A 72,089-nucleotide genomic window follows, 5' to 3' on the forward strand; every position below is an offset into this window, starting at 1 on the left:
ACAAGGTTTGATGTCTTCCTCTTTACCAAGTCCTACTGGAGAATACAATCAGCCTCTCCACAAAACTTGTCAGCAGAAGGAAGCATGGCATGCTCTAAAATTTTCTGATAAACAACAGCCTTTACGCAGGACATCAAGCAGCTTGAATTCTGAGCCTCTCCACTCTTTCTCCAGACTCTGGGTCCTTGAGTCCCAAATTAATGAAAAATGACTTTCAGCTGAAAATGAAACAGTGGACCACTGAGCAATAGTCCAATCATTTTTTCTCCTTAGCCCAGGTAAGAGGCTTTGTTCCGTCTGAGCGTGGTGGCTGTTGATGCACCTATTCCACCATGAGTCCACTCCTTGTGAAGTTCCCTCAAATTCTTGAATGGGTTTTTACTGACACTCCTCTCCAGGCTGCAGTTATCCCAGTTGCTTGTTCATCTTTTTTCAACCACACTTTTCATTTTCCTTCCACTCAACTCTAAAGTAATCTGCTTGGATACATCACTCTGTGAACAGCCGGCTTCCTTAGCAATAAACTTGAGTCTTACTCTTGTTGTGGAGTATGTCAGTGTCAGTCAGCTGTCCTCTCCATGATTGTGTTGTGGACTGAGCCAGAATAACCTTGTAAAAAAACAAATACCCCCACCTCCAATTCACTTTTAAAAATACTTTCATCCACATGCAGTGGGCAAAGCCTCCAATAAGTGCAGCTCGAAGCATGCCAAACCCATATTTGACATATGTTTCATGCCAGCCAATCAGAATGAACCCTTGTTATTTAGCTGTGATGTGAACCAAAAACTCAGTTTCCTGGTGTTTTACATGAAACTATGAAACCAGAGTTTTCCAAAATCTTTACTTTTGCTGGAGTTTTCAGAAAACATTGTTTTCACTGACGTAAAACTGCTGTTTTGTGTGGTGACAGGCCCCGATGTATAAAATATATGCTGTTTTGCAGATACCCAACTACGTGTGGACATGGCCAAAGAGACCATTTAACTCTTGTATTATGTTGAAAATAGAATTTACATTGAAAATGTCGTGGATCATTTTGACCCGCACTGTATATATCCACTTGAAAGAGTCAAAAAACAGAAAAAAACAATAACTATTTTGTTTGATATAATATAATCATTCAGAAAAGAGACATAAAAAACATTTAAACCCTGAAACTATATTTAACAACTGTTTAGTTAAGGTTTTCCCCTCTTCACAAACACATTGCTTTTTTGTTGTTTTTAACTTGCCCCATTTCCTCAGATTCTAAATGTTGATATTTTCAATGTTTTCCACATGATAGATCGACATTGTGTGCTTTCTGCGGATGAAATACTTTCATTGGGAGCCCAAACACACTATAGTGCACTCTTGGCTGGCTAAAATAATAAACTGCCCTCTTAGTTGGAAAAGAAGTACTCATCTTTTTTTTTGTTTTGGCCCCTTCCCTTCAAAAAGTCAGTGCACACCACTGCTGATGTTGACCATTTTATATTTTCTGGACCATCACAAACACTGTCCTCAGTCTCTGAGGAGATGACATGAGACCACTGAGAAGGACAAGGGAAAGTTCTTCCTCTACACACACCTGGGTCTGAACTGCTATTCAGAGGATATCAAAATATAAACAACTGGGAAATCAAAATAAAAGTACATCAAAGAAACATCTTTGTTTTACATCGCTACTTACACATATTCAAGTGTCCAGGTCAAACTGACCTGCAAGATCGTCTTTGTGTACAAACTCTGGAAAGACAGTTCATTATACACCAATGTGTCCAGATTTTACACCCAAGTTCATGACCCGGAATGAGGAAAAGTCACAAGATTGACCTTTAAATATTAAGAGGGTTAAATACTGAGGAACCCTTTATGGGTGTTTCTAATTGATTAGCTGATAAGAGTGTGACACCGTTTGTTTACTGTACTGAGCTTTTTCCATAATATTCTAATTTTTTCAAGATATTTAATTTGGGGTTAAATGTTTGAAATATTTCACTCCATGTGATTTTTATCTAGGAGTTTCACATTTGAGCTTTTCCAGTGTTTTTATTTATAGACCTACATCATGATCGTAAAAGTACCAAAGGAGGGAACAGCGTCTCATTCTCCTGTAGAGTCTGATACAGTCCATTCCTGTACACAAAGATAATCTGGAATGTGATTGTGGCTTAATAATACAACATAATTCTTTCACCCAAGCACAGCGTTTGTGTCATAAGTGAACAAAAGAGGGGTGAGATACAGGATAGAGAGCACTGGAAAACACAAAGCACCCCCCTTGACACACACACACACACACACACACACACACACACACACACACACACACACACACACACACACACACACACACACACACAAATACACACACCAAGCTTTTCATTGTGTCTTTAGCATTAGACATTTCCAGTTGGACATTTGTTAATGGGTTATTGAATATCTGTGAGGGTGTATTGTAAGTCTTGTGAGCTTTATGGTTGTTTATACACAGTTCCTCATAACCTAGTTTCTAGTTACTATGGTAACCACTTGCTCAGCTAATGGATGGCTACTTAGGAAAGAGCGAGACATATAAAAGGTACATTTACTGATGGAAGCGCAAATGAAACTGGTCATTTCACTCAAACATAAAATGCCTGTGATTTCCTCATTGAATATAATACTAGTCATGAAATGTGTCTGAATAAATCTTCTGGAAACTTTTTATGTAGCTAAGTACAGTGGGTGACAAGGACACATCATTTCCAAAACACTGCGCATTCTAAAGCAAATGCAAACATCCAAAGCAAATGCAAAAGCTGAAACACGCTGCAAGAAGAAGAAACGACTGCATTTAATGTGCAGCAAGTACCATAACAAAACTTAAAGCAAAAGCACACACAACCAGAAAACACTCTGCAAACATAGAAATGCTGCAAGTTCAGCCTTAAATGGAAGTGCTCCAGGCCTGTGAGACAGAATGGAAAGAGAAGAGGTGTCAACTTAGCAACTTTGTTGCTATATTCAGTGACAATTTTCAAACCCCTCAAGTGACTTTTTAAAAAAAGTGACTATTGACAAATCTAGCAGGTTTTCTGGAGTTGGGAGAGTGATGTGAAAGTATGTATCAATCTCCAACCACTGCTTCTCTTCCTCTTGGTGCTGCTGTGGGGCCCTTCCCTATGTAAAACACTCACAAACGGACAAGTCCTCCTTGCTCGCACCTGTAGCCAGAGCAGGTGACTGCATGCAACTGAATAGCGCATATTCTGGTCTCTTTATGGTCACCTTTTAATACCTGCATAAAGAGGGAGGGTTGGTATTGTGACACAAAAACAACAACCATCTGCAGAAGAAACTTCTTTTATATTTGAAAACATATACACCTTGTTTTTTTCCAACACATTTTCATTCTCTGGAATGTCAGTTTTATTGTAATTACTGATCAAACACAAAGATTTACCCTTGCTTATTCCAATCATATTCATCTGGGAAAAAAAAGATGTTTTTGTGATTTTCTTGCAACGAATGTTTTTTTTTTACCATTGTTTATTTGACGTAAAACCAATGTCATGATACAGACTTTAAAAAGTAGAAATACTGACCACACCATGCTGTTCTTGGAAGGAGAGGATAAGACTTTTACTCTGCTTGTTCGTTAATCAATTCTGAAACACGACTGTGTATCACTCAAGTAAAACCTATTTCATCAAGAGGTGAATGTTACACTGTTACACTTGTATGCTAAGATATATTCATGGAGTCACTGAATTTGTTATCAGATTACTACCAAAGAGATTTAGGATGTTGTTCTAGTCCAGGAGTCCGTGACAACATGAACACACTAACTATCCCATCAACCACCTGTGGCATTACGTTTCTATGTGGGAGAGACCCGAGAGCCGTGCACCATACTTGGGATGTTAGCACTAGCATAGACAGTATATGGAGTGGACAGCGTGGCTCCTCCATTTGCCATTGTACAGTTTTGAAGCCAAAATTCCCCCGTCACCGCTTGACTCTACCTCCCGACATATTTTACAGTCCCCCCCAAAAATATACAAGAACGGCAGCTGTCAATCATCGTTAAACGTGATGTAAAGCCTTGCTTTTAACCTTGTATAACCAATGAAAACTTAACTCGTCAGAAAAAAGAGGACTTGAATTCAAGGCAGCCAAATGATATCTTCAAATCACTACAACAATCGGACGTGAGAAACATTTCTACGAGGTGTATTGATTTTTTAAATTTTGACCACAGCCCATCTGGAATGACTGGAGAGACAGATTTTTTTGACCTATACTGCAGCCAGTCACCAGGGGGAGCAGTATTTGTGGTGACCTCATTTCGAGCTGAAGAGATGACGTCCATTTTTTTTTTTTCAGTCTTTGGGGCACAAACTGATCACTGGTTTATTTGACACTTACCTGCTCAGTAGGAAGCCAACTCGCATCACTCTTCATCCCGTGCTGCTCTCCAAGTGCCCAAAAGTGAGATAAAATCAAGCCAAGCTTCACCCACATTTAGTAAAAAACGTTGTGTTTAGCGTTTTGTTTCACTTTGGTTGTGTTTTTCTTGCTGTGTCCACTACCGTAGCTTCTCTGAATGGCCTCTACCATTTGATATCATCACCAAGCAAAGTCACTTCCACAGTGGGTGCTCTGTGATTGGCTGATGTAACCAAGCCTGCTCTTTGCCCAGAAATGTCCCAATACAACCAAAACATCAACATACAGGCAGAGGAAGGGGTCAAGGTAAATACAGACACTGACACACATGTACAGAGGCCCGTATGAGACAATTGAGCAGGATTGTTCCTGTAAAAGTTGGCATTCTATATTTTAGGAAAATCCTGCAAACTCTACCTTTAGAGCTGCAAATTAGCTTGCTTAGTTATACTTACATTACAAAGATAAAAACAGAACATACTTATTTAGGGATCCAGAGTGTTGCCATCCCTTTTCATCTTATGATGAAATGATTAAAGTGAAAGTGGAGAAACTGGACTCCATGGCACAAGAATTTAATCGTGAACCCTTAAAAGTTTTGATCTCGCCAGCCGAACAGTCGGGGATCATCAAAGTGTACCATAAGGGGAAGATGGATACACCAAATGAGAAAATCAGTCATGTCATGATGACATAAGAGGTTTGAAATGTTAAAGGGATCAACAAAAAGTTCCTAAGCTGGGGCGGTATGACCTACATTCTTATTGCATCTATCCAGTATTTGTTATGGCAGAGGAGCAGGAGCAAACCATCATGACAGACATTTCTATGAAGCCACACAGTTAAGATGGCTCAAACTGTCCATGTTCCCATACGGACAAAAGTACCTTTATTGTCTTACAGCACATGTCAGAATATGTGATAATATCGGTAAAACAGAGGAATAATTAAATGAGTTTGTTAAAGTGATAATGACAACAGCCAGCAGTGACTGCAGGAGGATGATAAAGTGGATAAGGATAGAGAAAAGGAAGGGAGCACAAATCAGTGTGAACTAAACCCTGTGTCATTGAGTGACAGTAATTGTCTGTTTGCTTGAATACACTGCACCTAAGCCTTGAAATGACACCAATCTACAAGCTTATGTGACATTTCCATTCACGGATATGCCATCCCCCACAGATTTCATTCCAGTGTGTGGCAGGTTAGACCAACCACAGCAACATTCTTTATAAGAGAGAGGCTTGATGGCCTCATTGACAGAGAAGTGACAATGAGGCATTTTGTAAACAACCGAGATGGCAGATGCTAATGCGTATCATTGTGCTGTATCCAGTGGCATTTGGATCGGAGGTTGGAAGTAGCTACTTTGCAACTTTATACCAAACAACCTCCAGCTACATTTTGCAGTCTGATCAGATTATTTGGGGAAACCTCTCAGTCCATTATGACTGCCTCTTTCTGGATCAGTTCAAAGATGCAGAATCATCTATATTGGGGCAGGCATGAAAGTAGTTTTAAATTGTTGCACAGTACAGCTACAGCAGTCTTCATGGCTACTTTCCCTTCTTCATGAACCCTTAGAAATAAACATTACCCTCTTTTGATTCAGCACAGAAAATTATAAACATATTTACAGTTGGAAAAATACTCCTCTGCTCTCCTCTTTCTCACAGCAGCAAGGATCAAAATACAGACTGGAGGGCTCAGACAACTTGAAAGCAGTCATCAAAGAGGCAAAGTGCTCTTCAAGGTGGCATGAGGTTCAAGTTGGAGATGCTGTTATAGTTTCCTCAAAACAGGTGCTGTAATTAATTACTATTTCAGATGTTACGACATGGTTGTAGCCACACAAGAGAACCAGATGCAACAATTTTAAATCTGGAGCAGTCTGTGGAGATAAACCTGGAATTTTCAGGATGGAAATACAGGCGCTAGATCTGAAACTGCCCCAGCTGGTCACCACTGGGGAGTTTAAATCTATTTTAAAGGATCATGAAACAAACAGCGTTGGTCGTGGTAATTTTTTAGTAGCCCCTGCATTTTTTTTTCTTGTTTATAAGAATTGTATTGATTGTCCGGCTGAATGTTTATCCATAGACTGTATCAGTGGCGGCTGCTGGTCAGTCAAGGAGGGGAAGCTCATTTTTTTCCAGCCTACATCATAAATTTGTTTATTTATTTAAACGTAAATTCTGCCCTCTGTGCCAGCTTGCTAGCAGCTGGAGCTGCTATGTGAGACTAAGACAGGCTGTAAGTGTGAGTGACGGGGGAGAAGCTTCGCAGCTGTAGCTGCAGCTGCTTATTGGTGAAAAGAGAGAGAATCTTTAAACACAACGCTCGTCGTTTTTAAGAAAAGTAACCTCGCTGGGGATCGATAAAGCCTCCGGGTCAGTCCAGAACAAGTAAATGTAGAACTCAGAAGACGCTCCAGTGGAGGGTTATACTTCAAGATCGCTGACTGGCTCATTTCACTGTCAATCAAAAAGGGATTCGGCCTCAGACAGATCATCCAATCATCATGCAGAAGCCCAGCGTCCAGGCCAGCCCACTGCCTCATAGACCCCCAGAGACGCTGAGCGTCCGTTGGGCGGGACAAAGCCCAGTGTTTATCCAATGACCGTCCAGTTTCCACAGTGGAACAACCCACTCTACACTACCCCACTGAAGTCAGAAGACGCTCAGCATTCGACTGTGTTAAAGCGCTGAGACGCTGTGGGGATGAATGAGAAGGAGGTGGAGCCAGTTACCTGTGACAGGTAGCTGATTCTGAACAAAAGATGAAGGAATTCTATATTTTGTCAATGAAATGTACACACAGCAGAACATATCACCACTTTTTTGGGGGACATTTTAGGGGAAGCTGAGCTTCCCTTGCAGTCTTAGAGCAATCGCCACTGGACTGTATAAAACGCTGACGTAGTCTCCGCGACTTCACCTGTCTGTTCCTGATAGCATGAATTGAAGCCAATCCACAGACGCAACCACATTGGTTTTGACGTGAGCTTTGAGCATCCTTTCTAACAGCTACAGGGCATCCATCAGTCATGTAAGCTGAGCGGTGTCTGATTGGACAATCAGACGATCCTAGCACTTTCTGAACCACAGAGTTAAAAAAAAAAAAACACCCACCATACAGTGTGTGCCGACAGTGAAATCAGCATTTAAGGCTTCATTTTTCAAACCGGATGTTGACCCTTGAATTTATCACATCTTGTTTGATTTGGCAAATGCAAATTGAGTGTGTGCAAATATAATGTCTGTAACTCACTGTTTGTTGCCATCTGACCCTAGTCATTCTTGCAAAAGAGATTTTAATCTTAATGAGGCTTTTTGCCTGGTTAAATAATGGATTATATGTAGGTACTACTTCAACGTCACTGATGTAGTGAAGTGAACATTGTGTCCCAGAGAAAAGTGTTTGTTGTGAGAAACTCCAATTTCATTAAACATCTCTCAACAACACATGCCATAATAAAGCAAGGGGCCAAACACTCAGATAACTCTGATGACAGTGCAAGCACTTGAAAAACTGATGCAATAATTATATTTGCTAATTACAATTATGAAAGCCTTATTCTGTTGCTAATTTAATTACATTTTTGCGAGGTAACAAGTAACTATAACTAATTACTTTTTAAAATATTTTACCCAACACTGCACAACATTAGCAGATGTGGTTCCTTGATGAAGTTGCAGCTACGGCTGCTTTTGAATGTGGGTTTTGTCAGGCAGAAGCGCTCCCTTTTTTTCAGTTCTGCATACCACCTGATGATACTGACCCACTTCCACCCCTTCATTTGAGACTACTTTATAATCCATAATACAAGCCACACCAGTTTATAAGACACAGCCGGTTTTTGGAGCTTGCTCAGAGGAGAAGGGGTTTCTAAATTGTTAATTATAATAACAAAAAACATGTGCACTTCATTTTAATACTTATTGTGTGACGGTTACCCCTGCGTTCAGCAATATCCACAATGTGCAGTTTTTATGCTGCTGTGTAGCTCTTTCCACTATTTGTTTTTTGGCATAATGATCAACTCTGTACAGGGCTAGCTAGGCACAGTAGTGTTATAGTTTTAGGATGTATATTATAATTTTTGTGCACTATATGTTTTCATGTAATGTCACTGAGCTCACACAGTTTGTTTCACAAGTATAAATGTACATGTTTCCACTGCGCCACGGCAAGGTCAGTCTTTTGATAAAGAAAAAAACAGCCTGGTTCATCCTCGTCTTCCTCTTGTCACGCCTCCTTCTTCACTCTTCTTTTAGATACACGTCTGAGAAAATCCCACACATACACACACATAATGTAACACATTTTCTGAAGAGACGTGTCTGTCTGTTGGCCCGCACATGTTTACATTTTTGGGTTATAGCAGATGGTTGCATAGAAGACCAGCTTTATGTCTGGGGCGTCGTGTTTTTCAGCCCAGAAAATAAGTGTGAAATATATCTATATGTGTGTGTGCTCTGTCTGCCAGAGGTCGAGGGAGGTGAGCTTCTGTCGGAGAAAGACATTTTGCATGTGACAAAAACAGTTAAACTGAGACCAGCATATTCCCCAGTCTTCATACAGGGGTTTAAGAATAGAATAGAATAGAATAGAATAGAATAGAATAGAATAGAATAGAATAGAACTTTATTGTCATTGTAACAAGTACAACGAAATTGAAGTCACAGCAGAAATCAAGAAAACAAAAGTAAGAAAGTGTATAAAACGTGCAAAAAGGTCAGTAAGAAAATAGATGATGACAGCTTGTCCATCATTCTCCAGTTCAGCCAGCCTCCACCTCCACAGGGTCCAGGACTGAGCTTCTTCAGCAGTCTGTTCAGTCTCTGTCTCCTGGATCCTGTCTGCTCACAGCAGGTGAAGCTCTTCAAATGTGGGGTTGGTGTCTGATGTTAGCTCCGTTAGCCATGTCTGTGAATAGCATGATGCCACTCTGCCCCCTGGTATTCCCTCTGTTGCTGGGTTAGCACAGCTAGCTCGTCCATCTTATTGGAGATCGATCTTGCGTTCCCAACAACGATGAATGGAAGGACAGGTCCATGTCTTCACTTCTTAGCTCACACCTGAGAACCAGCACGTCGTCCTCACCTCCTTCTCCTCACTTTGTGGGAAGACATCAGGCCTTGCACCAGTTAGCATTGGCATGCTACAGGCTGCTAACAGCTGAGTTCACATGTAAACAATGCAGCCATGGTTACATGTAAGACCTCCAGTTAAACACAGGAACAAAAATGGCAAAAAATATCACTAAAGACACAAAAAGTTTGGTGTCCATGACCAACAAATGAGCCATATAAAGTAATAGTTAAGTAATGATGATAAACTTGGGGTTAAAAGTAGTGTAACCGTGAGGGTAGCGGCAACACTGTAACAAAGCGTCAGCTAGATTAGAAAGCCATTTTCTGCATAAAATACTTCATCACAACTCAATACCTCACTCAGCTATTGAATACTGGTATAAACGTCATACTGGTTTTCAAAACATATTACACTCTTTAGATGGAAAAATAGGTCTTAAAGGTGGGACTTGTACACCAAATTTTACGAGGGGCTCAGCATTGCTGGTCAAAGTGAAACCCGTAATGGAGATCACTATGGATCAACACGGTCCCTCTATGCACTCTCCTGCCATAATGTGACGAAACAGGAATACAATGATACAAAGTTCACAATATAAGATTGCACCCCTTACATTGAGGGACTATGTTATCTTATGATGGACACATGAGCCCATCTGCCGGGAATTTGTTATGCTTGTTAACTGTTGTAAAAAGACAGCTGCCCTGACTCAAAAAAGCATTTCTCCTTTATTTGGAACCCTACAGAGGAAGGTTAAAGGTCAGAGTCAGCTGCAGAGCAACCACCTCGGAGCTGCAGGAGAGAAGAGACCAACCAAGCAGTGTGGAAACTTGCATTTCCCAAGAGCTTTAATTAGGATCCTGCTTTAGAAATCAGGTATATGCCTGCGTGCATGTCTGCATCTGTTTGTGAGCAATTCATTAGAGCCCTGGCCTAATGATGCTGCTTCTGGACCAAGTCAAAATGAAGTCAAGTGCCCACTTAGAGATTTGGAGGCTGCTGACAAATGGCTTTGACCTTGGCGGATAACACGGTAATGGCAGAGTGAGGGGCACTTGTATCACAACCGCATTACATGGACTTTGAGAAAAATCCTGGAAGACAGGTATTATGAATAAATAGAAAAAGAAATATTCTAATGAGGTTACAGCGTGGTGTTTACAGTATTTCTCAAGACGTGGCTCATGAATAAACCTTATTTGAATATTTCCATGGAAACAGATCTCATGCCTGCCATAACAGTAAGTGATTACATGCTCCAGCCTCTTTCACAAATGAATACATCTAAAAGTGTACTTCTTATAATTTTAATTCTGGTTTATTTCAACACATTAATCCATGTGCAAGTAGCATGACTAGTATTAGACCCATATAGAGCATGTATGTTTTCTGAACACCAGGCTACCTTGTGTAAATATAGTCCTTCTGTGTGTTGCATGTTCTGACAGGATACAACTGAAACTAGAACAAGGACGAGGTTGTGTCTTTTCCTTGGCTGCGTTAAGAACAAAGTAATGATTACATTTCCAGAAACTTAGCAAAGTGATGCAAACAAAAGTGAGTTTCTGCCCATCTTTTTTTGTTATTTTCATTTCAGAGTGAAGTGCCAGTTAAGGTTTGATATTTTTCTCTGCTGCATTTTTTTTCTTCAGCTAGATATTCAGAGTGAATATAAAATGTCGAAGACAGGTTTTGATTTTTATGAAGGAGGGCAGTATGAGTTAGTACAAGGGTCATAAAAAGGAAAAAAATATCCACATGTAACATAAAAGCAGTGAGTTTTCAGCTACAAAGATTTCTAGCTTATAACAACTCTGCACACATTTTTACATGAGTGATTTTCATTTTTAAATCATAATGTGAGTGTAGCACTTTAATGGAAAAGATTGGTAACATGAGTGAACTGAAAGATTACTAATGAGAGGAGACCATGAATAGCTTTCAAAGAAAAGAGGGTCACAGAGGGCGATTGCATTAAAGGAACATATAGAGACAGGAAATATCTATAGCTGTGTCTCTGAGTGTGCAGATGACATGTTCACACCCACACACATGGCCGTGAACGTCCAGACTCAGTCACAACCAATGAACTGTAACAGACACCAATGCAGCAGCATTAGTGGACTCCATACGTGTTCTCATAATTGCTTAGTAATTACAGTGTTAGCATTTATGCAGCTTTTTTTAGCTGGAGAGGTGGGAGTAAAGAGTAATTTGGTCTCTCGCAGTCTGTCAGCGTATTTGAATGAAGACGAAGTCATGGACTTAAAATGAAACATTTAACGCTGAAAATGAACTGACACAAATCAGATTGGGTGCTTTAAAATCCTAATAGTCGTCCATAATTTAAATTAAAACATCACAGGCCAATAATCTCAACCAAAGTCCGAACATAATGCTAATTTAATGTAACATTTGTATGCTGCACAGCTGACTATTAGCTATACTCTGGAACAAAGTCTGGTTCAGGGCAGTCAAACCAAAATCAGTAGATGCATTATCAAAGAAAAATATTGAACTTGATTACATTAGCTTGATAGAATGGCAACATGAGAGAACAACATATTACTGATATAACGTAAATCCCACAAGATACCCTAAACTATGAAATCAAGAACCCTCTTTAAAGTCCCTAAATATATTTTTTATATTTTTAGTCCAGAGGAAAATGAAACTGTGCCCATCTCCATCTTTATTTTGTTACTGCACTTCAGTTAATAAAGCTTCCATATACAGTTCAATGCTGTATGTAAGGAACCAAACAATCAGGCACAGAGCAAAGGTGTGGGGAAAAGATCTTAATCCTTTAATGAAACTCAAAAAGCAAATAAATTGATGACGAAATGCCCAACTGAATGTGTTTCAAAATTAACAAAATCCTGAGCCCACACTATAAGAAGTCAACTCAGCAAAATATAAACTCAAGTTACAACCAAACAAACATGATTAAACAGACCTAATCTTAATGAGACACAAAGGGGGGGTTAAATAGACAAAGGACTAGTCCAACGTAAACAGAAGGGGAGGAACTCAGGTAAAAAAAAATCTAAACATCTAACAAACTCAGCAAAACACCATAAAATTGTCCAAACAAACTATTTAAAAATATTAAGTGTCTTCAGTAAATAATACAATTACAAACAGGTTTCCTGGTGAATAAAAAGTCCAAGCTTCCCTTGCTTCCCCCTTGATGGTCTCTCCAACTTCCTGTAGGCAGGGCTTATCTCAGTCAAAGAAACAAACAAAAAGTTAAGTATCACTTTGAAAGAAACAATACCAACTGAATCAGAATGTGGAAAATGAAACCATGTGACAGCGTATTAAACTAAACCATGCTATGCTAACCTACACGATGCTTTGCTGTGTTATGTTTTGTTATGTCATGCCATGCTATGCCAGTTAATAAAAAGCTTTAATGTCAAGTACTTGGAATATCTAGAATAAGATCACAAATTCTGAAGAAAGCCCCTGCAAAGCCTAGCATGTTGTTATGTGGTGAGTTTATCTGAACAGTGTCATTCAGATTTGTACTGCTCAGCATATTAAGTTCAGTACTGTACAGTGATGATTTACTATTGTCCAATTCTTTGTACACATTTGATCAAAATTTTAAGACTGGCTGAAAAATTGCAAGAATTTACATTTTGCACTGATGGATCCCAAGAAGGTTCTTTAAAAAAGAGTTTTAAAATGCAACAAGAACAAATAGAAAGAGACAACAAAAGATGAGTATGCAAAAAGTTACAAATAACTACTGAACTGAAATCATCCTTTCATCAGCAGATTTAAAGTTTAAGACCACATCATTCAAATGCTAAAATCTGCACAAAAAAGTGGGTTTAATGTCATTTTATGTTAGGTATCCACACTGCCAGGAACTCCTGACTCCTATTGCTTTTGCTTTTTGAATGTGGTCAGATTTTTGAGCTGCATAAACAAGACCTCTCTTAACGTGCCATCAGTAGCCACGTATACATGGACCCAAATATTCTGCTTGCATTCAGTCTACTTGCTCAAAAGGAAAGCATTTAACCTTTGTATAAACCTCATTCCGAAAGAAAAGTGTCAGTCCAAATGGACATTTTAACGGTTTCACAGGGGTGGAATATTCCTTTCCCCAAACCAATGGAGGTATCATGTATCCACTCTAATGGAAAGTTGTCATGGTGCGTTCCTTCAGTGCATGTTCAGATATGACGTAAGACGCAACTAGAGACATTCCTCAGTTTGTTAACATTTGTTTGTGCATGCCCCATTGACTATTCTGTTTGATTATAGCAGCACACGTAGACCAGAGATTGAAATATTTCTTTCTATGTATACTATTGTTTTCGGAAAAGTCATTCAGAAAGATTCCATTCGGAAAGATGAAAAACTCCTTATGTAACCGTGGCTACTGTCAAGGTTGAACAGAGGTAAGACAGTCATTCTGACTTTGAAGACCCTGAGGGTCATGGAACAAAGATGTCAGCCAGTCAATGGAGCTCCAGGTTGTGCAGGGGCGTCAAATGGTGAATGGCTATGTGGAGATGCTACTAAGGGTCTCTTACATGACTGAGGGCCCAGGGGGGTATTCCACGAAGCTGGCTAAAATAGGCCCGGGCTATCACCGGTAAGCTTGGCTAGAATAAGCTGTCACTTTAATCTAAGCTGCGACTCGTTCCACTAACGAGGCTCAGCTGATTTTCAGAAACGCTTATTCAAGCCAGGCTGATCCAAGCTGCGGCTAAGTGCGCGTCCACAGTAGATAAAAAGCCCCGACGTGTCAATTGTTGAAATGACCAAATCATCCAATCCAATCAGACTTTATTCCAAATCATGTCAAAAGCAAGAGCGGAGACGTTTTTCTCAGCGGAGAAAAAACTCCTCATGGAGTTGTATGGCGACTACAAGGTGAAAATCACATAAAAGGGTAACACGGTGGCAATTAATAATGCCAGAGACGCTGCTGGTTCAAGAATATCATGCTTATGCGTCAAATTGCGATGTTTCATCAAACACTGACAAAAACAGGTATAGATAAGATGTATTTTTTTATTAGAGATGATTGTGATACATTTCATTTAAATAAGGGGGAAGACACAAAGTTATCTCACGATTAGGAATCACCTTTACATTATCTAGTCTAGTATCTGACGTGTCTTAATTTACGGTTATTCCAGTCTTGTATGACTGGGGTGGTACACTTGTCAAAGGATTACGCAGGTGTCCTAAAGCGAGCTCAGGGAGGATGGAAACCTCCCGTGAAGCTGAAGGGCAAAAGCTCGCTTGATCTTGATTTTCAGTATGAATACGGTGAAAGCAGGGCCTCACAATCTTTCTGACGTTTTGGGTTTTAAGCAGGAGGTGTCAGAAAAGTTACCAAAGGTCTCAATTTATGTTTACGAACAAGAACATCATTCATTACAGATCTAGATCACTTTCATGTGACACCTGCAGTTCACAAGGCGTTTTTGTCAGACCTTCTCTGAGACACAGATAAGGTAAGCCTGACCATTAGCCTGACCAGGACCAGGCTTGTCGCACTGGCTTATTTACCATGGTTACCAAGCCACGATAGCCCTAAGCCTCGTTTGTGGAACCGAACTCTCGCTAAAGTTAGCGAGGCTAACTGAATTAAGCCAGGCTTTGAGCTAAGCCAGCTTCGTGGAATACCCCCCTGGTCTGTGTGGCAATGACTGGGTTTTTCAACAGGGAAACGCTGCAGCTCACACCTCACTATTTTGGACCATTCTGCTGGTCCCCTGTCTTAAATACAACTGAGAACATTTGGGGATGGACGGAGAGGGTAGTTTACAAAAATGGACATGAGTTCCAGACAGTGGATACCCTCTATGAAGCCATCTTCACCACTCTCCTCCTGGAAATACTCACATCAAGCATGAAACAAATTTTTGAAGTGATCAACAAGAACTTCCATTTCCTCACCTATATTTCATTTTGAAACTCTGATGAGGACTTTTTTAAGCTCCAACAGTGCAAAATGTAAATTCTTGCAATTTTTCGACTGATCTTAAAATGTTGATCAGGTGTGTGCAAACATTGCAACAACCTTCCCAGTGATCTGCTTTAATTAAGACTGTATCGACAACATACCAGCAGCTCCAAGCAGCCACCCCAGAGCAATAACAGCCGTGAGCGCTAAGAAACACTCCAATCAGCACCCATCTTTGACTGATTGCCAGAGAAACATCAATACTTTCACCAGATCAAAGCCTGGATTAGTCTATAAAATCAGTCAGGTCGTGGCTGTTAACAGGGAAACACAGTAAACATTCTTGTAGATCGTTCACTTCCTCTGATGCATTATTTTATCAAGTGTTTCAGTGCTTAGTGATTGGTGCCTCCCCTTTAATTACTGTTATGACTTGCATTGAGCAAAATGCACTTTACACATAATGACCGCTTTCTTTCAACTGTTCAGAAAAAAAAAAACATGACCTTTTCTCTGTCTGTGTACTTAGACTATTTTTTTCTGTCCAGCTACTGCAGATAAACCGTGATACTGCAGTTTGGGGTTGTTAATGTTGAGTTTAGTTACTTCAGATAAAAAAAAAAAAAATCCTTTTTATATTAAATCTTTTGTGGATGTTCTCTGAGCTGTTGTATTAATTTAGATCAGAAGACAATACACTGTGAAATCTTATGAAGCAGCTCTTTGATGCTTGCATGAACAACTCATAGAGTATATCTTTAGAAACACTCCACTCTGAAAGTGCCTCTAATTTTGTCTTATTGTTTCGACAAACACTCCCAGGTCACACTACATGCTGAGGAGATGCTATTCATATGCTCCTGCTTGTTGTGTTATGTAAGAACAATTTAGCACACAGGATGCTGACTTTCATTAACCACCTCATCTTGTTATGACATCAGGAGAAAACAAGACGCTCGTAATCCAGTTACTAAGTTATTAAAACAGCACCAAGATTTTAAAAATGAACCACCAGCTCTAACTTTGAGCTTATTTTCACGGAGAAGTTACTCTTTGATAGTCACTTTGATTTTTTTTTTTTTTTTTCTTTGGAGCCTTTGGAGTCTTCTTCCTGCCACATATAGGAGGACAGAATGTTCTTTTTGGCTTGCTCAGCACAACAGTAGTCTTAAAGATAAATTTGGAAAGTAAGAATAGTTTCCCCAAAAATAAATATCACTATTTACACTCAAATACTTAGAGTTAAATCTACATCATCCAATCCTGTTTAAATGAGGACAACTCATGAACATGTGACCTAAAAAGACTGTTTCCCTCTGATGGTCCCCGACGCGTCCACATGTTGTCAAAATCCCAGTTTTACAGAAATAGCTCTCTTGTTGTCCCTGTGATCCTGAATAATTTATTTCAAAGCGTCACTCCGTTTTGACATTTGCTCACAACGTCCCCGGGTAAGTACGGACAGGCGCATAAATCCGCTCATCAGAGCTCCAGAAAGGTCAAGTGATATCGATCACGCTATGCAAACGCGCGCAGTATTGTCAGAACCAAACCTCAACGGCCAGAATCAGGTCGAACATTTTCGGGACAGTTCAGGTCTCATTATCAGATTCCGCTTTTTACAAGCTGAAATGGGAAAATAGCTTTGAAATTTTCCAGAAAAGCACGTCAGACCACGCATATAAAGTTATGCAGGGCAGAAGATGTGAGTTCATCCTTTAATCATTGGGCAACCCGCCGCGCGTAAAACGCGCGCTCAGGGGTGGAGACTTCTTTGGAGAGGCTGGACTGGAGAGCGCAACAGCACGACTCTGCATCCACAGGTTGCGTCGTGGCTCTCTGCTACTCTTGATAGTACATACATAGATGAGGCGGTGCGGATAAACTGTGTGGTCGTCAAGGGAAGCATCTGGAATGGTTCTGGAATGGCGTAAAGATGCCTGTAAATAAAACCCTGCATCCACAGCTTTGGATGAAATAATCACCTGTCTGAGCCATCATCTTCCTGTGCGCAGGACTTTCTGTCGTTAAAGCTTCTTCCCTACGTTTCTACCGTGGACTGTGCGTTCTTCCCGAGAGCACAATGCCACAGGTCCGTCTCTACAGCTGCAGCCCGGTGACAACAGAGACATAATGGCATGTAGGAGCGGCTGCTGCTGTGGCTCCGGTCCAATAAACGAGGATAACGCGAGGTTCCTGCTGCTGGCATTGTTCATCATTATCTACCTCCTCTGTGGAGCCGCCGTCTTCTCCGCGCTGGAGCAGCCAATGGAGCGAGAGGCGAAGGAGCGCTGGGCGCAGAGGTTCGAGCACTTTAGCCAGAAGTACAACCTGAGTAAAAAAGATCTGAACAACTTCCTGAGGAGCTACGAGGAGGCGAACGTGGCGGGGATCCGCGTGGACACAATCAGACCTCGATGGGACTTCACGGGGGCTTTTTACTTCGTGGGAACTGTGGTGTCAACCATTGGTGAGAGAGGGTGAATGAAAGTGGCGTCCTCACATTGTTTATAGAAATATTGCTCAGACAGCTTATCATCTTTCTAGAATTGCGTCTCACACGTGACCACTGACCATTTTTCTCAACTTTTGTGAGTGGGTTTATGTTTTGCTTTTTTCATTTTCTGAACGTGATTGATTGGCTTTCATGTAAACACCACAGTGCGAACTTTTCAAACACGACCTAACTGTAATTAGATTAATGGACCAGATTGGATCAAACTTTAACTGGGACTGCATCTGACTACTTGTGAATTACTACGTCAGTCATTATTAGGATTAATTAATGTTGATCTATAGAATGTCAGAAGGTGGTGAATCATTTTCCCTAGAGACACAGTGACATCCTCTGGTTGAACGACCATGTTAAGATCTGATTAATGTAAAACTAGAAGATGACATAATGCAACAACCACATACGTGATTTTATTCTGAGTACAGGAATAGATAAATAAATCAATGCAGCTCTCTGGTGAAAATTGATGCTGTGTGTGAGCATAAAGCCTCTTTGTTAGCACAGCTGACACAACAGATATCTTCTGATCATCATTTCTGTGAACCACTGAACAGCAGCCTTGGGTTTCTTGAAAGGCATAGAAAGGCTATAGAAATCCAATATATTATTATTATTATTATTATTATTATTATTGCAAGTAGTAGCAGTTGTAGTAGAAGCATCTTGTGTTCAATTAGCATTCAAAGGGTCTCCAGATTATATTTTGTTTCTTTACAGATTTTTTTGAACGCTGTCACGCTGATCACACAACTTGACAGAGAGTGACACAAAAATAAGAAATATTGGCAGGGAGGGGGGAAGGCATGGGCTAAATCATGTCATGACTCAGAATTGACCCCTGACCTGTGTGATGAGGTCTGTAGCTGCCGTGCATGGGGTGCATGCTCCACCAGCTGAGCTAAACCAGCATCCTTGGATTCATAGTCTTGACCGAAAGTGACTCTTTCACCTCTTGTTATCCTCAGTGGGATCAGACCTCTGCCCTGCTGAGAAAAACGTGTGGACAGGTGTCAGAGCAGATAGAGGATGTAGCGTGAGATGCCATGGATGTTGAATAGCCACATTAAGACTCAGCATCAAAATGAAGTTCTCCTTTCTAAGCCAGGTCAAAGTCATAAGGTGTTTGAAAATGAACCGGGTTTGATAAGTTAAAATTCTAGTACATTTAAAGTAATTCGGGGAATATCTTAAAAGTGTCTTGGACTCTACTACAACAATGGGTCAGAGGGTTCAGTATCATTTAACTGACAGAAAAAGACAGGTAGAGGTAGACTTCAGAGCAGGATTTAGACCTGAGAACAAAGCTGTGCTTTCTGAGCGCTGTCTGTGCTCAGGACTGTCTGTGAGCATTAGAAATGTGTGTGTCAGTGTAGTGAAAAGACACAGAGCTCTCCCTCTACCCAACAGTGCTCTATAACAATAAAGCTTTTGTTGGCGAAACCTCTGATTCGCACTCACCTCCATCACTGTTTTTGTCCTGTCAGCACCTGATGAGCCGTGCTATTTCAACACCTTTGATCAGACACAGTCGATTTGTAATGATATACAGTTTGACAGTCCATCTGATTGAAATGAGTTAGAGTAATGAAAGATCAGATTTTGTCAAAATGCAAACTGTACAGAGCTCTCGTTCCTTTTTATTGACTGATTTCTGTGCTGGATGGATTTGGGCTCAGAATGAGGTGTTTTTCATGTAAAACCTGAAGCCTCTGACAATTCTGAAGATGTCTTTTTCACAGAAATTATCTTCCCCTTTTCTTTTCAACCCTCGCCCAATTTCCTCAGACTGCTGACAGAGTGGCACAGATCTCCTGACATATTTCATCATTGAAGTAGAATCCTGAGAGGTGGTGGTTCAGTACGAGGTTAGAATTGAAATAGACAGCTTGAAAACGATTTGACATACTGTCCCACAGTCAATGACCACATGAACTCTCTCAAGCGTCGTTTGATGTCATTATTGATGTGACCTCCTGTAGAAACACTATGATGCTGTAGTATCACACTGAATCCAAACGTACAAATAGATCAGAGAAGCTGTCATGATTTGCCCTCTTTGCCAAATGTTAGGCCTTCTGTTATCTCACTGTTTACCCTGCAGATGTAACTTTAGTGAGGCTCCTCACAGACTTAATATTATCCTCTAAGAGTGGGCTGTGTGTGTCAGAGTCTGGTTTGGATGAATGGATGTAACCATGTTTAGTCAGATGATGTCCACATATAAGAGCGCATGTTGAGATTTTCACTTGAGATGGGTATCGAGAACCGGTTCCTGTTAGGAATCGATAGGAAATGGTTCAAACCTCACATAATCGATATCATTCGTCTTCATGCCTAACGATTCCCTAAAAGATTCTTTATATTCGACCAGAGCTACCATACCTTTCATCGACTTTTCAGTCCAGCTGTCTTAGCTTAGCAGTTAGATAACAATTGTCCTGATTCAGGATTTTCCTCTTTAAGTTTTACTTAAAAACTAAACACACAAGATTTCGATTTTGTACATTTAACATGTTATACATTTCAGGTATGTACCAAATTTACTGAAAACTGTATCAAAATAATAGCGCTAGCTTGATGCTGACACGAAGAATGGTGGTTGGTGTATGTCGGTATTACTTTAGTTTTACTACAGAATTCAACTTTCAACACAGAAAAATTGTACAATTACTCTTAGTAAATAACACCTAGAACTCTAAATGTCAAAATACTAACAGGCAAAATAGAAGAAAACTAATCTTTGTAGACTTGCTGATGCTAAAACCATTAAGTTTTGTTTTTATTGTCTCTTTATGTTTATTTTGCATACTGAAAGTGCTGTTGAGTACTTTGAAAAGTGCTATAAATGTATTATTATTATTATTATTATAATTATTATTGTTATTATAAGTTACATGCCAGCTCATGGCAGACTTCAGCATGACCACAGAAAACACAGGCCCTGTTTACATGACAATGTTTCATCCGAAACACTAAACGCTAAATGCAGTGAAAAACAACAGTACTGTTGTATGCACTTGCATGAAGCGGAGTGTGATGTCATCGTGTCTACTGAAAACGGCGGCTTACTATTAACGAGGCAACGCTGTTGACAGCGTTTCAGAAAAATTCCACTTTGGAGGCCTTTTCCAAAAGTTTGCGTTTAAGGTCGGCTGAAACGCAGTTTCTGTGTTAATGTGAGGCTGAAACACAACAAAACTTTTGCGGTTCAGTCGGTGGCGATTGCTCTAAGACTGCAAGGGAAGCTCAGCTTCCCCTAAAATGTCCCCCAAAATATGCGCTAGAAATCCTTCATCTTTTGTTCAGAATCAGCTACCTATCACAGGTAACTGGCTCCACCTCCTTCTCATTCATCCCCGCAGAGTCTCAGCGATTTAACACAGTCGGAAGCTGAGCATCTTCTGACTTCAGCGGGGTAGTGTAGAGTGGGTTGTTCCACTGTTGAAACTGGACGGTCATTGGATAAACGCTGGGCTTTGTCCCGCCCATTGGACGCTCAGTGTCTCTGGGGGTCTAGGCAGTGGGCTGGCCTGGATGCTGGGCTTCTGCATGATGATTGGATGATCTGTTTGAGACTGAATCCCTTTGTGATTGACAGTGAAATGAGCCAGTCAGAGATCTTGAAGTATAACCCTCCACCGGAGCATCTTCTCAGTTGTTCTGGATTGATCCGGAGGCTTTATCGATCCCCAGTGAGTTTACTTTTCTTAAAACAACAAGGGTTGAGAGAACACTGGTAAAATCCCTGGAAAAAACATCTGGTTGGTACGACAGGGTCACAGATCATTTCCTTAAAAAAAGGAACGGAGGGTAGAAATTTACCTTTGAATAAGGCCCTAAATGTTCTTAAAAACTCAAACAGTACATTCAGGTCATGTGACATGCAAATTTTACTTGTTTTTATTTATATATGTGTAGAGATTTCCAAATCCATCAACCAATTTCGTAGTTATTAACTGGAAAACTCAAATGTTGTTGACACAGAAAACCTGTAAAGCTACTTTTGGTACAGAGAAAATTTACAGGTGGAACTGATAAAGAAACCGATGAAGACTTGGATCGATAAGCTGAATCAATAAGGGCATTGGTATTAATGAAATACCTGTCTCTAATTTTCGCTTGTGTAAATATGTAACGTAACAGCAAAATAAGTTTCAATTTCCAAGATTGAAATAATCACACCTCGTTTGGTCAAATGACCTCCTAAAAGTGTTTGAGTTTCTGAAGTCATTCGCACGTATTCTTTGACTATAATGGGAAAGCATCTGTGAGAGTGATAATCAATTTTGCAGCCTCAAGGACGGGACTGTGCAACAGAGTTCAGATGAAATTAAAGTGGCCTTGAGGACGTTTTTCAAAGTCAGGGAAGGAACATATGCACACCAACGTAAGTCCTCGTGCCCAAAACTCCACAGCTGAAGACACTGCATGATGGGGGAGATGTAATAAGATGGAACATTGTGCCTAGATTACTGTCAGACTTGACATTTAGAGGAAATGCACTCATTCCTCATGCTGTAGTTGGAAAAGAAGGTTGGAAAAGAAATCTTTTTGTGAAAAACCTGGTACTGGAAGTAAAAGTCCATTTCTCAGTGACAGACAGAGTTTGGTGAATCACAGCAGGAGCTCCTCTGCAGCTTGGATGAGTGTGAAAGTCTTTCAGTTTGGGTATAATTATGAAAGTATTCAGTTCACTGATCAAAATTTAGATGTCAAAATGAGGCTGTGACTCAAGTTCTTTTCTCTAAATCTGAAGATAAATCTTACAAGAAAAAACAACCCTAGTGTGACTGTTCTGTTGAGTGTAAGCTAAATATTGCAAAAAGCTGAAAAACTCTGAATAGTTGAAATGTCTTTGCGAGGCAGGGGTTTATTTTGAGCCAGTTATGCAATTTTGGGTGCGTGAAACTGGGTCCTAGAGTGGATTCTTTTGAAAACTTGACTCTTCACATGAAAATTGGCAACCTGTGAATCCTGTGAAAATGCCTGTTTGCCTGCCATGTCTGTTATCTTCTGGCATGCATACTTTAGTGTTTGCAGATTATTTTCTCTAAGTTGTCCTATAGCTGCAGATTTAAACAAGAAATAAACACTCTCACACAGTGACGACTGCATTTTTAATGTTGCTATTATGGTCTAAACAAGGCTTCAGGGATCAACAGTGATCATCCAAAACATTATGACCACCTACGCAACCCAGTGCAATCCAGCACAAAGCTCACCCTCATCGCTCCTGTAACAAAGGCTTTTCATTTGGCACGGTCAGGAGGTGATGATTGTACTCCATGCTTATCACTGAAGTCATCGTGGGAGGTGGCGGTGCATTGAAGCTTCACTCATATGTAGAAAGGTGTTCCTGATATTTGGCCTGCTCAGTTAATGAGGGGTACCATGGTGCTGTGAGACACTGTCTGTCAATTTGTGCAGACACAATCAGGGAAAGAAATCTGTGACAGGGGAGTCAACTTATGGCTCTGTGCGAAAGTTTTGACAGCCAACTATAATTTCTCACACGCCAGAAATTCATGCCCAAGTCTGGAGCTGTTGATCAGACTGTAATTGGCACTGCACACTGTACACTACACCATGTACACTACACACTGTGCACTACACACTATACAATTTACAGCAAAAAACACGGTGAAGCTGATATTCAGCCCATCTTTAATGTTAGTTATACAGCTAAAAAAAACTGGGTCAGACAAAGCTTCGAATCACACAGTTAGCCCAGCCTAACACAGCAATGAATGAGGCTCATTTTTATATTCTGGCTTTTACGTCAAGCATTCGAAATTATGTAGAAGCTCATCTCAAGACACTTTCTAAGAGCATTAACAGACAGGTCCAGACTTGCTGTTTTTTTATTATTAACAAAACTAACATGAAAACAAGACAAGGAGCCTGATCTCATCGTAACCCACCATGAGTAGAGACCTTTATACAGTGGTAAGAACAAACCCCTTTTACAGTCAGAGCCAGACTCATGTTGGACAGACATCTGCCGAGGCCCTGTTGGGCAGATAGGGTTTGTTTGGTATCTTGAGCTCTCTAACCCCTGCCTCCAAAGCAGTGAATAAGCTACAGGAATAGAGAGTGGGGAGACAAACCTTACTACACAAGAACTGAACTGAACTGCAGAAACCCATATTTATGTATAATATAACATGGAATCACAACGTCTGTAACCCCTATGGTATATAGGGGTTACAGACGCAGCGCAAAGCCAAAGAAGTCTGTACTTCACAGTCATGAATTTGATCCATGGTGCTGATTCATAATGTCATTATCCTTCATTATTCTTACTGCTAATAATTAAGTTAAAAAAAAATGGGGTGAAACAGAAATCATGTATTTTTATGTGTTTCTGTTTTCCTTCAGTTTGACTATTTTTTGAAAATAATGTATTTTATTTTTGTGCATATTTAAAAAACATTATACATGAAAATGTTACACACATAATGATATTTTTTAATGAGTGGTTGAGAAAACCAAATTTAATTTTTTCTGATTATTATTGTCATCGTTGTTGTATTTTATACTTTAATAGTCCAACATGTGACAGACCACCATATCTGGTAAAAAAAACAAAAACAAAAAAACAGTAGGTTTGTAAAGAGTGAAAGTGATTGAAGGTTAAGTTATTGATTTAGTGTGAGAGCTATCACCAGTAGACTGCAACAGACAAGCACAAGAAAACCCTCAATGAAGCACCACACTACAGATTACAGAAAACACTTAAATATTGTCTGAATCTTTGAGGGTCCAAGAGTTTTTCATGTTTAGTTCAGGAAAACTTTAAATCAAAATACTGAAAAAGCAAAAGAGACTTGCAGCTCCACAGCAGCTCATCCCACCAATCGCTGCTCAATAAGGTGAGCAGGATAAAGTCTGAGTGAAGTATGTCAACCAAAGGGGGTGGGGCTGGGGTTTGCTTTGTTTTTGACAGGTGCATTTGTGGCCTCCAGGGATTTTACAGCCAACCTTAAGTGGCCACTTGAGGATCTGCAGTTGTACCACTTCTTCCAATGCATCATATCTGGAGAGTTGGGGGTTGCTGCTTGCTTGATCATCATTAGTCTAGGATGCAGTCACATGGGTATACCATACCGTGCTTAAGCACGCTTTGACCCCAAAGCCCAGTTCATTTGTCCAGTGTGACCGCAACTGTGCCGTGCTTAAGCACGATTCACTTCTCTGCTTCGGCATCCTTCAGAGAGGTGGGCTTCAGCACAGTTCACTTCATGCACGAGCACAAACACGTGGTGTATGATCCATAGTGTATGATCCATAGTGTATGATCCATGGCGTATAATAGCGATCGGTCAATTGGCTGTGGGATGAACGACCAACCTCGGATTGAATATAAACCTCTGATTGGCTGGGTGTTTTCTGTCTAACTGGCTGAAAAGTCTGTCAATCTCAGAGCAGGACAGATCATTTTGTAGTTTTGCACCAAATACCTCAGCAGAACCCGCAGTACGATTTTTTGATTTGCACTTGTAGAAAACGGAGAATGTGTGACTTGTGGGGAGGATTCAAGTGGTTATAAGTAGCGATTTGTGTTCCTGTGTTAGAGGACACAGCTATTATCGTGGTAAATTATTTCACATACTTATTGCACAAGTTCACATTCAGATCTGCACATATTCAAATTCTCACATCAACATTGCTTCATACAATACAGGTGCACCGGTATGTTTTGCACCTAGTGCGCTGCAACAATAGGTGCAAAATATGAGCGTGTCAGTGTTGAAATATGTGACTTGTAGAAAAGGATTTCTGCACCTGTAAATGTGATTTGTGCACCTGGAGTTAAGATTTTGTAAATGTGTATTTTTGTGTTGTATTTGAGGAAAGAAAAAAAACGGCCAGTGTGACCGCACCCTTAGAGTTGCTCAACGACTGAGCAGCAGGAAATAGCTATGTCAGAAATAGATACATCTGTGTCAGCACCTCTGAAGCTCATCAGTTCAGTGAGTCTCAGGAAACCAAGCTTATCAGAGAAATCTGCTTGAAACATGAAATTGAAGAGATGGAAAAGTGTTACCACAACTGTTTTCTCAGTAACTCCTCAAACGAAAAAAGATGCTTTTTTTTTCAATATTCTTGTTAAATTATCTTGTGTTTGTGTGGCTTCATTTTGTGGAAAAGTCAGGACTGTGTCACCCCACTCAGCACCCTCCATTAACACCAGGCATGTTAAAAGCTTTCATGCAAAAAAAAAAAAAAAGCGGTCAGCCTGACACGGCTGCCACGCTGACACGATAATACACAGTTATCTTTTCTTTCTTCATAAAAGGTTTATTTTATTAAATAGATCAAATGACTCATCAGGATGGCATTAAAGCGAGCTAACAAAACAAGAAGAAATGAAAAACACATCGATTGAATCCAGCTCATTTGGCTTTATTGTCGTGTTTGAAATAAAACTGCAATGCCCAATTAGCACCTCGAGAACAACTCTGGATATGGAGGCAATCAAATCTTCCACAAGATGCCTGCCTCTGGCACAGTGGAAATTAGTCATATTGCATAATGTGTTTTTCAGGTTGGGAAGTACAGAAACAATCGTTTTCGTTTTTTATGTGAAAATATAAACATTTTTATATTTCATGTTATCGACTTTATCTCAACCAAAGCTGCCTCACCTGTGAGAAATTTTTGAACTCCACAGCAGTCTTAATCACACAGAGCGAATTGAAAACTGAAAAGGATCTGAGACATAGTGCATGATTGAGCTTTAAGTGTTAAATGAAGGATGGAAAGGGGACACGATGGACCTTTCACTCTAACCTTGCTTGCACTTGTCATTATCATCTCCCATCATGAGTGTACGTCTCTAAGTGCGTCAGCTCACACCTGGAACCAGGCCATGTCTCCTCATGCGTCATATCTGTCTACTTCTAGTCAACCTTTGCTCTTAAGGCAATTAAACATGTTTGTATTTTCACTTAAGATTTTATATACTTTTAAGTGGGGCAAGCTCTTGCAGCAGAAAGAGAAAGGGAGAGAAGGAAGAAGGATCATTAATGTGTACAGTTGTGTCCATTCTTTGACCATTAAAACTGCTTCCTTTCAAGGGATGATGAAATGCTGCAGGCTAAAATTGACGTCTGAAAAAATTAATAAATGACCTTTCCTCTTTTATCCACGCTGTTGTCAAATATTGAAGAGTAGTGTGCAGTATACCTCAAGGAATAGATATGGATGTAATATGGCTCTTGTTTCCTTCCATCTAACTAGCACATGCTTTGAATGACACATTACAGTAATGGCTTGCCATAAAGTAGAGGCAGGATATAACCAATATACTTAATTATTGAGATTTTATTTGCTGCCGCTTATTAAAAACATTTTTTTCCACCTTAAATTAATATCGTCAAAAATATCAACAATATGTTGTCATATCAGTTAAAAAAAAAAAAAAAAAACGTGCTGAGAGCTGCCAGGAGAAGTTTTACACCCTGATTGTTTCTCAACAGGGTTCTTTGGAGAGTAGAGGAGGAAAACAGAAAGAAACAGAAACTAAAGCCCTGTTTACACGACAACATCGCGTCAAAAAACGTTAAAATTCAGTGAAAAAAAATCTGCGTTTACACGGAAACTACTGAGGGACTGAAAACGCTGTAGTAAGAATGCCAGGCCTGTAGTCGGCGCCATAACTGTCTTGTCCAGAAGTGGCTTTCGGCAGATTTCGACCCAAGTAGAGTTGGGCCGATCATCTGGTGTGTTTGGGAATGTCAAGTGCAGAAGCTTGAGCAGCAGATTCACATTTTGTTTAACAGTCAGCAGATTGAGCAGAACATGCACAACACGGTGGTCTGCGACGATCGTAACGGTACTGTTGTACTGTTGTATGTGCTCACGCAAAGTGGAGTGTGACTGAAACACTGGCTTGCTGTTTACACAGCAACAGTTGGCGGCAGAATTTCAGAAAATCCATGTTTTCAAAAGTTTGCATTTTAGGTCGACTAAAATGCCGTTTCTGAGTTATCGTGAGGCTCAGATGCAACAACAGTTTTGCGTTTCACCCTAAAACCATTGTTGTGTAATTGACCCCTAACAGGAAACAGAAGTCATTAAGCATTACCCCAGAAATCGGGTCAGAATCAGATTTGTTGCCAAGTACTTTCCACAATAAGAGGAATTTGTCTTGGGCTGCTAATGCCAAAGCCAAAAGAGAAGAAAATGAAAAACAGTTCAATTAAGATAGAATTAAGAATATAAAAAACAAAAGTGTTTGCATGCAAAAATAAAGTATAACAAAATATAATCACTGAGAGAAAATGAGATTAAAATTTGTACATCATAACTGTTAAAGTGGGAGTTGTGCATGAAAGTAGCTAAAAGTTTGCGCTTAGAATCAAAATAAGAGTCTGTTTCCACCTTATGGATCTTTAATGTTTAAACAGTAAGTGTCAGGGTTCACTGTTATGAACAAAGTAAATGTCCTTCATTCTGATCCTGCTATTTAAATCAAACTCTGATTGACTATAGATACACCAAGATATCATATAGGTCCTTTACATGTAGCTTCGCTGCTCACACATGGAAGGCTTGTCTCGTCAATGGGACAAACCTTCAAAAAACACAAAGTGAGTAAGATTCAGCCAAAATAACGATCTCTTCAGGCTGGTACTCTGGATAGTTTAAGTCATTTCTAGAGACCGATTCACCACTCAAGTTAATGTCATGATTGATTATTTGTTCAAATTAACATCAACTGTGTGGAGTCAATACAACTAACTCATGACCCCCCGACCTAGTTGTGTTCAATTTAACATGTTTGATATTTGGGATTCTGGTCCTTCTGCCTTGAACGAAATACCAGTAACCAATGAGATGAGCAGAATGGGCTGTGTCATCATCCAGATGTTGAAGCGTCTGCATGTTATAACCCGATACAAAGAACGGCTTCAGTGTGAATAGATAATTTTCTACCGGCACACTCTGTACAGGGACTGAATTTTTTTGTGGCTCTGCAGTTTAAAAGATATTCAGATGATGAGAGGCACAGCTGAGCTAACTGACGGATGGAGGCTCAAAGCCTGCCCCATTTCCAATGTGACTCCCAACAACAATTTGCTTCAAAACTCCTCATCAGAAACAGACAGGTGACATCAGGAATACTACAGTCAAGGAGTGAGCCAAGGATTTGCATTTCTACCAATCTGAGCTGTCTCTGTGTCGTTGTTTCCTACATTTTAAAACTGGTTGAGCTCTAAAAATCATCTGGTGTGTGACTTAGTGAGACAAAAGACAGAAAAAATCCTATTTACCTGAGCTTTGCTTTTGTTTGGGTGAACGTGTGATTTTGAGATCTTCTAAACTGCCGTGTTGGAATAAAAACCAGTGTGTGCTGCTAGAGAAATTAGCTAATCAGGCTTTATTGTTCCAAGCTTTAAACATGTTTATTTCTGCTCTGTCATGGCTTTTTGGCTTGGTGTGTATGTGGTTTCTTATAACTTCAGTGAGCCTCAAGTGGACGCTCCCTGGAACTTAAGATTTAACATTGCCTCTCTCTTTTTAAACCTGAGGTTGCTGCTTAGTTGTAATATGAAAATTGCCCTTCAAAATGTCACAAATGTGTGCAATGATCCCCAATTGACTTCAATAGACAAAGAGCAAAAGTTAAAACATCAGTGAGTTTCCAATACATGCATATAATAAGGGATCTATCAATCTATAAATCCACAGAGGGATTACTTAAAGGAAGTGCTTGAAATTATGATCTATTTTAAGTCCACGAGGTGTCAGGTTTCTTAAAGAGTAGATCCAGTGTTTCCTCCTGGAAAGAGTAATAACTGTGATAATTCCTCCTGGAGGAAGTGACATTTCAGTGCCAGATTATCTTAGAGAAGGAACAGGATGATTGATTTCATTAAAAGTGCTCAGTATTACGCCTTCATTACTCACTATACAAGGAGCTTGGAGGCACAATGTGTGGTTAGTGTTTGTCACCCAAGTATTATGATTAAATTAAACTGAGACAAAGTAAATCATCACAGCTTAAAGACACTTGAATGCAACACAGAAATATTTTGTGTATAAAAAAAAAAGATCTGGTCTTAAGGAAATCTGACCAAATGTCTCCTTAATGCAGCTTGGATGTGGGTTCGGGCTGATTCACACCTGTAGTTAGAGTTAAAGGTGCATTCAAAAAGAAAGAATGAGAGAAAGCAGTCCTGTTTCACACCTTTAGATGTTAAATTTTGGTCCTTTGCCATTTCACACTGGACAAATGACTCAGAAGTAGATGGTGCATGATGACATACCTGCATTAAGTTAAGTGGGTTCAAGCTTTTACAGAAATCATAAAGATTACTTTAGAGTTCAGAGATGTGCTTTGGCTGAAAACTCCTTATGAATAGAAAAAAAAAAAACGTGTAGAGAAAGTGTCACTAATGGCAACCCAGTAGTTTGTAGCAGTTGTGTAACTAACAGGAACAGATCAGCATCTTTGTTCATGTCAGAGAGGATGTGGGTTTACTTTGAAAGCCGATCGGAGCAGCTGTGAGCTGCGGCCACTCTTGTCTCTAGGAAAAATCTATTCATTTACTGAAAGCACTGTGTTTGATTCACAAGTGCATTTAAGAGCACTGGACATTGAGTTAAATCTTTCCTTGAGTGAAAGTAATGCTTTTACATTAAATACACCTTTGATACAGATATACTTTCAGTTCTGTGGATGAATGAGGTGAATCAAAGCTCAGCTACTCCCAGCAGCATTTAAAGGTTGTCTTTTTCCATACTTCAGGGTTTGGGATGACAACTCCGGCCACCATCGGAGGAAAAGTCTTCCTGATGTTCTACGGCCTCCTCGGCTGTGCTGCAACCATCCTCTTCTTCAACCTCTTCCTGGAGCGTGTCATCACCGTCATCGCTGTCGTCCTTAAATCCTGTCATGAACGACGACACAACAAGGCCGTTCTGCCGCATAACGGCCGACGAGCTTCAGATGGTAACAGAGCAGGTGTAGCTGGAGGAAAAGGTGGGGGAAGAGGAGCAGATCTGGCGGGCTGGAAACCCTCCGTTTACTGTGTCATGCTTATTCTAGGAGTAGCAGCCATCTTGGTTTCCTGCTGTGCCTCACTCATGTATTCTGCAGCGGAGGGATGGGGCTACCTGGACTCACTCTACTTCTGCTTTGTGGCGTTTAGCACCATTGGTTTTGGTGACATGGTGAGCAGCCAGAGGGTCGTCTACGAGGGCCATGCCACCACTGCTTATCGCCTTGGCAACTTCCTCTTCATCCTTACAGGGGTCTGCTGCATCTACTCCCTCTTCAACGTCATCTCCATCGTCATCAAGCAGGTCCTCAACTGGCTGCTGAGACGGATGGAGGCCCCATGCCGATGCTGCTTCCCCCGTAGGGGTCACCACCCACACAGGCACCCCCGACGGAACGTGGTAGCTCCAGGTCACTTACGTGCTCGTAGGGACCCCTCTATTGAGACAGACGCCATCAATGAGAGCGAGACTGACACCGGACGCAGGATGTCTGGGGAAATGATCTCCATGAGGGACTTTCTAGCTGCCAATAAGGTGAGATCCTCAGGGCTGGTGCAGCTTGTGAGACTTTCAACCTGTTTGATTCAATCATGTGCGTAATTACAAGCAAGATATTCACTTATCTCCAGGAGTAATTTGATTAACCGCTCAGATGAGTAGGAGGAAGAACAATGGGTCAATAATCATGTTTCCATGTAGTCACGTCTACCACGTTCATTAACTCTTTATTCAATCTGTTCCATTCCCCCCCTCCTCATCAGTTGTATTGAATCTGAAATGATCTACAGTAGTTTCCCTGCAGCGCTGTCAATACAGGACTCCTTTTGAACCATGACTTACAGAAAATACAATTTGACAGCCTGAGCACACGCCCTATTACTGAAATCAACAAAGAAGCCTGCAGGAGTTAGCAGATAATATTGAAAAAAATGTAAGTTTCACAGCAAAGTTGAGAGGCTTGGTAAGCATTTGCAAGTACAAAAGTTATAAACCATTCTAGAAAACTGTGCAGGGCCCCCAGTGATATTTTGAAGAACATCTGTTCACCCTACAGCAAAATCAAATGTGATAAGCTCCCAGTATAACAACATGACTGAGTGAACAAACTTATAACTTAAGTTTTTTCTTCTTAAGACTGATCATTTGGCTGTAACTTCAGGTTTAAATGTTTGATGTTACAAGAGCTTCAAGGAAAATGTAATGCAAGGTACGTTGAGGTATTTCATGGCTCTCCTATAGGTGTCACACACACCAAATCCATTGTGGGAGACTGGGGTCAACTGTCCATTATGCTTTTGCTATCCATTTATATCAATCCAGCTATCCATCTGTTAAGATGTCAAATCAGGTACTGTGTTTAGAAACTGATTAAGGTAGGAGAACAAAGCATGGTGGTGTGCTGTTACTATAAAAACTGATGGAAGACAGGTGGTTAACTGTCTCACTGTACAAACACTCTGAGATCAACGGTGAATCACATTTATCAGATGATTGTAATCCACACTTTAAAATAAGATTATCAGCGCTAATATTGCTGGTTACAGGCTATTTTAACCAGGACTGGATTGATCTAGATCTCTATGACAACACCACGCCATTTGACAAAGTTTAGTAAAGAGAAGAGATAAAACACAGAGATCTGTGTCTTATCTCTTCTAAAAATGATTTTTGTGACTAATTTTGTTTTGATGGTGGACACAGGAGCCTAACTGTCAAATAGAAAATGACAGAAGAGCAGAAGAAAACTTAACAGGAGAGTGATACAGCCCGAGCTAAAGGCTAACTAGCCTTTAGCTGGGGCTGTATCACTCTATAACACAGGGACTAAACTGTTTGTGATAATGTTGATTCCAACCCACAGTCAGCAGTTATTCTGCAGTGTTATGTTCAAACTTGAGAGTCTATCAATAAATGAGGAGTGAGGTTATGTTAGCTCTGCTTGGTAGATGACTGGCAGGACATAACCAGGATTTACTAACATTACACATTACAGACATGTCTTAGAGCACTGGACAACTAGCTGTACTAAATATAAACAGTTACTAAACTACTTACAAACTGACTGTTTTTACTTGTTGTCATGTTTGCTGACAGATATGTTGGAGCACCAGGCTAACATATAGCCAGCTGCTAAAACGTTTGCTTGATGTCACGTTTCAAACCGTAGCGCTATGTAACTGAACCGACAATTATCTTGCCTTGGTGCGTTGTATCCAGTAAAAAGTTGTCTAGAACAAAGAAAATTTGTTTTTGTCCGATCTCCATATATTTCCAAAACAAACACACTTCACTAAAAGTGATTTACAACAGTGTGAGAAGACTCCAGGCCACAAGGTGGCAAGGGAGTGCAATTTAAACAGATCTTCCTCAAAGCATCTTTAATACAAAGCTTTTCTGAATAAGGTCAAGTGCTTTTCATAATAAAAATAACAGCAAAATGACACACGAGGATGAGATTTAGACCACAAAAAATAACAGAAAATCAAAGTAAAAACATCCAACAGTTAAACATTAAAACAAACCATAAAAGATGCCTGCCTGTGAAAGAGTAAAGCAGTGGTTCAAGGATTAAAATAAGTCTAGATAACATCTCCTGTGAAAAAAAAATCAATACACTTGGGTAAAAGAGAATGAAAAGAGGACCAAGTCTGCCAATCTGGTGTCCTTAGGGAGATTTTTCAAGAGGGTGGTGCTCTGACAGAAAAGATCTGGTCCCCTTTAGTCCTCAGCCTTGATTTTGGTTCAGCAAGAAGAGCCACAGCTTTAGACTTCCGGCTATGACACATATGGACGTTTGTAGCTTGAACTTCCACCAGATCTGTGTTCTGTCTATCTCTGCTCCACCACAGCAGGAGAGCTGATGGTTTCTCTCCAGTCTGCTTTGTCCCAGCTCTGGCAATCCATAGTCCCTCACAGCAGATATCTAACACCTCTGGTTTTGCTGGACACTGGAACTTGTTTTTTAACTAGCGCCGGGCAGATTTTGCAATCTAGGGTTCAGACACTGAAACACATAAAAACATAAGGTTCATAAAACAAAACACCCTGTGTTGATGCAAGGTAATATTTCTCTTGGTGATAACAGAAACACCCTCATAATGAGCAGGGACTGGCCGATGGTCAAGAGGTCAAAGGTCTCTGAGGCCAATAAGCAACATGGATGAGGAGAAGCTCATCGTGGAGGTAAAATTCTATAGACTCCATAATTATCCCAAAATATCCTCAGCCTTGTGACTCCAGCTGTCTGGCAGAGATGCTTTGTGCTAAGCATAGCCAGTGGGTGTTGGGGGACGAGAGAGCACAGAGACAAACTGCAACAGAGTGGAGACACACTGAACATAGATCTGGTGTTAGCAATGCTAACACTGGAGATCTGAGCTAGAAAGCTGTGTCACTGCTCAGATGAAACACTACAGAATATGTCAATGAAGACCAAAGCATGACAGACGCTTTAGCGGCAAGTTTATGAATTAATAGATTTCAATGAAAAACTCAATGTCATGAAAAAAGCCCTTAGTTACAAGGTGAGGAGGCCTTTTCACATTGGCTTTGAATTTTTCCAGTGTTTACTGACAGAGAACATACGAGATAGACCATGGTCGACAGTGTTTTGTATTCAGATAAAAGCCATCAGTATACAGCTTCCATAAACATAAACCACAAACTATATCTCACCACTGTTTTGCAGTCTACACACAGACTTTGTGACAAATGCCTCTGAATACCAATGATGTTACTCATTTCTTTCATCGCCTCAGCAGCACTCATAGCCACTCAAAGGTGTACACTGTCCATACATTTCCGTGATGGCCTGCCTACTTTTCATCGTCAAGTGGACTGAGCGTAGAGAGCCGCTGAATGCTAAAATTATTTCAAGATGATTCAGATTCAAAACAAGAACTGAATTTTACCAGCTCATCATCATATTGATTAAAGAGCCTGAGGGGTCTTGATTGAGAAAAAACTGATGGCTACTATCAAGGTGTTGTAAGGATGCGATTAAAGCACTCTCAGAGGCATTACTACTAATAACAAGCTGCCTGAGTGATATTTGATATCATAGATAACCTAATAAGAATTGTGTTTTCTTTGAACTGCTAAGGTAATGTCTAATGTGATGTGCATTTCAGAGAGGAAGAAGAGGAAAGCAAGGAGTGAAAGGATGTAGACTCAACAACTTAGAGTGTTGCTGCTGCACATTTTAAATCAATATCAGCTGAACATTGGCCAAAATAATCTTGTTTTATAGCTGGGGTTGTGTTGTCGAGTTACACAATGAAGAATTTCTTTAATACCAGCATCTTCTCTCTGAACACTGACTCATCTTTAGAAATATTACACTCTTGGTGAGCAGTCCAGACCAAAGATGAGGTCAGATGGTTCAATTTACAGAGGATGGTTAAATCCTCCAACAAAACAAGCTGGACAGTCTGAGGACACAATTCAGTGCAATCAAAAGACTTAGTATAAAAATGATTGGAGAAGTTTTAATGTGACCCAGCGTTACTTAATATTCACACATCCTCTTATCTTAGGTTCAGGATTCAGCATTGAAGACTGATACATGTCTTGTTTTATTTTACCTGGTTTGAAAAAAAAAGTCACCTCATGTAGAGTCATCTCTCTTGATTTGCATAATTTTCTCACAGTGGAAATGCAGTTATAAGCCACAGGAACGGTTTAGTTCCTGGAGGAGGAACTAACCTGACCAAAAGTTCCTGGTTGGAAAGTACCTATACATGGCTATTAAAAAGCAAAGTTATGAATATGAATGTTTGTAAGGAACTTTCTTTTCCCTTTAGCAAGACGAAACAATAAAAAGCCAAAAAATAACTACTATAGAATAGAATAGAATAGAATAGAATAGAATAGAATGTACTTCATTAATCCCTAAATGGAAATTCAGTCACAGCAGCAATATGGGAAGTATATAGTGCAAAAATAATCAATAATAAATAAATAAATTGACATAATAAGTGTCAGCCAGGGGAAAAATGTCCATCACAGATGACAGCTTGGCCGTAATTCTCCAGTCACAGGGCCAAAGACTGAGCTGGCCTTCTTCACCAGTCTGTTCAGCTTCCCTCTCCTTTGTCCTGTCTGCTTAGAGTAGGTAAAATCCTTCAAATATGGTACTTGTGTGCGGTGTTAGCTCCATTAGCTCCATTAGCCATGTCTGTGAATAGCATGGCTAGCTAGTCCATCTTGCTAGAGCTAGATTTTACATTCCCCATAACGCTGTATGGAAGGACAGGTCTAAGTCATCTCTTCTTTGCTTGTCTCCTTCTGCTCTGCTCATAGAAAACACCAGACCAAGCAACGGTTAGCATCGACATGCTAGAGGCTGCTAACAGAGGAAATCTTGTGTATAAACAACGCCACAATGGTTACATGTAGGATCTCCGGACACACACAGGAGCAAAAATAAAGAGTAAAAACACTACAGCAAACATTATTAGTTTGGTGTCAATAGCCAAAAAACGAGACGTAAAAACGTAACGTCAGGCTCTAAATACAAAGATGAAGAAAAAGATGAGAAAACAAAGAGGGAAAAAAAACAACCAAGAGATTTGCTGTAACAGGCAGCCACTCATGCGACACCTAACCAACATTAACCAGAGGATGATAGGACAGTCGGACTACAGAATCCATGACGCCCCCCTCAGTGAGAGCTTGAATTAGCTGAGGGGCGCTGAACTTGGTCACCTATATCTGCAACAAGAAGTGTGCTGTGGGTACAAGTTCTCACTATCTCCGTGCACCTTTCTCATTTTTACTGTTGATTTTAAAACCCTGGTGTGTATCAATAACCCAAGTTTGATATTTTATTTTCTTAGCTCAGTGTCTGTTTTGGCCTTGTGTTAGACACGTTTAGTAAGATCAGACATCAGATATGAAAACACAGTTTGGAGTAACATGAACCAACTGCAGTAAAAAGTTTTTGAAAAATTTCAAATAATCTAAATTGAGAAATGATTTGTTTGACACTCTTGAATCTAGTTACAGATTGTTCTGTTATTTCGCTAAAGTGAATGACAGGTGGTGTCCATATGTTTGCACATAACTTGATTTACACTGTATATTGAGATGTTTCTTGGGGATAGAGATCCCGTGAGTCATGTTGCTTTCTCTACTAAAAATATGCTTAATTGCTTTGTACATGAGTTGTCGACTTTCTCCACAAAGTGCTTTGTTGATCGGCTGTGTGGGAGTGTAAATACCTGGTATCTGCCAGTCAGACTCAGACAGAACGCTTTGTCTTTGTTCCTGTCTTTGTTCAAACAAAAGAAGAAGAAGAAAAACACCATAAGGTGGCCTCACATCACACCTTGAGTGACTCAAGCACATTGTCTTCTTGTTTCACAACACCTCACAGGTTGTACTCAACAATTCCAAACACAGACAGCAAATATGTCCTCATCTGTTAATCTCTTTCTCTCTGCAGGTGAATCTGGCTATTATGCAGAAGCAGCTGTCTGAGATGGCCATCGGGCACCCGCGCCAGTCGGGCTGTAGTTCACACCAGAACGGTTTCTCAGGAGGGGTGGGTGCCCTTGGCATCATGAATAACCGACTGGCAGAGACCAGTGTGGACAGATAGGAGGAACAGTGGGACTCCTTGCAAGAGGCTGGCAGGCTGAGATGTAGAGAACAAATTGACACTGAGGACCGCCTTCTAGGAGAGAAAAAAAGAAGATCTGGGCGGTGAAAAAGACTGAATTTATGAATACATCATATCCATCAATGAACAAGCAGAGTCTCTATGAAGAACAGCCGTAGAATCAAACTGTCTCTGCCCACTTCCCTGACAAGAACATGGCTACATGAAAGATGCATGATACTCTGCCGGAGCATCACATCTGGACCACGCTCTGTGTGCTGAAATGTGCTCCTCCCCAAGGAATTCAGTTTCCATGGTGATAAAAAAAAAACTGCCTAGGGCTGTTGTATCCAAGCCTTAAAGACTTCATGCTACTTACACTTAACCGCTTTCTTCAAGTTTGACTCATCCACAGTACTTCACAATACTCTGTATGGCTGTTCATGCGTCCAGACCGTGTCACTAATGAGGAGTAGCTTTAATAAAAAGGGTTTTTCTCTGTTATGTGTCATGCATCTGTTTTTACAGAGCTTGGTGTTGTGTGAAAAACAATGCACAACACACTGTTCATTCATATCTTTATGTTTGTTTACCCTCAACTCAGCATACAATGAGACCATGAATCAGACTTTTAACTCCTGCAATTCACAGCTAAGAAAAAGTGTTTCACAGCTATATTCAACGGGCTCCATCTTTGGCACAACAATAAATAGCAAACAATGCTTCTACGCCTCCAAAAGAAATCTCATTACAGGCTGAAGAGAGCAATCTTTAGACGAATCGTTGCTCTTCTGAGTTGGATATGAGACCTGTTCTGTGAGATAGCTGTTTACCTACAGATTTCTGCACATTATCCAGCACAGATATTTTCCCTCTCTGATTATAGCCAGGCCTGTAGGTGACCTAATCAACATCAATTGCCTAGAAACAAGTCAATTCAGGAGCTTATTTGACCTCATCTCAGTGTAGGGTTTATGCTTTTGCTCCAGCCTGGATTCATAGAGCAATAAAAGAGGATGAGGTGGTTTGTAGCTCGCCTGTGGAATGATTCAGTCCTGTGACGCCTGAGAGGAGCTGAGGAAGACCAATATGCAGACACTACATTAAATTTGATTGAAAGAAATAGTAGAGACATCTACATCAGACATGAACCTGAGTGGAAATTACAGCGTGAAATCCTCAAGGCTGCACTTTTGACGTTACCAGCTGAGCTTTTGTGACTCTCACTTGACTTGTTTCCAAGAAATTGAGATGAGCGCAACAACATCCATTAGTGTTGCCTTTAGGACAGACAGCAGAGCCAAAAAACAAAGAAATAATAAGCTATAACAGTGTTCTAATGATTGCACAGGACTGCATGGTTATTCAGAAGGGTGTTCAGTGCTTGCTGAGTGAGAGTACTATATGTGAGTCATCTATCGTGAAATCCTTTTCATTTCACAGCACAAACTGAGAAGGAGGAGGTGAGATCCAGATGGTACTTAATGAAACATATGCAGAGCCAAATATGGATCAGCAAAGAGAGAAGAAAGAAAAGGATGTGCTAAATCCCTCCTTCAAATAGTTATTTGAAGGCGAAACCAGTTACCATGATGGACTGTCAGGCCTGGATTTGTTAGCATGCTAAAGAGGTGAGCAGTAGGCACGTATTAAAGGTTTTTTTTACAGTTTGGACCACAGCGTTTATTTATAGCTTCTAAATGATGAATAGTATATGGACTTCTACCACCAAAGCACTTTTTCTAGTGTTAGAGCTCTTTTATTCAACTCACCACATTCACACACTAATGGAAGAAGATGCCAAAGAAGGGGAGCATCTGTATTTGGAAATCACTCACAGGGCTGCACCTTGGCCTTGTAGCATCCTTATTTGAGTGTTTGAGCGTTTTCTAGTACCAGGGTGATCTCTCACTCTGAACTGCCTGTAGATGTGAGTGTGTGTGTGAATCGTTGACTGTCTCTACATGTTAGCCCTGTGATAGACAGGCTGCCTGCCCAGTGACAGCTGCAATAGGCTCCAGCATCATGTCACCCCAAAAGGGAAAAACAGTAAAGATAATGGACTCATTCAAATCCACACACTGTGTCACCAGAAGACATTTGGGGTTCATTGTTTTACCAGATAAAACTTTGGCATGTGACTGTGAGAGCTGAGATGTAACCTCTAACTAAGGGACAACCTGCTTCACCACTGAGCCACAGCTTCTTTGTTTAAAATTGAATATACATTTGCAAATTTAAAGTTAAGTAAAGCTGATGTAGCATTAGCTTGCCACCTGAAATGCTAACTTTAAGGCTTTTAGTGAAGTGCTATCATGTGGTACTAAACACCCACCAAAACTGCTCACTGAAACTTAGTACAACATGGATCCATTAATAATGGGCCAGCTGTGTCAAACACTTGATTCTGATTGGCCAGAACTCCCTTGAAGGTAATTAGTTCAAAATAGCAAGAGCAACATTGGACGGCCAGATCCTTCTCATGATATGAAAGAAGTCCAGCACATTTATAAAGTTAAGGATTTCACCTGTTATTTTACTCACTGTTGATCTGTACAGCACAAAACAGTAGATTTGGGGCAACTGATGAAAAAAGAAGCAGACTGAAGAGGGAAACGGCTGAGAAACTAACAGGAGCTGTTTGAACACAGCTGGAGCTCATTGGAAGAATTTTGAAGGAAACATACAACATGTTATGGGCCCTGGTGGATTGAGAAGAAAATGCCTACAGGAAAGTTAAGATACAGGAACTTGTGCAGGTACTGCTTGTATTTTCTGCATCTGTAGACTTTTTTACTGTTTGTTAACAGTTACAGCTGTGTGCACATTTTAGCAACTGAAGTGCAAGTAGATTTGTGAAGCAACGTAAGGGAGTTAACCACCAAAAAACAAACTTTTTTCCCAAATAAAACCAATTTGACGGATAGCAAACAACTCATGGGTTCATGAGGAATCAGTGAGTGAATAGAAGACATTAACAAGTGGACAAACATTCAGTGGATGGAGGTTTCTAGTGGAGAAATCCACCGTGTACCCCAGAGAAGAGTTTAAACAAATGAGTCACTCCATGCTTGTGATTGTAATATCCACTGACACTTACCCGATTGTGAAATATGAAGACATAAGCTTGTGTCAATAAACCAGAAACCCTCCCAAATCAGAAAGAGCACAATGACAGCTGAGTCTGCCTTTATAAACAAGGTTTCATGAGACTTGTGGTCAAAGCTTGTTACCTGAGGTTGGATAAAGGAGACACATTTAATGACAGCTGCAGACGTCACTGGTGTTGCAGTGTGAAGTGTGACCCTGATAACTGGTGTCATGTTCAGCTGGGAGTCATCAGTTAGCACAGTCACTCTTTGGTTCAAAACAGCGGTAGCGCTGTAGCAGTCAGAACTTGATAGAGGTTGACTCAATGATATTGTATCGTTTCTGACAACTGACTACAGAACAATCAGACATTTTTATGCTGTTTACAGTATTAATTTAGTGTTTAAAGAACGTTAACTCATCTGAGTGAATGGAGCTAAACCCTGCCTTTATTGCCAAAATGCTCATGCATATTTTGATGATGTTGACAGTAAATTGGTCTATTAATAATACCAAGAGAAAAGCTGTATTATTATTTTTTTTTTTTTACCCTTAAAGGAAAGCTTGAATTTCATGTGATGAGTGAGCAAGAGACCAACATTGACACTTTGTCAAGGAAATAGAGAAAGTTAATCATGACTCTAACTATGGATTACCTCAAAGGGAATATTTTTTAAGCTGAATGAATAAATTATTTAAGAATTGATAAATTAATTTTTACTCTTTAGTACTTTTAGTTAACTGCTGCTCACTTTACATTAGTAATAACTAATATATGGAGCATCTTGTTCCCCACAGGATCTGAAAGATGATGGTCTTTTAGTTGTACCTGTTAGCTAATGGTTGATTAAGCCCAATCGTATTTACATTTACAAAAAAAGAGAGAGAAAGCCATCAAAACCCAGATCTGCCAGGTAAAAGAGAGAATAACCAGTGACCCTAGCTTTATTTCTCGCTTAATAAAATATTGTTCTTGCTAAAAATGGCTTTTAAATGTAAGTAAATAGCTTAGCTAACATTTGCTTTAGCTAACTGCAAGCAATTGGTAATTAAAAACTGTAAAATAAATAAAGAAATAAATAATTTAAATTTCTGTTTGCATCCATTGTGGTGCACCCTGTGGATAGGGCTGAAGCTCTAATAACTTGAATTAGTTTGTCTCATGAATTTGTAAGTTGCATTTTTATACCCCCCAAAATCCAACCCTTTTCTTTTTACAGTGAAATATGTGACCAATGCAGATAATTTCAGGAAAGTGCTGTTTCTTCAGCATGCTGGAAACAGTCTGTCAGACACCTAACCCTCCCCCGATGATTACAGGCATTGAAAATCACAGTAAAGAAATGGTCGTTCTCATTGCTGATGGTCTCATTTGCTTTTGTAGTTCATATAGTGGCATCATTATCTCTTTCAACCTGTTCCATACACAATCAAGAAAACCTTATAGGAGCTTTAGCAGTTGTCATTTTAGTCACAAAACCCTATGGTTGTACAAGCATTCTTCTTTTCTCCTTTTGGCTGAAATCGAGGACCCATAAAAGTACTTCAAACTTTCAGAGGTAAAATGCTTTTATTATAACTGCAATTATGTTGTGCACAATTGGATAAAGAGTTGCTTTAATGAATTGCTGCAGCTTTGACTCACTGAGTTAAACTGTTCTTGAGTGTGTCCTTAATTATGCTTCTCCTTCAAATTATAAAAGGAATTTCAGTTTAAAAAAATCATTAATCAAAGTTTCTTTTGTGTTTTTGTATTTAACAACTAATTCTGAAAGTCAAACTCTACACAGTCATCGAGTCGGTAAATTGAAAGTGGGGAGAAGAAAAATAAATAGATATAAAGAAACAAATTTCTCCATTAACTCTCTGCTCCTTGAAATAATAAAACTGAATCTTGACTCCAACATCCTCCGCTCTTTGCTATGGAGACAATATCTGAGAATATTGATGCACATGCACACCACACACACAAATCCCTTGACGAAGCACACACACACACACACAAAATCCCAACAGAGAATGAGACTGTGTTAGAGATTTGTGCCTACACTGATAATAATAGCTTTGAGCAAACGCCTGTGTGTTTCTGTCTGTCAGTATGATTGTGTGTGCACTTATGCACATCTGTGGTCCAAGTGAACTCTCTGACAGATGCAGACACACAAACGCTCTTTTGTTGAAGCTTTTTTTCTGAGTCATGAAAACTCCCAGAGTAACTGACACTGCTGTAGTAACCACTGAGTTAGAGACAATTTCAAACACACTCTGTTGAAACACCCATGTGGGATTCAATATATGCATGATTCTGCCTATTTCTAATATGCAAACGAAAGGAGTAGAAAACTATTTGTGTAACATGATGAATGTGAGTGCACTAAACAAATTTCAGTTGTCGAAGGCCATGCCACATCTTTACATATGCAGATGTCTCATCTGTATGAGTGTAATGCAGGATGGAAAAAAGTCAGCATAAACCAAGGCTGTGAGCTACAGGAAGCCTTTGAGACTAATTACAGACATGCTAAGTGAGCCATGTGTTTAATCCATTGTATTTATGCAGTGTTTTTTATCCTCTTCACAGTGAAGCTTACAGGTCACGACTGAGCTGTAACCCTTGATGGTCAGAAATTAAACTGATGCAGAAGTGCAAAATAAGTGCGAAATTTGTAATAAAAGCTCTCATGCTTGTTTTTGTGAAGTGCGAAATATTGCACACCACAAAAACAAGCATGAGAGCTTTTATTACAAATATATGTTTACACTAAATTATATATGTTCATATAACTGTGCAAAAAAATGGTTGCAGTCTCTTTCACTTATTTCTCTACTTGTAAAACTCCATAGGGAGTGGATTTATTCATATCTCATCTGTTTTGATCATATCACTTGTACACTTGTACATGAGAAAGGCAGTGAGCATGGTGAAGCTATTTGCCAGGAGGTTAAAGACCTACATCAACTACAACTGTTTGCCTGTTTCAAGTAAGCAGTAATAGATGCTATCTGAAAATTGAGTTGGTGTCATTTATCAGAGAGCTTTTTTTGTCCAATATGGTTTAAATCCTATGATTTCATAACATAACATGTTAAATAATGGGGGGGGGGGGGGGGGGGGGGGGGGGGGGGGTACACTGAAATAATGACTGGCCAGTGACATAATGTTTTTGTTTGTTTGTTTTATTTTATTTTATTTTTTTCCAGGGATTTTCTGCTGGAAAAGATATGACAAGTAAGCGTTGTAAGCTGCAGGTGCGTATTGCAGGCTACACAGATAGCTCTTGCAATAATGTGCCAAAATGTTTTTATAAAGATCAAACTATGTCATATACTTATTTTTTTCCACCACAAATGGTTTACTAGAGGGGCAGGTATTATATCCTCAATTTTTCAGTCCGTAATTATTATGCACAGAAATAACTTTAACTATCTCTTCTTTCCCTTTTTAAATAGTTTCTTTTGCACTAAAAGCACTGAAAGTGCTGAACTCTTAAAAAATATTGGAAAATATGACACACAAAGAAAACGTATTTTGTGGACTGTTCCGCTGAGAGGAGGGAGCAGGTTTTTGTTTGGTCGGTGGTTTTTTCCTCGTCGAGTACCCGTAGTCGCGTGACGTAATCTCAAAGCGACGACTAACAATGGTAAGTGAGCAAGCAGTTTTCTTTTCGGCTCGTCTGTTTATGTTTTTCATTCATATTACTACAATTCAAACTTGTCATCACGTACTAGGAAATTTATTTTCACACTAGTGTTAAGTCTAAGTAAACGGTCTGTCTTTATTGGTGAATTAAAGCGTAAATATGAGCAGGTTTGAGCCTGCTGAGCAAAGGCTAGCCATGTTAGCTTTCTTTTTCCTTTTACGTTAAACGCTCCTCGAGCTCCGTTAGCAAAGTCATTCACACTGTGCACACCCATGTTTTATACTTTTGTGATATTTTGTGTCATAGCTGATCTCAGCAACATCAAGGAGTTTACATCTCTACTTATACGAGTTATTTCATGTAAATAGGGGTCTTTGTAAGTGTCGGCTACCACAGCTAACCTGGCTGTAAACATCGAGACACCTTGCTCTTAAATATGGGAAACCGTCGTTTGTAACGGCCTGACTGAATAGGAAAATTAGTGTACTCTCCAGTTTTATAGATACATGTGTTATATTCCATAGGGTCAAAACCAGAGCGGAGGCCACGGTCCAGGTGGAGGCAAGAAGGATGACAAGGTAAGAATGACACTGCTGATGTCAGCTAGTGTTGGACTTAATTGTCTGTAGTAGCGTTTATGTTGGCTTATAGGTTTGAGAAGTTCATTTTAAATTTGAATATTGTGAACAACTATGTAGTATGAACTTTTTATATGTCAGAAATTTCTTTAGTTGTGGAATATATATCTCTACAAAATCTTTTGATTGTATTATTTGGAATTTAAAAAACTCATTTCTGTTTGACAAACCATAAAAATATGGTATTATTTGTACACATCCAACAGGCTTCTTGCAACACTAATATAATCTTTTAGAGCTCTTAGAATTATCCATTTAACTTCAACATTGATATGACTTTGAAGATTAATGATTTAGTTAAAGACTTGCGTGTTTGTTTAACTTCGTAGTCGGTATGTTTTCAGTACCATTTCTGATACATAATAATCTACTTTTTGTGACTTAAAGGACAAGAAAAAGAAATATGAGCCTCCAATTCCCACCAGAGTTGGAAAGAAAAAGAAGAAGACCAAGGGACCTGATGCTGCTAGTAAACTACCTTTGGGTAAGGGACTCATCAGCAGAAAGCATGACTGGTGTTAAACCAAAGTTTTTAAGTTGTATGTGTATCAGTTTTCACTGCTGCACTGCTCTCCTGCCTTGTTTTTGAGCTTATCAGATACAAATCATTTTCACTTATTTTAGTAGGAAGTTGCAACAGTTATAGAAAATTGTGTGTTGGTGTTTGTCAAAAAGCTAGCTGATGAATATGATCAGTTACAATTAAGAACATTGGCACCACTAATAAGCTTCTCAACAGTGACTGCCTGGTTTAGTGTGTCTAAAATGAACATTTAAGATAAACGCAAAGTACTCTTGTTTTGACAAGCAGCATGAGCTCTCACCCATCAACCCCGCTCTGTCATTCCCTCTACTGATAAGTTTTGTATCCCATCACATGGGTCATCATCACCCCCACAGACCGATACAGTGGTGGAAAAAAAGGTTTTGGACACCCCATGAATTTGGGAAATATTGCAGTAAGAATCACTCTTAGGTCTTCAAGTGCAATTTCTTTTCGTACTTTCACTAAAAAAAATTAAATTAATTGGTTTCATATAAATGCATAAGAAATTTTGAGTATTTTGTCGTTTTGGTACCAGAGATCCACTAATCAAGGTTGTGCTTTTTATGAAAAGACACAATATTTGTTGCTCTTGCCTGTGTATACCCAGCACATTTGAAAATTCACCAGAGACAAAAATGGCTGAAATAAGAAACCTAACGCAGGGAACACACCTGAAGATACAGATTCTCAGCCTGGGAGGGTCCTTGGATAGCCAGGAAGTGCAGATGCAGTCTTTCAGTTGGATACAGTCGGAGGCTTAAGACATTAAATCAATGAATATGGAGAACAAATGAGTAACCGTTCATGTCACGGTCCTTTGAAAGTGTCTCCCCCTCAACAATGTGAAAGGCTTGTCTGGATTTTTTGTTCACTTTTGAACTCATTCTTTCTTATTTGTTTTTGATACAATGTTGAAAACAGAATATACTCAAACTGTCAAGAATTTAGTTTTATTACTTTTCGAAAACAATACACACAAAAAAATCATTTGTATGTGTTTGTATCTGTCTAATTCAGCCACACCTTTTAAAAACAAAAAAGGGGTTTTACATAAATGTTTCATGATATTATTTGAGGGTAATTTTAAGAGTATCTGAAGCCCTTTTTCCACCACTGTAGATAGGATTGTTTAGCAGCCACTGCCCACACATCACTACTCATGGCAAGTGGGTATCTCCCTTCACTGCTGTGTCAATAAGTTACACTCATGACATTCCCAGTGAAACCTCTTTTTGTTCCATCACAACCCATACAGCATTGACCATACGCCTCAAATGTGCAAGTTTTGGATAAAGCTGATGGTTTAATAACTGTTTTACATGAGCTTGACACATGTGGCCTCTTTCTTCCTTACAGTCACCCCTCACACTCAGTGCCGCCTGAAGCTGCTTAAACAAGAGCGGATCAAAGACTATCTACTGATGGAGGAGGAGTTCATCAGAAACCAGGAGCAAATGAAGCCTCTGGAGGAGAAACAGGAGGTCAGCCCAGTTACATTCGTACCTCATTGGCTGTGTGTTGCATATTTTTTTGTCTTTGAGTTGCTCACTTTAAGCTGACTTTCAACTTGTGAAAGACCAAATCTTAGCCTCCATAATTAACCCAGAACATCTTTTAACAGGAGGAGAGGTCGAAGGTGGATGACCTGCGAGGAACCCCCATGTCTGTGGGCACACTAGAGGAAATCATCGATGACAACCATGCTATCGTTTCCACCTCAGTGGGATCAGAGCACTACGTCAGCATTCTGTCGTTTGTGGATAAAGATCTGCTGGAGCCGGGCTGCTCTGTTCTGCTCAACCACAAGGTGAAATAAGTCAATGAGAATCCATGCTGAAAAATATATGTACTGTTTTTTTTTGGAAAGGTCATACCAATACTTGAAAAAACTGCTTTACTCAGATGTTCAATACATATTTTATTTAACACTTGTAGGTTCATGCTGTGATTGGAGTACTGATGGACGACACTGATCCCTTGGTGACAGTTATGAAGGTTGAGAAGGCACCTCAAGAAACCTACGCTGACATTGGAGGACTGGACAATCAGATCCAGGAAATAAAGGTATACTTAAACGTCTGATGTAATTAATTATTGTCAATTAAAGTAACTTAAAGAAGTTGAGGGAAGTTTGATGAAGAGAGGGCAATGCGTCATTACCGCATTTTGTGTCTCTCTCTCAAAAAAAAACATTATCAGAAATATGCTTCTCTGAAATTTAAGCTTGTTGGTTCATTTATTTGTTTGAGTTTGTTAATGATCTGATTGTCTTTTCTTGTTGTGTTAAACAGGAGTCAGTGGAGTTACCCCTCACACATCCAGAGTATTATGAAGAGATGGGCATCAAACCCCCTAAAGGTGTCATTCTATACGGACCACCAGGCACAGGTATGTGTTTCCATCAAACTGTCGTCGGGAGTTTTTGAAAAACGCTATCAAAACCCTTGAGAAGGCTAAGTCCCTCTAATTTTAACGTTTATTCTCCCTGAAGAAATTTTAAGATTAGCAAGAACTGAGAGACTAATTAAAGTACTTTTGAACTCACTATTAAACTTCTGATCATAAGAAAGTCAGGATATTTGTCCTGAAATTTGGTGTGTATAAAACACACTTTGAAATCCTTTTTGTTTTGCAAAAATTAGTTTAACCCAGAAGTTTGCACTTGGTGAACCAATCTGTACTTCTTTCCACTTTTATACATCATCAGGTCATAATGTGCTGGTTTGATCAGAAAAACTTGTATGTGTGAGACCACTTGGCAAACATAGTCTCAGGTCACAGGAAGTGGATCAGATAAAATCAGACTGTGCGTCATATCACCAGGCAGCTTGCATTCTGGATTTTTTTCTATTCGACGTTGGTGAAATAGATACTCAGCTGATGAGGTTTTAGGCTCTGGTGTCTAGGTTTCGAAATCTTTGTTGACTGAATGTTTGCTGTATCAAGACACCATGAACTTTTCTTTTCCAGCCTCATGCCATTACTATGCAGTTTTGTGGGTTTTTTAATGTAATATTGAGATGAAGAAGTTGCTTCCCCAGTTAGACATCCCTGGCAAAGTGCATTTGACCATCAGGGATGTTTTGTAAAGGGCACCACAGCGAGGAAGGGGACCGACTGTCACTAACCTCCTGCAGCCTCTCGCTACTGCCAAAGATGAAAGCCCTCTGCCCCCAGTTTCACAATGTGACTGTGACTCATCGATTAAAAAGATTAGCTCATTGGTGTGGTTATTATGTTTTTATTTGGTTGTGAAGATATGAATCAGCTGTGTGAGGTGTAAGTGTGACCTCGAAAGAACAGTGTCTGTCAAAGCGTCTGCATTTATACACATATAATGAGTTCCTAAGACATATCAAATAAGACCTCACCTTTTTGAAAGTGCATGAAGTGTTGAAACTGATGTAATTATGAATGAAGCCATAGAAAGAGCAGGTAGAATGGGGCAGGTGTGTGGGATATATTAAAGAAAATGTCAGGGATAACTGTCCAGTCCTCTGGAAATTGAAAAGCCACAGGTCTTTCTCTGAAATAATCACTAAAAGTGACATTTTGAATTTCAGCTGAAAATGTCTTCTGTTGGATACGATGTGTATCAGTTTAAATATTTAGAAATTGTAGTTTGGAGTATTTTAAAGACACCACAGACATAAAATAGAAACATTTATAAACACTAACAGGAGGCACATTAATAGAGATATTTTTATTTAAGTTTATTTGTGGCTGAGTATTAACTGCTCTATTTTGCATATTTTAGGTAAGACGCTGCTGGCAAAGGCTGTAGCCAATCAGACGTCCGCCACCTTCCTGCGCGTGGTGGGCTCAGAGCTGATCCAGAAGTACCTGGGAGACGGGCCCAAGCTGGTTAGAGAGCTGTTCAGGGTGGCAGAGGAACACGCACCATCTATTGTCTTCATCGATGAGATTGACGCCATCGGTACAAAGAGGTACGTTGATGTCTACTCAAAACAATATACAGCTGCTTTTTGACCAGGAGTACAGACACTGATCGTTCCAGGAACATCTCTTAAAGGAACCACCTGTTGTTTCCATTGCAGCATGAAGTACTGTGATGATAATAAAAGTCAGGACAGTGATTTATGAAGAGGCAATAAAGTCATTTTACTACATTACCAGTCCAAGGCAGAAAAAAAGACCAAGACCCAACATAACAAAGATCACAGGACAAAACAGCTCTGTTACAAGTGAAGTTACATTTAGTCTGTTGGCATGGGGGGAATAAAGCTCATGTTGTCCTGCTTTTTGCAATGAAAATTGATTCATTCGATCAAAACATGCAAGGAAATGATTTCTGATTGCAAGAATGTCTGAAATACTTGACTCATTACAAAAGGACTGGTTTCAAAAGCCGTGGCTAAAATCACCCTGTTACCGAGAAGGTGAGAAAGAGCACCTAAGCAGAGGTGATGTGTCACCTGCTGAGGACTCAGGAGAGGGTGACAAGGTGTTTGATTAGTAAGTGTGAAAACTGGCAGTGCCTGGTAAATATCAGGGCTTTTTTTAGATTAATTATTAACAGCATATGACAAATACAGGATCATTTTGTTTTTGTAATGATTGTGATGTTGAAATGCTGACTCGGCATTTCAACATATCGTTTTTCTGTGTCTCTATTAAACGTATTATTATTATGCATGGTTTTTATGGCACTTGACCGCTTTCAAATTTTGACCAAATCTAAATTAAATTTTAAACAGTTCAGCCTGTTCGGGAGATGAGAGCTTGTATTTATTGTAATCTTTTTTTTGTATTTTTTCTAACCCTATAATTTTCAAAATATTCAACTTTTTCAACAAAATTTTCCTCATTAAAATGAATGGAGATGTTCCATCAGCGCTGAAACCACACAGATATTTACTTTTTATGAGGTGTGTTTCATACAGTGATGCAATGTTTTTAAATTTTCTGCCCTTCCTCAGCATTTCATTATTTCAGCATCTGCTGCAAGAAAATGTAACTTCTCTAGTTAATCTAAAACGCATTTTGTTTCTAAATGAAAAGATGTCAGTTTTTATGAAGGTGTTAACACACAAAGAAAAACAAAACAAGAAGATAATGAGAAGGAGGTGCATGACTGGTTTTGGGCCCTCACAGTTGGATGTGATGAGTTTTTGGTGTTTGGATTTGGATTTCCAGACGTTTCTTGTGTTTTTTTAAAGGTATGACTCGAACTCTGGAGGAGAGAGGGAGATTCAGAGGACCATGTTGGAGCTGCTCAACCAACTGGACGGCTTCGACTCTCGGGGAGATGTGAAAGTTATCATGGCTACCAACCGGATAGAAACCTTGGACCCAGCCCTCATCAGACCAGGTCAGTGAAAGTCCAGATCGAGACATCGAGCTCTGTTTGCTGAACTGTGCAGGTTTTGGGAATGAATCCAGACATTGTGAGATTTCATGTCAGTGAAAACTGAGTTTCACCATCCTTAAAAATCAAATAAACCCCTTGACCTTTGTGGAGGTACTTCATTAAATTAAATCAAAGCAGACTTCTGATGATTGAACAAGTAGCTGTTTTCACGAAGCTGTTTCAGTAATTGCTCCCTCTAATGATTAAGATTTGATCACATGGTGCAGCACTGTGTGAACAAACACACTGGTTTGAAGAAAAGATGTTTGCATTGACTTCCTGCGTTAAAAGTCAGAGAATAACAGAGCTTTCTGTAGGTAATATGATGATTTTCTTTTCTCCCCCACAGGGAGAATTGACCGTAAGATCGAGTTTCCTTTGCCCGACGAGAAGACTAAAAGGAGGATCTTCCAGATCCACACCAGCCGCATGACAGTCGCAGATGATGTCACCCTTGATGACCTCATTCTGGCTAAAGATGACTTGTCAGGAGCCGACATCAAGGTGAGAATGAGAGCTTCTGTTAGCAGCTTAAACTGCTTTTCTCTCTGACTTCAAAAGTTAAATCCTGAATCTACCTGTTCAAACGTCCAGGAGCTGTGTGAAGGTGAGTAATTAGATCCACTGAGTTCATGTTTCCTCTTTGGTTTTCTTACGCTCCTTCTACCGGGGTATCAGTGAGGACAAAGCTGCGTTGTTGGGGTTATGTCCCATCAAAGTGCATCTGTACTCAATCTGTTTTCTGCATTTGGCCCGGCCTGCTTTTCTGACTGCAGCCACGTATTGATTATATGAGTGTTTGGCAGCGAGCCAGCTCACTCTGTGGCCAAATGGGAAGAAGAAAACAATGTGAAGCTGTCTGAGGGAGAGCCACACCGACTGTTTTCTTCATTATTGTAGCATCAACACATGTAATGGTGTTTACCGAACACATTCAGCTACCATTAACTCAGCTCTGCTGCCCTCGTGTGGCAGTCTGACAGAAAGACACCTTCAATGTGAGATCTTCAGCGTGCAAATGTCTCATGAATTTCACTTTTGTATAAAGTAAACACTTAAGTATCACAACAAATGTATTTTATATGTGAATCTTTATCAGTTCTGAAATGTTGTTGGTTATCCATCATCAAGTTTTTCTCACAGAGTTAGGCGAACTTTTACCATGTAAAAACTGACCCATCAAATAATGTAAAAAAAAAAAAAAACTTTTTAATTGAACTGAGATGCTTATTTACCATTTTAACAAAATCCCCCCAAAATATTGCTGTATCATTTTATTAATGATAGGTTTTTATGGCTGGGGCGATATGCTTTTCTCCTGATTCAATTCTTTTACAACTTTTTGGGTACCTATTTGATTTAAATTGGGATTCTTTTTGATAATTACGATTTTTTTTCTTTTTGGATTTTCAGTTTGCTTTTTTAACACTAGAACATGTAGAAAAGTTGAATGATGATGATTATGATGTCTACAGTCTATCTTAGGAGCCAAATCCCCCACCACCACCACCACCACCACCACCACCACCACCACACAAAAAAAAAAAAATACACAGGGATCTGATGATGTTTTTTTGTCAAAAATATCCAATTTGAAAAAAAAAAAAGTATACAAAGAGTCCTTATAATTCAATTTTTTCTCCCACCCTTATATATTTTTTGTGTCACATTTCACACAAAGGGCACTTTTAGCAACTTTTCTTGTAAAGTTTTTAGTAAATATGCATTCTTTCAATCTAGAAAATACTTATCTTTAAAAATGAGTAACAATTTAGATATTTTACTGCAACCTCTTGAAAATAAGCAATAATTTTCTTGAAAAAAAAAGTGGTGGTAGAATACAATTTTCAGAAAGTGAAGGAAATTGTATATCATGTTGATGAGATAGAGGTCTTTGAAACTCATGTATTAAATATGCTGTAGAATTGTATGGAACTTACTTTAATAATCCCGAAACGGAAATTCAGGATATGTTTTATGTCTTTGCAGGGTTAAGCTATTGCTCAGGTGAAACAAAAAATGTGCTTTGATATTTGATTTTTCAGAGGCTGTGATAATTACGAATCCAGATCTTTTATGGTTGCACATTTTTTCACAGTGTTGGTTAAAAACAGGAACCTATCACATTGCTTGTATCCAACCCAGTCACAGTACCAGGAATCATTGCCCGTGTTTCCTGGCGTGTATCATACTCCCTGATTCTGACGTCACCAACACACAGCTCTATTTCTGAAGGGCCTGATAGCTAGCTGTCACATCCACCTACATTTAGTTTATGTCATGTCTCTCTAAATCCACTCTATTTCATAAAATCAACTTTGACTAAATAGATCAGCTGTTTCTTTCCTGGTTGTTCCTGCAAATCATCTCTTTCCACATTTCACCTGGCAGCTGTTTTCCTTTCACACGTGTTACTAGTTTGCCCTGTCGAGCAGGAAGCTAAACACACACAGCCCGACTGAATGACAACACAACATCATCATCATCATCATCACTGCGTCTTGTCCCCTCTTCAGTAGATTGAGCCTCCACAGTCATTCATCATCAGTTCATCCAGTGTGTGAAGGAATCATTTATTAAAGCTTGTAGCTTGTTGTTGATTTGTTTTCCTCTCCCTGTCCTCCCTGTGTCCTCCAGGCCATCTGCACAGAAGCCGGCCTCATGGCTCTGCGGGAGCGCCGTATGAAAGTCACCAATGAAGACTTCAAGAAGTCCAAGGAAAACGTCCTGTACAAAAAGCAGGAGGGCACACCAGAGGGGCTTTACCTCTAACCTTCAAACTTTTACAGATCCCTCACTCTCACCCCTTCCTTATCTACCGCTGTGTGAAAGACAGGAGGCAGCAGCTGAGTCGGCCGTCTCCTCAGAGAGAGTTTTGATATATTTTGTGCATGTAATGTCCCGCTTATCCCACTCTCCTGTTACCGTTATGTGTAAAGACAATAAATAAAAAAACAAAAAGCAGAAGTGTGTTGTTTTTATCTCTAAATAAATGGCTTTATCACTTTTCTATCAGAGCGTTTTGCTCTCGGCAGCACTCTCTCAAATGTTGTTTGCACAGAGGCAGCATCTGTTGATGTCTGCTTCTTATTGGATTTCTGTGTATTGAACTCATTGCTGTGCTGTAATATCTTGGGATAATTAATCACGTCAATAATCAAGTAAGATCAGTCTGTGTAGCTGCCCTCAGTGTCACGAACATAGTTGTATTAATATGCAAAGTCATGTTTTCTCCTTACTTTTGCCTTCCTTGCTTACTCCCTGAGGATGTTACCTGTTCTTCTAAAAGCAGAGTGTAAAAAAAGCCTTGAGGGGCTGCCTGTCCCGTCTTTAAAGACACATCCTCCACTAATTACAAGAATAAGACTCCCACACACTTGATGAAAGTGCAGATGCACGTAATTAAATCTCAGGGTTACAGAATGAGATGGAAGATCCTGACTACAGCGTTTTACTCGGACTTTGCCTCCAGGAGTATCATGTCACTGCACTAACGCTTCACTCTGAAGTGTTATAAGGGACCGTTCCCTGGCAATAAAGTTAACTTTACTCCTGGTGCGTGTTTTGGATTCATGTAGCATGCTGATATATTTGGCAGAGGTATGAGCAGTGTGATTTTATTCTGCTGTCTTCTATTCAAAAATCAGCCTTTTCGTTATTACAGCACGATTAAGTAAATCCAGCTAAGCTGCCCGCTCTGCAGTCTGACATGAGAGGGGAACAGCAGAGTTGATTTAATTCCTCTTGATGTGGAGCCATGTGTAACTTAGTACTCAGCAGAAAGAGGCCCCATGCAGCAGGCATCGAACCACTTTGCAGGGCCATCTCGGGGCTCTGAGTGAGAACAGAGCCACTGCTGCAGCCCCCTCCTCCTAAACACTCTCCTTATTAAATCAGTCACGCATTTCAACCCCAGCTCATACATCGCAGCACATTCAGCAAATAGGAGGAGGAAAAAAACATTTAAATCAAGCGTGGCTTGTCGGGCCAGAGAGGCTGGGAGGGCTACAAAGAGGAGGATGTACGTTCTAATGAGGCATTTGCCCTGTCAGCTCAGGGAAAACTCTGGGTTTGGTTTTCTAAACCGCCCCCGTGAGAGCTCAGATACTGATGGGGGATGATACGGCAGGGCTGATCATGGTGTTGGCATTCTCCGAAATGTCACTTCCACATTACTGTTCCTTCATGATGTGTACAGATTGTGCTTCTAGACAGGAAGTGCTCCGTGAAAGCTTTTTATTTTTTTCATTGGCAAACACACCAAAGGAAAGAGGCCTTTCATAACAAAACCTCCTGTATCACACAAACCTAAATATTTATACCATGCAAAATATTTGCTATACATTCATGTCGCAAAGGTTGCGTCATTTTTAAATTATGACAACTGTAATTACTCTACAATAAAAGATAAACACAGGATATGTGTGTTTAAAATATGAAATACTATAGGTTTTGTTTTTGTCTGCTGTTTTGAAAGATATGAGGTCCAAGATGATAAAAACCCAACAATTAGCATGTCTAATATGCAGGATAAGTCTCTGCATTGCAGTCAGTGACTAGTTAAACCAGCCACGTACTCAGTGTGGATGTAGACGTGTGTGTTTGTGCCTCTGTTCGTGAGTTACAAAGACCAGGACATGCAAAGCAGAAAGGCTGCATGCTTATGTAATATCTGTTTCAACTGTTAAACCTGGTAAAACACTGAACAAATTCAGTGAGAAGTCCAGATTAGTTTCAGCAGATTAACACGTGAAATAAATCATCCTGAGTTGGCGCTCCTTGACCTGATGTGTGGACTGCAGACAGTCTGCTCTGCAACTGAACTGCACAGATTTCCTTTTATCAGGAATGATCTCTCACCAGATTATATGTCAAAGTAAGAGATGCTTTTTAGAGTAACCTCAGCCCTCAACAGTTTGGCAGTTTGCACTGGTTTCAGTTTGTGTCACATACTTTATATACTCTCAAATTATTATTAACTTTAATTTGAACTAGAAGATAAAACAGGGAACTAAGATAAGGTCAAGGCAGTCGTCAGTATTAGCTCAAGTGTGCTGCAAAGTACACACTGCAATCAAATATGTATTCTGCAAACACAGAACAAAACTCCCATTGTATTCCTCTCATAAAAAACTTTGTAAGCCTTGAGTCAGAGCCCTGAGTCTGAATCCAAACATCCGTTAAATGACTAATTACAAATCTCTTAAACTGTCCTGAAGTAATGTCACCCAGGGATTTGTGGCTAGATAATGATCAGACAGTTCACTGAATGGCTGCAATGTGCCAAACCATCCGGTTTAAAGCACTGATACTTATCCATTGTCACTTTTCTGGTCTCAGTGTCAGGACCAGTTACTCAAAACTACTTTTAACAGCAATGACTGTGTAAAATGCATGAACACTGGTTACTCTTTTAAAACTTGTGCTGCACTCTAAATATATTTTTAAAAACCTTGGAAACATTAAAAAACCTCTCAATTATTGTCTCAGTAGGTTGTAATCTTTCTCAAGTTCGGACAGGACTGTGGTGTTTCAGTTCAAAACATCCTACTTCAGCCTGTCTGTAACTGTTGTTGGTGTTTTTACTTTGTCCACTAGGTGGCGCATGAGTCAGGAAGGTGCACATCACACACTCTCATACAGACAGCAGACACACTGCTGTGTGTGTAGATAAAGACAACACACCGATACTATCTAAGTTGTAATCTTTCTCAAGTTCGGACAGGACTGTGGTGTTTCAGTTCAAAACATCCTACTTCAGCCTGTCTGTAACTGTTGTTGGTGTTTTTACTTTGTCCACTAGGTGGCGCATGAGTCAGGAAGGTGCACATCACACACTCTCATACAGACAGCAGACACACTGCTGTGTGTGTAGATAAAGACAACACACCGATACTATCTGCATTTCCCATTTCTGCGTCGTCATTCTTCCTCAGGTTTGGTGTTCAAACACAGGAGGAAGCTACACGTTGGCTCGTCTAAGTTCACCAAAAGAGGCTGGTCTCTGTTAAATACCACATCCTGGGTTGTGCAGCGTTTAAATAAGTAGGCAGCGACCCTGACATGCTTCATCGTTATTTTCACGTTGGCCTACCACACTTTGTAGTAGCCAATAGTAAGTCTGCGCACTTCCTATATCGAGCCTATCAAACATTTACCCAGCACCAATGAAAACCTGTCGCATTTTCCTCTCATCTCTTTCAAACTTATCAAAATTATAAACTACGTTAAAAACGCTAGGCATAGACCACTCTAAACGGTGCTCGGCTGTACGAGTTTCTCGTATTTATATTTATTATATTTCCATCAAGTGCCACTGCCTGGTGCAATGCAGGTCCCGTGTAGCCAATCGATGAAGCCGACACATGGAGTATAATATTGCAGGTCCGCAGCGGCCAATCAGAAACACGATCACACACCGGCACAGCAAATTCTCCAGTGTCAACCAGGCTGCTTCCTACACCAAAGTATCCTTCCGCGGCTGAAAAGTAGTACTCTGTGTGGGGAGACTGGCTCATTTTACTGTTATGACCAGAGCAATTGCTGCAAAGTAAAGCATTACAAATGGGAAGTTCTAAAATTTAGGTCACTAATTGTTTTTCATGAAGATTATGGGTGTCATAATCCGTCCTGAACGAACAGCACAGTCAGCTCTTGTTAACCTTAAAACTTTTATTATTGTATAAAAATGCACATATGGTTTATTTGATCGCATATAACTTTATAAAATGAGCATAAGTGCTTTAAGTAAGTAATTCTATCAATACAAATTATCTTTTCTTTTTCTGTTCAGCCTCTGAACCTCGTTACCTGCGGGGGAACACATACATCACCATAACTTCTAATAGTTATTAGCAATTGAAAAGGAGAATAGGCAGCTAAATCTTTACAGTTATGGTCAAGATTAACAACAGTGACTAAAATAGCCCCAGAAAAATATTAAACAAGAGTAGCCTAACATTTGAAATTTTACCAATTCCCCTACATGACGATTATGATGATAAATTAAGTTTGGTTAATCTGCAGTTCTTTTGGAAGTCTTTTACCAATGGCCATCTATTTTCTTTTTTTTTTTCTTTCTTTACTGTTGAAGCTTTAGTATAAATGTGTGGCATTTCTGGTTTAATAAAAGCTTTTTAGGCAAGCTGAATTAACTTTGTGTTAGTGAGTCTGTGTGTTATATAGAGAAAAAGGGAGAAACTGAAAAGTGTGTGTAATACGGTTTCCAGGTGGTGGTTATATAGTGTATAAAGCCCTATGAATAAAACTGCATAGCAGCACCAAAAAACATCCATTCAGGGTTTCCTTAAAGGACCCTTACCTCAAATGACTTTCACACCACTTTCTATTGCTAAGGCAAATGGTTTTGTAAACCTAATGGGAATTGTAAAAAATACATCAACCTATAAAAGGTTTGACCTTTTTGACTGCCATGAGCATGTGGATGTATTCTATGTATCCAGTGTTGTCATGACAACTTTGATGTACATTTTCAAAACTCCCCTTTAAAAAGACATATCCAGCAACAAATTGCTGAATAATCACTGCACCCCCCTGTCATGCAGTTCAATATGTGTGTAATGATGCTCTCAGTGCACTGCAGGCGTTTCAGCCCTTGTGATTGGCATGTCTTCTGCTGGAGGCCTGCTCTGCTGCAGCAGCCCAGAATTGAAATAAGGAAGTGAGTGATCAGTGCTAGAGTGGCGGAGGGATACACAGGCAATCCCCATTCTGGCCACGGCCAATATACACACTCCTAACCCGCCAGTGGAACTCCATCTAAGGAACGACCACACTCCTAGTCTGCCTCTACAGACCAACAAGCACACAACCCATCCGACATGGTATGTATTGTCATTCATTCTAAGTAGAAGGGAAAATTGGTATTTATTTTACTTAAGCCGTGTTACTTGATGTGTAAACCTGGTGTTACTTGATGCGTTTCCGTTCCTGAAGGCTATTTGCTATTCAGTCATTGATTCCTCTTATGAGCTATTCGTATGCGCAGAGGAGATGGAAAACGCCCGGAAAGCGCATATGATATGTTTTAGCTTCTGCATAGGATACAGTGATGGCTTTTAACAGATGCGTGTCCCCTTTGTGTTGTAATATGGTTATATCTCAAACAGGACCGTATTTCCTCATAACTGCGCAATTCTTACTGCATTACTCGTTATTCGGCTATCTCGTGTCAAGTGGCTTATTCACGGTTGCGTAGTGCAGATTCAATTCATTTTGGGCTTAAAGTAGTGGTTTCGGAATCACTACTAAGCCTTTCTTGTTGTTTGTAGCATAATTCTGCAGCCAGAAATGCATTAAAGTGGGTTTTACAATCCGCCTATGAAGCGCAGGCGCTTTGAGAAGCCTGCCCCCCGTTAGAAGAATGACAGGAGAGACATTTTACGAGAGAGAGAATAAAGCAGTGTGACGATGCAGTGTAAAGAAAGTCATGTTTTACCCCCTGTTAGTGCTGTTCACACGCCTTGAACGCGGTGAACTCGAGAATGACGCTACCCTAGTTATGAGGGAAGGAGCTGGCTGCGTTTGGCTTCCCCCTTTTTCTGCGTTGCACCATCTTGCTGCCCGCGCCGAGCCGAGCCGAGCCGTGCCATGATGGGTAATGGCACTGGTGTATCTCGTCAGTGTTCCGCAACGGAAACGGACCATATTTTGTAATTACAAGGTTATAACTACGCTGTGGTTTGTACAATTAAAGGGGAATCAGACGCAGTTCCGCCTTCACTGCAGGCCCTGAGGGTTTATCTCAGGCTGTGTTATCTATTTGTGTTATGTCGGCTTATTTGGTTGCCTCTTTGCAAATTTTTGATGTTATGCAAATGTGGCAGCCATATGAGTTGTCCAAGATGCAGTGCCTGACACCGGCCATCAAAAACATCAACAGCTGGGGAGCTGACCTTTTCCAAACCAACATGACGCCAGTTTTTACCAAATATGATTTACAAGACAGGCAGAACACCCTGCTGGGCTTTTGAATGGGAAGTTACAGCATTGCAAGGGCTGTGACTTGCAAAATGTGTTGACAAAGCCATAGAAGCTAGTTTTACTAACTGTTGAAAACACTTGCACACTCATTAACATCTGCATCCAGCTCATCTTGCTGTGCCCCAAAGGGGCTGTCACCACAGAGGAAATGATACGTTCATGGAAAAGGAGCCTTCAAGCTGATTCATTGATTATCAGGCCTGTAGATCATTAATGTCCAGTGGGTCTCGAGGATGTGTATACCTTTTCTTTCCCCCCTCTGCTGTGATCCTATATCCCATATATGGGATCAAACTGCAATGCAGTTTCATGTTGCAGTGCAGTGTTGTAACTGGAGTGTAAAGTGCGATTGTTGTGGAGTTGGCTTGCGTATCAGTTTATCTGAAAAGTTGTATCCTCCAGCGTAAGCCCCTCGTCTGCAGCAGTATGCCCGCTGAAGTGGAAACAGCCTCCCCCATTGAGGTGGAAGTATCAAATAAGTACTCAGGCCATGCTCAGGCCCTATCCTGTTCCTGTTTCGCTCTTGTTTGCTGATGCATGTTTAGTAACTCGATGGACATCTGATCCACTCCGATGAATAATTTATATGCTTGGCGGCAACACCTAGCCATGTCCCATGTTCCTAGTGTCTAGGAGCAATAAAGTGCTGTCAGTGGTACGGAGGAGTGTCCAGCCACCTACCACCACCAGGCCATATGGTGGAGCGGCCCTGTCTGCGGGGCGTAGGGAGGGGAGGCTGGTGCTGTTTACACCCACCCTCTCACATTCCTCCCCTCCAGACTCAGCCCAGCCCCGAGGCCGTGCTCTCTTTTGTCCGGCCTGAAAGAGAAGAGGCGTTCAGCGCTCTTTGGAGCTCAGTGCTCCTATAGAAAAGGAGTGTGTGTGTGTCACACTGACTCTTTGTGTTTGTGCTTGGGTTAGGGTGAATGGAAATGGGTGAGTGTGCGTGCATGTGTGTGTGTGTCACACCCATCTGCCAGAGTGACAGCTGCTTGTGCACTTTTCATTTAGGGATGCACGATATTATCGTCACAATATCAGTATCGGCTGATAAAAGCTTAAAAACACATTTATCGGTATCGGCAGATATGAAAAATTTCTGCTGATAGGCACAGCCGATAAGGTGCTATTCAGTTAAGATTATTATTATTTTCCATCTGAAAAATAAGCTCCTTAAATAAAATGTAGCACTTCATTTATTTGCACTGCAGAGCTCTGTGTCTGTCACCAGGTTGTTACAGTAGCTCTAAAATAATCAAATGCAACTTGGTTATGTTTAAAAATGCATTGTACATTTAAAGTTCATGTGATCTAAAGAAATTATTTTTCTGTATTTCAATACTGAATGTCTTGAGTTCGAAAAAATAATACATTTTTTATTTATGGTAAAATCAAATGTTTTTTGTCTTGTTTTATGTTTGTTTCTTAAACAAATAAGACCGTCACAATAAGAGTAACATATAAATTCCAGCACAGGATAGACTTAGCTTTCTTTACAGTGAAAAAAACAAACAAACTTGTGGTTATAGGTATCGGCCGAAAGGGGTTTCAATATATCGGCATATCGGATATCAGCAGAAATCCAATATTGTGCATCCCTACTTTCATTGGCTGAACACAGAGAAGCTACTTCAGGAGTTGTTTGATCTGTGAGTTAAATTGTAAAAAAGATGAAGTTGAAATAACGCAGCTTGTTTGAATGAGAGCGCTGACACTGGCCCAGTGAACTGCCTCCTGTCCCCCACAGTCCTGTTTGGAGAGCTTTGCCGAGGCTGGCTGCCTGAGCAACAGTGGGAGTGGTTGACCCACTCATGCCAACGAACACCCCCCCAAACGCTGACACACTCCTATTCCTCCACAAGCTGTTACTGAGACAGGGAGGCTGGCAGTGGACGTCCCTGTCCATAAGACTCTGTGGAGGGTGAATCACAGGGAGTTTCCTCCTAACAGTGTGTGGCGTATATAGAGTATACAGAGAGAGGGGAAACGTCTGGGGGAGGAGGAGGAGTTGTTGCTGTTGGCTGAAGTTCAAGTGCCAGGGAAAGAAGAAGAAGGAAAAAGGAGAAAAGGAAGGGCTGGGCTGCTTTTTGGGTCTTGTGGTACAGCAGCACCGTGAAGCCCCAACAGCTTGGGCTGAAGCCAGGAGAGGACTCACAGCACTGAGTCACCAAACCCCACACCCAGTCTACTTAGGGAGGCAGAAATGACAGAGCAGGAACAATGCAGCATCCAAAAGGAGAAGAACAAGGAGATACCAACCAGAGATCCTGAAAACATGATGGATGAGAGAACAGAGGAGGAGGATGGCACCAGAAAACTCAAGACTGAGAGAACTATCCGAGCTGGGTGGCCTGTCAGCATCCGCAGAGCTGCTCAGCCTCCTGACATTTCTGCTGCATAGAAACAGAGACAGGAAGCGTGAGCAGGGAGGGATGAGGAAAAGCATGTGCTGCAGAGTGGCTTATTGAATCATGTTTGCTAATTGTATGAGTGCTGCTGAAGCTGTCCATACACCCCTGGCTGCTGCCTTAATCAATCCATCCTGACGCTGATGCTGCTCCTGCTTCTGCTCCAGCCCTGAAGAAAGAGCTCTTCTGTTTTAGAGTTAAAGGTCAGCTCGCATTGTGTCATGAGGTGATCTGCTGAATCTTATACAGTCTAACCAAATGAAGTCATTATGCAACAAATTCAATGTTCTGGCTTGGTTTGAAAAATAAAGTGTCTTCACCTCGAAACATGACATAATGAGGCTCAGATTTGCCTGGCTCTGCCCAAATTTAGATTATGCCGAGCGGCTGCAGGAGTTGAACTCACAGGAGCATGGAGATGGAAAATATGGCTGATGCACATGCATGTTGGCGTTGGTGCGCATCTGTCTGTCTGTGTGTCATCTTTCCTCTCTACCGCAGGGATGTGGAGTGGGGGGGATTTCAGTGGGAGTTATTTGCACCACGAGCTGCATGTTCACACTTTAACTGCTGAGGGTGTTTGTTTAAAACCAGTGGCTGCTACACAAAGAGGCCTGATCCGTCCACGTAAAAGGCCTGGCAGTGGATGCACGCTCACCATTTACAGCGCGAGTGAGTCACTATCAGCCATTAGAGCTGAGCTGGAGCGAGCAGAGGGAACAGGCCGGGAGGGGAGCAAACCACGCCAACCCAGCAGGCCATTTTTCCTGTCAGTGGGAGCATGGAAAACACTTCCATGCTGTTATGTCCTGAGTCAACCCCACCTAAACATTTGGTCTGGAGACAGCATTTCACCCGTTTTATTACGCTATCTGGTTGCCCAGCAGTGTGTGGACCACCATGATGTGGCCTACTTTTGAACGCGGTGAGGGTCAGTCCCATGGAGGTCCTCTTCAGCTGGAAATGAACCGTCCCGCTGTGCCTCTGTGAAGCTTTTTATTTGGAGGCTTTTTTTCAGCCTATCAAACAAACACTCTAATGGATCTGCTGCTACTATCAAAGCTTCCACAGCGTTTTACAATCAATTTATAGCTTTCAAATTCATGTCGAGTTAAAATGAACTCTTGGCTTCAAACTTGGTGTAATCCTGCTCAGAGAATAAAATGCGTTTGAGATCATAAGTGTTTCCAGGAGGTCTTTATCTGATTCACTGGAGCGCTCTCAATGGGGCTTGCAGTTTGTTTGAGGTTTCTTCATTAGTAATCCTTGGCAATCCTGAAAGCAGATTCCTGTCGATGGCCGAGCAAAGACCCCTGGACGCTGCAACACTGCAGCCAGTGTTAAAGTGTGTGTTGGTTGCTGTGTGTGGGGATGAGGAGGAATGTATGACGAAACAGATTGCTATGTAAAACCATGGGTTCGTTGAGTAAGTTCATTGTTTGTAACTCTCCCCCTTCTTTTTTTTTCCAACCACAGGCTGACCAACTAACAGAGGAGCAGATCGCAGGTATGAACTGACACACATCTTCACAGTCAACTCCTTTTTTCATATCAGGGTGATCGAATCTGTCAGCTGTCTCTTAAAAGTACCACAGAGGAGGGAGCACTTGCTTTACTTTCTCTTATTAGCTTCACTTGAACATGAAATGAAATAATCTCAGAATAATTTGGTGGATGGTTAGCTTCTAAAAATGAACAGGAAGAAGTACTTACAGCACGCCATGACTCAGGATTAAGAGCCATGAAGGCGCACTGAGTCCAGCTCATGAGTCTTTTCAATCACAGAGGCACCTTGAGTTCTTTATGAATAAATGATGTCCCCTTTGTACCTCAAGTTAAGGCTACACAGTTTTCCCTCAAACTCCCTCGGTGGGTAGTTAGCTTGTGCTAAAGCTCTGAGGCTAATACTGCTATCTGTAGCTCCTTGAATGACTTCTTAGGGACCTTAAAGTTCTTACTGTAAAAGCTTTTTATCTCAATTCCTCATCACAGTGTGGCTTAAGACCCTCACCCTCATGTAGGTCAATTTCATGAAGAGTTTAAACCGTGTTAGCATCAAAACCTCTGTGGTCAAAAAAAAAAAAGATTCAACCGCTTCAAACTTAACTGCAGAGTCTCAGCAGCTCAGCAAATGTCATCATGAACTCACCTTCAACTCTTTCCTCCACACCCACAGAGTTCAAGGAGGCTTTCTCCTTATTCGACAAGGATGGTGACGGCACCATCACCACCAAAGAGCTCGGCACCGTCATGAGGTCGCTGGGCCAGAACCCCACAGAGGCTGAACTGCAGGACATGATCAACGAGGTGGACGCTGACGGTCAGTATTTACACTTCATACCCTGTAGGGATGGGTACCAAATTAGGTTCTTTTATAGGTAACAACCAAATTCTGTCAAAAGTACCGGGTATCGGTTCATGTAAAATCAAAAGGTACCATGTTTAGGTACCTAAGTGTATACTCGGGACTGTGAGGGAGTGGAAGGGTAGCCAGTTTTCCATGCTGGACATAACCACAGCATTGCAAGGTTATTTAATTAAGAACAAATATGTGTAGTCAAAAAATATGTATTTTATTACTAGACAAATTGGTATTTTTTACCACAGAAACCCAAAAAAGTACCAAACATTGGTACCGCTGAGTACCGGTACCGATTGCCAGGTACCAGGCATCTGTACCATTTCGTATCATTTCAAATGTGAAAGGTACCCATCCCTAATACCCTGTACCTGAAATTTGTAGTCGGCAATAAAACTCTGCTAAAAGTGAATAGAGAAGAAAAAAGTTTACAAATGTTTCAAAATTTAAGGAGCACTCAAAGCAGCATGAGCACATAAGCCATCTTCACATCCTAACCGTCAGACGTTGGTGACATCTTCCAAATTTTGAATAAGAAAGAAGATGGAAATGATCATAGCTACTAATGTCTTGCATTACAAAGTCAGATGAATCCACGTTTATTTGGTGAAGCAACATATTTCCCCCATGAGCCTCCTTCATCTTAAATTACTGGGTAAAATGATTGAAAAAGATTATAAAGGTGGATAAGAAGCAATAAAATTGTTAATATTCTCACATTTTTCAAGTCTACTGTGAGTCAGGAGGAAGGGCTTTAATATTTAGGTTAATAAGGTGACACCATTCCTTTCCTATCAGCAATTAAACTAATCCTTTCCTGCTCACACCCCCATTTTTAATCAAGGAAATGATGTGCAAGTGTCACTTCTCATTTTAGAGATCTGTGAGTTTATGCCCCCATTTTGTTGCATGACTCCAGTGATAAAAGCTCAGCTACAAACGCATTAGAGATTATACCCAGCATCCATTACTGCCCCATTTCCAGACACATCAGTGGTGTAGCTGCCCACCTCCCTCCCTTTTTCTACCAACTGTCGACCAACTGTCCAGGCCAACTGTCCGGCCAGCTTTATTTTCAGATGACGTGTCCCTCTGTGTCAGCAGTTTAGTCACTGCATGTTCAGCTCCATCATACTTGACAATGTGGGCGCGCAGGAGGTGCTTTCAGTGCCCGTGAGTGCAGCAGGCCAAAGTGTCAGAAGAGTGTCAGCGTAGTGCCCCGTGCTGGGTGCCACAGTCCAGACAGAGGTTCATCCAGGCCTTACCCTTCTCTGCAGTGTCTCCCAAAGGCTCCAGAGACAGAGAGAGGAGGCAGAGGAGTTGGCCTGTAGCTCTCCAGCTGGCCGTCCTTGGGCGGTGTAGCTGAGGATGTTCGCTGTCAGTGAGGCTTTTACCCCAGTGCTGCTCTGTCAGCTTATAGGATTTTGTAAATGGGACTGCATTGATCAGAAGAAATCAATCGCACCACACTCCCTTTATTGAAACGTCCTCCCACTATCCTCAGCGCCCTCCCCCCTCTGAGGAGCAAGCATGCACACACACTTACACACACATCATCGCTAACATCCCCTTGTTCTGCCTCTGCCTCCCTTGGCTGATGCAATCTAGGTCAGACAGCAATGAAGCTAGTAATGGAAAATAAAAGTGGTTACATAAGGCCTCTCTGCGCTTTGCACATCCAGTACCCACATCGGCCGCGATGGGTTGTCAGCTGGCCCATTGAAAATCAGCTTTATTTACCAAACAAGGAGGCTGTGGCAAAGAATTACGATGAATGGAGGAGAGGATGGACGGCTTTAACGAGACAGAGAGCTGTTACGAGAACAAGTCTTCTGGCTATAGCGTTGTAAAAGCAGAGCTGCGGTTTATGAACAGTTTGAATTACAGTGGGAAATGTAAATGCTGCTTTTTATCCTTCAGTGACACAGACGGGAAACAAGGGGAGCACACCTGCTTAGCACGTCTTTGAATATTTCAGGCTTATTAAAGATCCTGCTTGGCTACACTCTGTGAGAGAAGTTACATCATGTTTGACACAAGATAAAGCTTTTTAATTATGGATGAAAGAATTGTATGACAAACATATTAGCCCCAGTCCCTACACACCACTCATCCTCATTACACAACAGCACCCTGCTTTCTTATCTCGGGGAGGGAAGTTGGCTTTATGATGCAGGAAAAAGCGATGACCACACACACAAGTGCGCTGAGATGCCTCAGCCTTCTATAGTTTGCGTCAGCACCTCTTATGTGTAATCACACCATCTCCCACTCGGTTCACTCCTTATATTCTCTCCTCTTCACATCTCCCTCATCTCTAACTCCCTCTCTGCCGCCCACTGCCTCCCTCCCTCCTCTCTGAACTCTCCCTCCCTCCCACCATTTTCTCTTTCCCGCCAGCCTTCCTCCCAATCTTCATCCCTCCTTGCTTCCTTCCCTCCTTCCCTCAGCTGCAGCAGCTGGCTCGAGGTGCACTTGAGCAGATATAACCGAAGGGTTGCAAAGCTTCTCTAGTCATTGTCCTGCTCTCCCCTCCCTTCCCCAGATGATGATTTTCCAGTTGCAGTCCTGCCCCTCTCCTGGAGTGGTACAGCCCCTCAACCCCCCCACAGCCTCCATCCCAACCTCCAGTGGCAGCATGTGTTCCCTTGATGCTGCCGGCTGTCTCTGTGCGTTAGATAACAGGTCCTTAGATTGTTACCCCCGGCCACGAGATCACCATCTGCCCCATCACATTACTGCATCCCTTTTCTATCCACACACACACACACACACACACACACACACACACACACACACACACACACACACATTCTGCCTCTACACTCTCTTATTCTCCATCCCACTCTCTGAAGCATGCTCTGTCATTGGTTAATCTGCGTACAATCTCCCCCTCCCATCCCCAGGGCTAATCCTCCTGGGTACTTTACCCTCGGTGTCCCTGACCTTCACTTCAATCCCCTGACTTTTTTTTTTTGTTGTTGTCGGTTTTCAATTATAATACCCTGACAATCTCCCAAAATCTCCAGATCCACACAGAAGTCTTTTCACAACCATTAGACCCACCACCGCCGCTCCCTCTGTCCCTCCTGAGGTCGCAGTTGGCGAGCTGCTGAGCTCCTCATAGATCCTTCCCCTGTCAGGAGGGTCTGATCCTCTGCTAATCCTGTCTTGACAACAGCAACATGATATTGATCCTGTTGCACGCATACATGCTCCTCCAGCACAGCAGCTGCTATTAGCACCACCATAAAAACCAAACCACTAATTCCTGTACCACCAGCAAACACAATGACGGCACAAAGTAAGACCAATAAAGCGGATGATAAATGACATTCAGTGTTGACAAATGTGGTGAAGAGGGATTGAACATCTGGATCGAAGCTCCCCACCCCCTCCTTGTCCTTTTCTCTTCCCCTCCAGCCGGTGTTTCTGACAGAGATGCAGCCTTTGATTTATCCAGGCTCCTCCAAGGCCACACAGCACAGTGTACTATATGTCTGCATTATGGATGAGTGGCCACATGTTCCTCCGTGTTCTCCTGCTGCGCTGTGTATAAAACACGCTACATTTTCCCAGGGCTTCCCCGAGGAAGAAAGGAAAACACGCATTCATGCAGTTGTGTTTATCACAGGGAGGAAGGTGTGCACTAAAATGATTTGAGGCTTGCTCTCCGTGACTACTCGCGTCTCATGTTGCAGCATCACTGCAAGGAGTACATGCAAAGAATAGAGAAGATAGAGACTGTAAAGTAATGCAGACTGTCATCAGGGAGCACAAGAGGGCTGGAGGACTTCAGTTTTCAGTTGGCTGCATTTCATCAGCTAAATGCTGGCCTACATTTTCTCTGCTGATCTGAGTTTGCTTTTAAGTAATTGCAATTTTTGCTGATGAATGTGCCTCATTGATCACCCATTCCAGGTAATGGAACCATCGACTTCCCAGAGTTCTTGACTATGATGGCCAGAAAAATGAAGGACACAGACAGCGAGGAGGAGATCCGTGAGGCTTTCCGGGTATTTGATAAGGTAAATATCACAGAGTTACCATAGAAGAATGAGACAGCTGAAGTTTTGTTTTTCATCACCATGCTTATTTCATTTTTACCAAGTCATAGGACATGAGCTGACTCATTGGTATGAAGCGGAAGTCATCAGTTTCAGTTTCCCTCTGTGATTAGCACCTTGCTGAACACTTCCATTCATTAATCAATCCAGGGGGTGGGTGGGGACTGTGCAACCCTGTGGGACTGTTCATGTTTCACACATTTTGATCCCATGTTTCCAGGATGGAAACGGCTACATCAGCGCTGCAGAGCTCCGTCACGTCATGACGAACCTGGGAGAGAAGCTAACGGACGAGGAGGTGGACGAGATGATCAGAGAAGCAGACATTGACGGAGACGGACAGGTCAACTACGAAGGTAACATCAGATGCTAATAAAGGAAGCACACACTCAAAAATGTCATGGTGCACAAATAGCTGTAGTTTCTAGGCCACGCTATAGGCTTTTATTAAACAGGAGGAGCAGAGCACTTGATTTTCCACGCTGTGTATTTCTCTGAGGACAGCTGGAAGACAAGCCAGCCACTCAGAGTATTAGTTATATGTATTAGTTATTATTAGTTGGGAGCTATAGATACTGAAACAGGGATGGGAGATCTCGTCAGCGTGCCGAAAGGATGTTTCACTCTCTTCCTTGCTGCCTCTCCCTTTTCCTCCTCCTCCTCCTCCTGCTCCTGCTGTTGGGCTCTTGGCACATTTCATGACAGACTGCGCTCATTTTCTAGAAGGCTGTTGATATATTATGAACAGTCCACAAGTCTCGGGTGAAAAGTGTCCTATTTCCATACATAGAGCTTGTACTGTACAGAGAAAGAAAGTCTCCTAATGATTTACTCTCCATTATTTATGAACGCAGATATCAGCAGCCACAACAGTAAGCATGAAGCAAAGGCTTTTTAATCATTGGGTTTAATGAGATGAACATGGAAGTCATTTGGAAAGGGGACACTAATTAGGATGTGTGTTCTAAACCTGCTCAACTTGATTAAAAAATTAATAAAGCATTTAACAATTTAGCAGGTGAGTGCTCTCACTGGCAGCAGACGGAGCCAAATCCTAAACCTGATGTCATTATTGTCTCCTCTTTGTCTCTTCCTCTCTCCCTCTGCAGAGTTTGTACAGATGATGACCGCAAAGTGAAGCTTGCCCGCCCTGTCCTGTCCCCTCTTAGAAGAAAAAAAGAAAAAGAAAAAAAAATCAAAATGTTTTACTTACCTCTTGGAAAAAAAATGTTCATTTATTCATACTGTTTCTGTATAGAAAATAATTGAATGTTGAAATAAAATATCCTTCTGTCCACACAGGAAAAATATAAAAATATACAAAAAATATCTGCATGAAAATGATGGTTAGTGATCCTGTCCCCTCCCCCCGGAGATCAGTTTAGCATCAGTACTTAACAAGTAAAAATAATAACAACAAACCCTGTAACTACTACCTTCAGACTAAGCTAAAGCATTTGGCGAACTCCTTCCAGTTCCATTTGCTAGTGGTAAATGTCTGGGCTGGCCATCTCTTCTTTCTCTCTGTTTTCTGTTCTTCATGCATGCAGCTTGAGACCGGAGCACTAACCCCCGCCCCCCCATCCCTCCTCCGGGCTACCAGAGCGTGCTGATTCCACTATAAGCTGTCCTCTTGTTGGTTTGGTACAGTTTTTTTGTATTTGGAGAGGAACCCTGTACTGTTAAAATGAGAGAATATACCAGGTTCTAACTCAAGCGTTAAAGTGGAATGGGACTTAATTGTATGCTAGATAAAACGAGAAAAACAATGTACAAAAAATACATTTTCAAATGTTTGGCATGTTCTTTTGTTTTTGTTATGTTATTTGGACAGCCATCTTAGTAGTTGTGCGTCCTGCCCTTCAAAGGAGGGAGGACATAAAGAGTCTTACGGTGAGCTTTCTATTTTTTTTTCTTTTTCTTTTCTTTTTTTGCTGAGATGGAGTGTCTGTCCTCTTTTCTTGCAAGAGAGAATCACTGGCCTTCACTTTTCTTTTTCTTCTTCTGTTTCTCGACTCAGACTCGGGCACAGCGAGAGGTGTACTGTGTTTGCAGCGCATGCTGTTAGGAGTGTCAGTGCACCTTGCTTTGCAATTGTTCATCTGAGTTCAGTTTACATTCATTCCAAGTTGTACATGCTAGTCTTTTTTTTTTTTTTTTTTTTTTCAAATAAAAGACCATGAACTTTATCAAGTCTTATGTCATTTTTATTATGCTCGATTGTTCAAAGTGCTCTATAAAGACAGCATATCAAGTCTGTATGTTGTTAACCTAGAGAAATGTGTCTATAATAAATGATTGAAGCATCCTCCTCTCCATGTGTCATTGGGTGTGTTGGGCAGAGGCAGGCCGAGCTGCGTTACCGTGCTCCATTTCATGGCTGTGGAGACAGTGAGCTGCTCACAGGGGAGGGAGAGGCAGCAGAGAGTGTTTGCTCTTGCGCTCAGCCTTGGATATACATACACATCTATGACGCCTCCCTTCTCTCTCAAGACCCATGCGGTTGCTAGGCAACAGGAACATGCTGTAACTGGGATGTTGGGGGTTTTTGAAAAGGCAAGTGGGAGTTTGAATAAACCCTCCTGCTTCTGTCAAATGACTCCATGTTGGCTTGTCCTAGTAAGGCAAACCAGGCCACAACATTACTGCTGTGTGCGCTTTTAACACAGCACACACACACACACACACACACTCACACAGGAGTACAGTCTCAGCCATGCTTCTGACACGGCACTACCTGAACGTGTAAAAAGTCAAGAGCTGCATTGTTTTACTATATTTGGACTGTACTTTAACCATGTTCAGTAAAGAGCAAAGCTAGGTTGAAACAGCCGCCTCCAGCCTGTAGTGAGCTCTTTACTTAATCACAGCCTTAAACGTGGCATTCACACACCTTATTATTTTACTCAGTGTTGGGGTGGGGTTCTGCTTTTGAGGGAAAAACACTGAGCAACGTCCTCCTCAGTCCTCACACACATTACACCGTTTAGTGGCTGTGGAATGAGCCTGGTCTGCAGTAATCAGATAAAGTTGAGTTTAGTAGAGGAAAGGGTGGGTCACATTAAACAGGATGAGACACTCTGCCTCAAAATGCTCCCAGGATCTGAGAATCATGTCCTTCATCCCCTCTAATTACAGCCACTGTTTTATTTTGGAGAATAAGCAGACATACTCATGCTCTCACTCTTTTACTCTCCCCTCCCTGCAGCACTAGTTGAGCCAATAGGAGCTGAAGTGAGGTTGATTGACAGCTGGGGCTGAAGCTCTGCTGTTTGTAGGACAACTCAAACAGTCAGATACTCAAACCTTGACATTTACAACAGGAGGAATGTGGCAGAGCTCCAACCAGAAGCCTGAATATGTCAAACATGTAAGATAAATCCAATCAG

At 40.8% G+C, this 72,089-nt stretch overlaps 3 protein-coding genes across 3 annotated transcripts; all 3 read left to right on the top strand.

Annotated features, from left to right (window-relative positions):
* Nucleotides 1–17,007: 17,007 nt before the first annotated feature.
* On the top strand, nucleotides 17,008–38,059 carry LOC141801498 (potassium channel, subfamily K, member 13-like). Its single transcript, XM_074684547.1, has 3 exons — nucleotides 17,008–17,919; nucleotides 30,722–31,509; nucleotides 37,421–38,059. The coding sequence occupies exons 1-3, from the start codon at nucleotides 17,583–17,585 to the stop codon at nucleotides 37,574–37,576; spliced, it is 1,281 nt and encodes a 426-aa protein (XP_074540648.1). The 5' UTR covers nucleotides 17,008–17,582; the 3' UTR covers nucleotides 37,577–38,059.
* Nucleotides 38,060–44,245: 6,186 nt separating this feature from the next.
* LOC141802160 (26S proteasome regulatory subunit 4) lies at nucleotides 44,246–53,831 on the top strand. The gene is made up of 11 exons (XM_074685634.1): nucleotides 44,246–44,307; nucleotides 44,832–44,885; nucleotides 45,333–45,429; nucleotides 46,849–46,973; nucleotides 47,114–47,299; nucleotides 47,428–47,556; nucleotides 47,784–47,880; nucleotides 49,250–49,439; nucleotides 50,673–50,824; nucleotides 51,213–51,367; nucleotides 53,501–53,831. Exons 1-11 carry the CDS (start codon nucleotides 44,305–44,307, stop codon nucleotides 53,633–53,635), a joined length of 1,323 nt encoding a protein of 440 aa, XP_074541735.1. The 5' UTR covers nucleotides 44,246–44,304; the 3' UTR covers nucleotides 53,636–53,831.
* Nucleotides 53,832–58,578: 4,747 nt separating this feature from the next.
* LOC141801691 (calmodulin-1) lies at nucleotides 58,579–70,889 on the top strand. The gene is made up of 6 exons (XM_074684835.1): nucleotides 58,579–58,707; nucleotides 63,751–63,781; nucleotides 64,451–64,594; nucleotides 68,555–68,661; nucleotides 68,921–69,056; nucleotides 69,810–70,889. Exons 1-6 carry the CDS (start codon nucleotides 58,705–58,707, stop codon nucleotides 69,836–69,838), a joined length of 450 nt encoding a protein of 149 aa, XP_074540936.1. The 5' UTR covers nucleotides 58,579–58,704; the 3' UTR covers nucleotides 69,839–70,889.
* Nucleotides 70,890–72,089: the final 1,200 nt, after the last annotated feature.

The sequence above is a fragment of the Halichoeres trimaculatus genome, unplaced genomic scaffold (assembly GCF_033239565.1).
Source record: "Halichoeres trimaculatus isolate MK-OKI-2021-1 unplaced genomic scaffold, fHalTri1.1 fHalTri1_scaffold_13, whole genome shotgun sequence".
Lineage (NCBI taxonomy): Eukaryota > Metazoa > Chordata > Actinopteri > Labriformes > Labridae > Halichoeres > Halichoeres trimaculatus.

Excerpts from the sequence above, each read along its gene's own strand:
- LOC141801498 (XM_074684547.1), top strand. The coding sequence starts at position 17,583 with ATGGCATGTAGGAGCGGCTGCTGCTGTGGCTCCGGTCCAATAAACGAG. Across the intron at positions 17,920-30,721 it reads AACTGTGGTGTCAACCATTG|GGTTTGGGATGACAACTCCG; the intron begins GTGAGAGAGGGT and ends TCCATACTTCAG. Across the intron at positions 31,510-37,420 it reads ACTTTCTAGCTGCCAATAAG|GTGAATCTGGCTATTATGCA; the intron begins GTGAGATCCTCA and ends TTCTCTCTGCAG.
- LOC141802160 (XM_074685634.1), top strand. Across the intron at positions 45,430-46,848 it reads TGCTAGTAAACTACCTTTGG|TCACCCCTCACACTCAGTGC; the intron begins GTAAGGGACTCA and ends TCTTCCTTACAG. Across the intron at positions 47,557-47,783 it reads ATCAGATCCAGGAAATAAAG|GAGTCAGTGGAGTTACCCCT; the intron begins GTATACTTAAAC and ends TGTGTTAAACAG.
- LOC141801691 (XM_074684835.1), top strand. Across the intron at positions 63,782-64,450 it reads AACAGAGGAGCAGATCGCAG|AGTTCAAGGAGGCTTTCTCC; the intron begins GTATGAACTGAC and ends CCACACCCACAG. Across the intron at positions 64,595-68,554 it reads CAACGAGGTGGACGCTGACG|GTAATGGAACCATCGACTTC; the intron begins GTCAGTATTTAC and ends CACCCATTCCAG.